This window comes from Stylophora pistillata, chromosome 1 (genome assembly GCF_964205215.1).
Source record: "Stylophora pistillata chromosome 1, jaStyPist1.2, whole genome shotgun sequence".
Classification (NCBI taxonomy): Eukaryota; Metazoa; Cnidaria; class Anthozoa; order Scleractinia; family Pocilloporidae; genus Stylophora; species Stylophora pistillata.
Window position 1 is genome coordinate 41,221 of NC_142519.1, and position 70,259 is coordinate 111,479.

The 70,259-nt window shown below is 38.4% G+C and overlaps 5 protein-coding genes, 3 long non-coding RNA genes and 2 pseudogenes across 51 annotated transcripts in view; 3 read left to right on the plus strand and 7 right to left on the minus strand.

The window, feature by feature from the left end:
• The first annotated feature begins 6,876 nt into the window (after nt 1-6,876).
• Nucleotides 6,877-9,440, plus strand: LOC148740680 (uncharacterized). 5 transcript variants are annotated; one of them, XR_015996014.1, is made up of 4 exons: nt 6,902-7,063; nt 8,460-8,570; nt 8,856-8,932; nt 9,137-9,440. It is a non-coding gene; the product is annotated as an uncharacterized LOC148740680 (long non-coding RNA). The 5 variants fall into 5 exon arrangements; XR_015996012.1 differs by lacking the exon at nt 8,856-8,932 and having other exon boundaries at nt 6,877-7,063; XR_015996011.1 differs by having other exon boundaries at nt 6,896-7,063; nt 8,856-9,440.
• Nucleotides 9,298-14,338, minus strand: LOC148740681 (uncharacterized). The gene is made up of 2 exons (XM_088746944.1): nt 11,018-14,338; nt 9,298-10,806 (listed from the first exon to the last, which is right to left on the minus strand). The coding sequence occupies exon 1, from the start codon at nt 13,135-13,137 to the stop codon at nt 12,097-12,099; it is 1,041 nt and encodes a 346-aa protein (XP_088603070.1). The 5' UTR covers nt 13,138-14,338; the 3' UTR covers nt 9,298-10,806; nt 11,018-12,096.
• A 140-nt stretch (nt 14,339-14,478) lies between these two features.
• Nucleotides 14,479-17,437, minus strand: LOC148740682 (uncharacterized). Its single transcript, XM_088746945.1, has 8 exons — nt 17,414-17,437; nt 16,905-17,139; nt 16,647-16,755; nt 16,148-16,251; nt 15,805-15,920; nt 15,574-15,647; nt 14,826-15,100; nt 14,479-14,724 (listed from the first exon to the last, which is right to left on the minus strand). The coding sequence occupies exons 2-8, from the start codon at nt 17,098-17,100 to the stop codon at nt 14,564-14,566; spliced, it is 1,035 nt and encodes a 344-aa protein (XP_088603071.1). The 5' UTR covers nt 17,101-17,139; nt 17,414-17,437; the 3' UTR covers nt 14,479-14,563.
• Nucleotides 17,438-24,211: 6,774 nt separating this feature from the next.
• On the minus strand, nt 24,212-25,674 carry LOC148740683 (uncharacterized; annotated as a pseudogene).
• A 258-nt stretch (nt 25,675-25,932) lies between these two features.
• Nucleotides 25,933-29,060, minus strand: LOC148740684 (uncharacterized). The gene is made up of 4 exons (XR_015996028.1): nt 28,884-29,060; nt 27,217-27,356; nt 26,363-26,592; nt 25,933-26,039 (listed from the first exon to the last, which is right to left on the minus strand). It is a non-coding gene; the product is annotated as an uncharacterized LOC148740684 (long non-coding RNA).
• A 1,900-nt stretch (nt 29,061-30,960) lies between these two features.
• On the minus strand, nt 30,961-45,790 carry LOC148740685 (uncharacterized). 36 transcript variants are annotated; one of them, XM_088746987.1, is made up of 9 exons: nt 45,633-45,790; nt 42,706-42,757; nt 40,397-40,522; nt 38,158-38,243; nt 35,360-35,402; nt 34,747-34,804; nt 34,148-34,328; nt 32,444-33,842; nt 30,961-31,822 (listed from the first exon to the last, which is right to left on the minus strand). In XM_088746987.1, exons 8-9 carry the CDS (start codon nt 32,505-32,507, stop codon nt 31,458-31,460), a joined length of 429 nt encoding a protein of 142 aa, XP_088603113.1. In that variant the 5' UTR covers nt 32,508-33,842; nt 34,148-34,328; nt 34,747-34,804; nt 35,360-35,402; nt 38,158-38,243; nt 40,397-40,522; nt 42,706-42,757; nt 45,633-45,790; the 3' UTR covers nt 30,961-31,457. The 36 variants fall into 36 exon arrangements, with proteins under 36 accessions (XP_088603113.1, XP_088603118.1, XP_088603112.1 ...); XM_088746992.1 differs by having other exon boundaries at nt 34,148-34,331; XM_088746986.1 differs by having other exon boundaries at nt 34,235-34,328; nt 35,360-37,450; nt 38,211-38,246.
• A 71-nt stretch (nt 45,791-45,861) lies between these two features.
• Nucleotides 45,862-48,911, plus strand: LOC148740686 (uncharacterized). Its single transcript, XR_015996024.1, has 2 exons — nt 45,862-46,074; nt 48,440-48,911. It is a non-coding gene; the product is annotated as an uncharacterized LOC148740686 (long non-coding RNA).
• A 2,908-nt stretch (nt 48,912-51,819) lies between these two features.
• Nucleotides 51,820-56,502, minus strand: LOC111347497 (NACHT, LRR and PYD domains-containing protein 3-like). The gene has a single exon (XM_088746929.1). It carries the CDS (start codon nt 54,178-54,180, stop codon nt 52,438-52,440), a length of 1,743 nt encoding a protein of 580 aa, XP_088603055.1. The 5' UTR covers nt 54,181-56,502; the 3' UTR covers nt 51,820-52,437.
• Nucleotides 56,503-60,423: 3,921 nt separating this feature from the next.
• Nucleotides 60,424-65,742, minus strand: LOC148740687 (flavin-containing monooxygenase 5-like). Of its 4 annotated transcripts, none has more exons than XM_088746931.1 (3): nt 65,682-65,742; nt 64,123-64,309; nt 60,424-63,490 (listed from the first exon to the last, which is right to left on the minus strand). In XM_088746931.1, the coding sequence occupies exons 2-3, from the start codon at nt 64,299-64,301 to the stop codon at nt 62,113-62,115; spliced, it is 1,557 nt and encodes a 518-aa protein (XP_088603057.1). In that variant the 5' UTR covers nt 64,302-64,309; nt 65,682-65,742; the 3' UTR covers nt 60,424-62,112. The 4 variants fall into 4 exon arrangements, with proteins under 4 accessions (XP_088603057.1, XP_088603058.1, XP_088603059.1 ...); XM_088746932.1 differs by lacking the exon at nt 65,682-65,742 and adding an exon at nt 65,315-65,672; XM_088746933.1 differs by lacking the exon at nt 65,682-65,742 and adding an exon at nt 65,563-65,653.
• Nucleotides 65,743-65,778: 36 nt separating this feature from the next.
• LOC148740688 (DNA polymerase alpha catalytic subunit-like) overlaps nt 65,779-70,259 on the plus strand; it is a 17,321-nt pseudogene continuing 12,840 nt past the window's right edge. Inside the window, exons 1-11 of the transcript XR_015996017.1 lie at nt 65,779-65,885; nt 65,967-66,042; nt 66,144-66,180; nt 66,854-66,950; nt 67,454-67,522; nt 67,818-67,852; nt 67,993-68,073; nt 68,780-68,839; nt 69,431-69,483; nt 69,592-69,640; nt 69,825-70,044. The product of XR_015996017.1 is annotated as a DNA polymerase alpha catalytic subunit-like (transcript). The remainder of the gene's footprint in view (nt 65,886-65,966; nt 66,043-66,143; nt 66,181-66,853; nt 66,951-67,453; nt 67,523-67,817; nt 67,853-67,992; nt 68,074-68,779; nt 68,840-69,430; nt 69,484-69,591; nt 69,641-69,824; nt 70,045-70,259) is intronic.

A 70,259-nucleotide genomic window follows, 5' to 3' on the forward strand; every position in this document is an offset into this window, starting at 1 on the left:
GATGCTCATTTACCATCAGAGTCTGCAAAGATTGAGACTGAAGAAGACTGTTTGAGCATCATTGAAGATGTGCATTCTTCACCAGTCAAGGCTGATGAACGGAAGAAGCCTGCAAAAAGAATCAGTAATGATGATGTTCTGAAAAAGCAGTATGAATTCCTGTGTACTCAGAAGGAAACTTTGATTCATAAAAAACAGAAATTGAAATTGCAAATTAATCTTTTGGAGCAACAGGTGAATGCCAACAAAACCTTCGGAACTGCATTAAATGCAAATTTTGTGGTTGCTGACACTGATTCATTTTAAATGAGGAGTATTGTAAAAAGTCCTCCAAAAGAATTACTTTGGCAAATGTTCTTCTTGTATAATTTATAATGAAAAGTAAACAATGTATTCTGTTCTTAAACACAAAGGTGCGCTATGTAAGGAAGTCTTCCCTGGGAAGATCTAGGCTCATTTGTCACTCACCGTTGACGTGTGCGGGTCAAATTCAAATGCTGGTTGACGAACAAAAGGAGCTAATGAGATATCTATTGTTTACTACCACCAGCATGGTGGCATGAGGTAATGTGCAAACCACCTACTTCGATCTCAAATTTACTGCTGCAAATATTGACAGTTTCTATTGGAGAAAGGAAATACAAATCTCAAAAATTCCTGTATTGTGATGAAGACGTAAAACAATTTTGAGGAATGCGCCTGCTGTTCACTGCTTTGGAGTAGCTGTAGCTCAAGCTGAATTGACCCTAAGAGTTCTACATTACACGACGGTTGATTAACAAATGGTCCAGTGGGACCTATGGCTCCTTTTATGGCGCGCCTTCGTGTTTAAAATGTATTTTGATGCAATAAAACGGATTCTTGAGTCAGAATTATTTTAATGATTTTTTCTTCAACCAGAAACCCCTTCAAATTATCTGTGAATTTTTATATTTTATGGGGAGTTAAATTACAAGAAAAACTGATTGAATTAGGCAGAAATACAAAAATTAAAATTTGTCAGAAAAAGGTGTTGCAGATGTGGTCTCGGATGACCTTGCCATCCTCAGGACCATGGAAGCAAACAAGACAAGGCTGATCATCAGCCTCAGCATGGCCATCCAAAGCTTCATTTCTCAGAATTGCAATGTTATGTAAAACTGCACATGCTCCAATGATGATGGATACTTTTTCTGGCTTCATTCTGATCTCAGAATGAAGTAGATGGAACCTTCGCTTCAACCAGCCAAAGGCTTGTGCTATTGCCACTCTTGTTCTTTTGTGGGTACTGTTGAACTCTTGTTGCTTGTCTGTGACTGGATTCAGTTAAGGGGTTATCAGGTAAGGCTTACAAGGGTAACCACTGTCACCTAACAGTAAACCATCTTCCAGGGCCTGGTGTTGGTTATTAAGTTGTTGTCCAATTCTTGAATTCCTAAATATGAAGCTCTCATGGGTGCTGCCCGGCCATCGTGCTACAATGTTAGTAAACATGCCTAAAATGAAACAGTAAATAAGTAATGTGACCATTTCTTACCTATGATGAAGAAAATCTCATCAGTTTATTACAACAACGTACTGCAAAGAGAAACCACAATAATCGTGTCTATGATTAACTGGGGTAACTGATTCAAATATTTAATTTACTTGCATAACCTTTTCATTATTTATTTAAATCGTGTTTTGAAAATTGGGGGGCTGCATCATTTTGAAATCCCTGCTGATTGCTGCACTCTGATGGCCATTAGCTGTGCAATATATTCACAAACATCTCACATTTTTTCTTTTTTTTTTCCTTGTTTTTTTCTTTTTTTATACTGTTATTAAAATACTGATGTAATAATCTTGGTTATTTCCATGTGTTTTTGCAAACCAAACTTTACCCATACCATTTGAATCAAATGATTTCGTTTATTTTTGTTTTAAAAAAGGTTGTCAATTGGGAAAGGAATGTATGTGAACTGAAATGTTCAACAATATATTGACTCAGATCTTCTCCTTTTTATACCCTTAATTCCAAATCAAAAAAAATTTTTCTCACTACTCCCATATCCTGAATATATGAAACTACAATCCAGTAACTCCCATCAATGCAACCCAATAGCAGCTGGTTTGCTAGAAATCTCAATCTTAAAAACCTCTCAGGGGAGGTTCCGTCAGTGTCAAAGGCTATTTTACAATTTTTGTAAAACACGAACTGTGATGATATTTTAGTATGTTACTAACCTTTGTGATTGCAAATTGCTTGCACATTTATGGAATGAAACCCTTTACGATTGACAAAATCGTTTTCGTTTTGATGTGGTGCCTGAATCTTGATGTGAGTGCCGTCAACACAACCAATCACCCCAGGAAACCCCCCCTTGGTGAAAAAACCGCGTTTGTCTTGAAATATCTCTGCTTCTGTCGATGGCCGCTTGATGAAGTTTCCTTGTTTCTGTGCAAGGGCAAGGGAAACTTGGCTGATAATTCGGGACACGGTTGATTTTGACAATCCCACGGAGTATCTCCAATAACTTGAAGAAAGCTTCCGGAGGCGAAAAAGCGCAACGCTACAAGGACTTGCACAGTTGTCGACAAGGCATGGTTTCGAGCATCCTCGGAGACCCAGGGGCTGTGAGTCGATTTCAAGTAAGGGCAGAAGAGCCCATGGGGACATTGTCTTACAAGGCTAGTTCCAAACGGTCGCAGTCGTTCTAGTATCTGATTAGTGCCAGAAAATCTTTGTGTTTTTCTGCCCAATCAGAGTGAAGTGTGCTTTGGAGTCCTTTCGTGTGTTTAATACGGACATATAACAAGCAGCTCTGTTGCTCGCTATGTTTGTTTTGGCCGTGCGACTAAGCTTTGCCTTGGGTGAAAAGTTTCAGTCTCAGCACACAATGTAAGAGAAATCGATCAGATTGTCCGCAAAAATCTCACCGGAAATTATACTGAATACTTTCGCAGGTATCACAAGAGAACGTGTTTAAAAGTTTGCAAGGTTCATATAAAACACGATGATTGCAGGCGTTGATATGTCGCTTTAAACGTTAAACGAGATGCAAAAGTCTTTCTAGATTTTTTGTACACGTCGCACGGGCCACGCAGGTAGGTCGAGCAACTGGCGGGTCTTGCGCTTATGCTTACGTAGCTTTCTTTGCGCGACAAAATCTAACCTTAGCTTTGTCAGCTGTAAAGTCTTTCACAATATGGCCAAGGTTGCAGAGAACGTTAAGTTCGTGGACGACCTCCACCAAGCGCTTAGAGAAAGCTTAGCTGTGTTTTCGGTTAGCTAATTGAAATCTGAACAAAAATAATTATCGAGAACATCGTGGGAAGGAAAGATGTTTTCGAACAGTTACCGAAGGGGTTTGGAAAAAGTTTAATCTTTCAACTGCTGCCTAGAGTGTTCAAATTATTGAGCTCGAAAGGCCACGGATTCTCTTCTAGTCCCTTGCTCATTGTCATTTCACCTCTTGTCGATTGTTGAAGACCAAGTTAAATGGCTCATCCTCGGTGTAAAAACCTGTTAAGCTCACGAGTGACGTAAAACAAAGACAACCAAACTTTATAAACAATAGCGTACAGCAAAACAATACAGCAAAACAAGAAAACCTCGTCAGGTTTTTACACCGAGGATGACCCAGTTAAATACCTTTGATCATTGGGAATAGATGCTGCTTTCATTGGGAAAAGAAAAACAAAAGACAAGGAAATATTGGATGGAAAGGGTGGGTTTGCTTTTTTGTAAATGTCAGCTTAGTATAGGGTTATCTACCCACATCTAATAAACAAAAGTTTCCACGCTTAGCTTTTCTTTTATTTCAGGCGAAGATTAGCTTTGATTTTGGCGCGTACAGAAAGCTGCATAAGCGCCAGTTGCTCAACATACCTGCGTGGCCCGTGCGACAAAATAGCTTCACGGGATTGGAAAAGTTTCAGTTACAGCAAATTTGACAAAAAATCTAGAGAGATTTAAGCTTACATCTCATCGAACGTTTAAAGCGACATATCAATGACTTGTGAAGGTGTAGTCTGATCGTCCGGGTGAGTGTAGTCCTGAGAAGGACTGTTGTCGGTGGTAGTGACTGACGTTTCGACAACCTGTGCGGAAGTCATCATCAGAGCCACTTGACTCTGATGATGACTTCCGCACAGGTTGTCGAAACGTCAGTCACTACCACCGACAACAGTCCTTCTCAGGACTACACTCACCCGAACGATCAGACTACACCTTCACATGTTACCCCCGGGTTCAAACCATTTACTGCATATCAATGAATGCAACCATTATGTTTTATACGAACCTCGCAAACTTTTAAACACGTTCTCTTGTGATACCTGCGAAAGTATTCAGTATAATTACTGGTAAGATATTCGCGGACAATCAGATCGCTTTCTCTTACATTGTGTGCTGAGACTGAAACTTTTCACCTCAGGCAAAGCTTCGTCGCACGGCCCAAACAAATATAGCGAGCAACAGAGCTTCTTGTTATATGTCCGTATTAAACACACGAAAGGACTCCAAAGCACACTTCACTCTGATTGGGCAGAAAAACACAAAGATTTTCTGGCACCAATCAGATGCCAGAACGACTGGGACCGTTTGGAACTGGTCTTGTAAGACAATGTCCCCAGGGGCTCTTCTTCCCTTAACTTGAAATCGACTCACAGCCCTGGGTCTCCGAGAATGGCTTTCGAGATCGTCGCGAAGGAGCTCAGGCAAAAATTCTATGGACTCTCGACCAAAACGATATCGACTTCTCAATTCTTCATCTGTGAAATCGTCCAGGGAAGAGTCGTCTGGAAGCCTAAATGTCCTTTCTTTCCTTCTTGGGGCCGGCATTAAGCCTAATCCGCCAAGCAATAAGTCGGCCATTTTGTTTTGTTTGGGGAAAGTTTACCCTCGATTAGTGAGTTAATCCACCTCGCTAGGTGTGTTAAAATTAACCTTTATTTAACCCAGGGATAGCGCTAATCGCGCTTTCAGGAACAGAAACTAATCGTGGGTTAGATTTTAATCTTGGGTTAGGGTGAGTTAATCGAGGGTTAGCGCTAATCGGCTTTCGAACAACCGGGGCCAGGGTGGTATGTTAACACACTTAAGGTGCCACCAATTCATTGCAGTGGTGACATTGTACATAGGCGTCACCATCGTTTGGCATCCTGCATGCACAGTAAATTGGTACCACAGCTTTTGATACAGAAAGGTGCCTTTGCACCCTTCTGTCTGTTGTTGGAAATGGCATCATCTTGTGATCTTCTAAGCATGCAATAAAGTGGCTTCTTAGAAGGGCAGGAGCATATGTAATTTCTTGTGGGTCATTTCCAAAGAAGAGTGAGGTAGCAAAAGCAATGGCAAATAAACCACAGTCACTGACTCCTTGTTGTCGTTGAACTTCCTGGTTTGAGACTGTAACCCTTTTACCATCATGAAACAGCATTTGGCACAGCTACTCGTTTCCATAGCTGAGACCGCCCTCGAGGTTTAGTGTCTTTGATTTCTTTTCTATCGGCGAAAATAAACCTTAAAGCGACAGAACTATGCTGCATGTGATGTTTACTAAGCCAGATGTTTTCTCTTAACTCAAACCACAGACTTAAAATTTGTTCACAGCAAGAACAGGGACCGTTCGGAGTCGTAAATCGTCGGTAGTTCGGCGCTAATTATATTCCAGTCATTTAATTTCATTCCCAGGCACCTCACGTGCAAGGGCACTTTGAGCTATGGAAACAGAGCAAACCGTTGTACAGTACCGTTAAACTTATGTCCTCTTGTTGTAGATATGTCCTCTGACGTTATATGTGATACAATGGCCAATCACATCCTGTGATCTATAGAGCGACACGCGGCTTGGGACTGGTTAAGAGACTCCGTTGCAGTTATGTCTAGGCTTTTCTACATTATGCTAGCATTTTTTCGAGCATTTTAGTGAGGTAAAAGCATTGAGCATTATTCGAGCATTTAAGTGGCATTTTCCCGGAAAATTAATCTTTTGCAAGAAAATAAAATAGAAATTAACCTCTTTCAGTCCCGCTTTTAATTCAGGAAAAAACCTAATACAGCTGAGTGGAGACTGAGGACAAGTCAGCGGTTTTACCTTTCAAGACTCAAAATGCGGCCATGTTTATTTTCTTCGTGACCAGTGTAACGCCTTCGTTTGCTCTGTGTCATTGATGTCATCTCAGTCTCAGTCAGCTAACAATCCTGACAAGGCTGACCCGCCACCGGTACAAAGACAAAGACAAGTATAATTGATGCCTTGAAAGCCCCGACTGCTTCAGACTTGGCTAGGAAACGAAAGGTTCCATGTAATTTACAGCACAGTGGAAAGCGTTTTGTGCATCCAAAGGGAACCAGCAACTCTAACGTGAGTATTCGTCAGCGTTTAACGGAATTTCCAGAAGAAAACTTCAAGGAATCTGCAGGTACGTTATTTTGTACTGGTTGTAGAGAGAAGGTTGGGCTAGAGAAGACAATTATTCAGCAGCACATAAAATCATCGAAACATAGCAGGGGGAAAGAGAGATTAGCAGTTAAAGAGAGCAGGGAACAGGATATTGCAAATGTGCTCAGCATATGACAACGAAAATCATCAAAAGGGTGAAACCCAGAGTATGACCCAACGACTGTTTATAGCATGAGGGGACGCAAATCGTCTGCACTGCAAGTATCCCGGAAAGTCCCATACATTTTCTTAGACTAAAAGTCTAAGAAAATGTATGGGGCTTTTTGAGCGCTCCAGGTAGCTTTCCTGTAAGGCGTCATAATCTTGTTGCTGCTGACATCGATGTGACAGATAATTCCTTTTACAGTGTTTTCTTTGCCGGCTTATATTGTCATCAAGTTTCAATAAGACGGCTCTCATTTTTCACCACAACAATAAAGTTTTTGGAAATTACGAGATCGGATGCACGTACTGTTTCAACTAATTCGCTCTTCTTCCTTGGAAATACATTAATAAAATGTCGGCGGACCTTGAGGCCTCCACTAAGCTGGAAATACCAAATAAACAGGAGGTAAAATCGCGAAAAAATACTCCCAAGGAGAAACCTAAACAAAGTAGAGAATGGAGAAAGCGAAAGCGACAGCAGAAGAAAGCGGGTAATCTGGCTTAAGTTCTGCCTGGCATCAATGGTGGACCAAATGTGACTGAGACAAACTTGATAGATAAAAATCATTTTCTCCAAATCTGGATACAAAACAGGTAGGCAACGAGAGCGGACTTATCATGCTTAAGGCTAATTCTAAAGAAGAAATGGAAAGTAATGTCAAGCGACCACGATTAACAACCGTTTTAGATGTAAATTATTCAAGATCAACAATGCTTCGGAGGGCGCTTGGAGACGATGCAAGACGTAGGCGGGCTCAATATTCAAGGCCGTTTTTGGCACAGACAACTTTTAAACGTATTGGTAGTCAGAAAAATATCCATTTGAAGAGTCATCACGAGATTCAGGTAAACAGAAGTTCAAATATTCGAAAAGGCTGGTTGCTATGGAGTGACGTCATAAACCGGCTAAGTGTATTTGCTGCCTTGTTTTGTTGTGAATGTTGGTTTTGTGGTGTATCAGAACTCAATACCATTAAATTTCATTAAAGATCCAGCAAAGTGCCTGAGTTTGATTTTGCAGCTTATAGCGGTTGATGGAAGATGCATTTAAAGTTAAATTTCCCGTAGGTACTTTAAGTTGGAATCAACTGAAACCACCTGAAACCATCTGAAACCACCGATGAAACCACCTGAAACCCCCAAGGAAACCATCTGAAATTACCTGAAAATATCTCGAAACAGTTTAAAACAACATGAAAGCACCTAAAAAATTACGGGTGACATCAGAAAATAAGTGTTAACAATCGAGTTTATCCACAGGGAGCCCGGCTTACGGATATCGTATATAATGCCTCACAGTACAGAATAGGCACCACAAACAGGTCTTCAAGGAAACATTCCATTGTTCTTGTTGAAAACACACTCAATTAGCTCTACGAATGGCTGGGAGTGCACGGGAGTATGCGAATTCATTTCTTGACAAAGCACTTGCGTGACAATAACAACATGCGATCGCGAATGCAAAGAAGAAACTGTTTTAAATCGAAAGAAATACGTGAAGTTTTTTCAACGGGATTAAGCAAATTATATATGAAAAAGCCCAGGAAGGCCTAAAGATTTTCAAACTTCCTAAGGAAATTTTGAACATTGTGTTTCTTTTTAATCAGAGACGAATTTATAGCGTGACCTAGAATTTCACTGACTTCGTTATTGCAAGTGTGAAATATATGTGGATTTTTTGCAAGGTATTTTACTGCAAATGACAGAATATAGCTGATGAATGGTGGCTTTAACTTCCACTGCCTAAGTAAATTTCAGGTGGTTTCATCGTTGGTTTCAGGTGATTCCAACTTTTAGTACCTACGTTAAATTTCCAGGTTATTTGTCTGCCAATCTTGACTCTTCATATTTTTTTAGTTTTGCAATGTTTTTATGTTACATGTCTAGCCATGTTATGCTACTCAAGCAAAAAGGTGGTGATGCTAACAAATATATCAATGGACTTTGCCAGCGAGGCCGGATTGGACACAGTGCTGTGTATTCTGCAAAGTTATTAAGGTAGGTTATACCTGCAATTGCTAAATGACATGCATCATAGCAGAATTATACAGTAACACAAAACATTTTCAGGTTATCGGTATTTGTGATGTAATTTATTTGTAATCAATTCAAGACAGCTTTCTTGGCTTTCTTGACTTTATGGAAAGGCAGAAATCTGTCCACAAACATGAACATATTTTATCTGTGGTGAACAGTGATTATATATCTACAAATAATAGTGAATATTATATGACTTTAGCCAAGTTCATTCATTATTAAGTCGTAGGTGCCCTTTATTGATAGGAATGTGCCTGTCCTGATGTTCCTCGAGGGAAAGCCTGGGCTGAGTGTTTCCCAAAGAGCAAAGCAAATATTGGGGGGTAGGTACAACTCTGCATTTCCGTATTGACAAGCATAAACACGTCCAGCTTGCAGTATGGTACTTCACTTTCTATTTGGAACCCATGTCTTTAAATCTCACTTGGGATACTCAGTTTGACAGACAGTTACCAGCAGAAATATGGTAGGTTTGGATTACAAAGGTGGAAACTAAATTCACTGATTTTTTTTTCTCTCTGTTTCAGATGGACAGGGTTAAGAGATGACTTGCTCTTTCCCCTTGAAGAGGAACCATGTGATGTCAATTTATGTGCTCTGCATGCAATGTATAACAGTTAAATTTTTAAATTGTGTGCACCCATTGTAGTAGGGCACAGTCAACATTGTTTTCTTTTAAAGAAATCTATTTTCTTGAAGTTTAATCCTGTAATAATAATCTTTTGTTTAGTGTTGCCTGATCACTTCTGAGATATATATTTATTTGTCATATTTCTTTGATTAATATAGCATTCAGCGTAATGCCAGAGGGCTTCTGGGATATATAGCAAACTTAGTTTTCCATTCACGGTTAATAGAGGGAAATGTTGTCTTTCCTTTCTGGTTCACCCAGGTTGAATTCCTGGCATTCAATGTAATGCCTGAGTGCTTCAGGGATATATAACATACTTAGCTTTTCATTCATGGTTAATATAGCGAAGTGTTGTCTATCCTTTCTGGTTTACCCAGGCTGAAGTCCTGGCGGTAAAGGTAACGAATCTGATCCAACCGACGCGTCGACCGACACACCACCGATGCTGTACAAACAGCCGCTGTCGAACCTGGCTTTCTATAAGGTCAGGCTCGTTTTTCGAAGGTTCCAACATCCCGCTGAGTACGTGGCTTCATCTAATGTTCCTGTGGGCTATCAAGGCTTCTGGAAGTAACATCGCCAGACTGACTAGCCTTTCAAAGCCTACAGTGATCCGTGCGCTGAGCGACTTACGAACGGTATGTTCGACGAAAATTATGAACGCTGACATGAAGATCGGAGGTGTAGGAAAAACAGTGGAGATCGACGAGTCGAAGTTTGGAGCCAAGCGAAAGTACCAGCGAGGCAGAGTCTCTCTATAACATCCGGCCAACGTGTCGGCCGACGCGTCGGTTGGATCAGATTCGTTACCTTACCCGCCTGAGTGAACCAGAAAGGATAGACGACACTTCCCTATATTAATCATGAATGAAAATCAGGCTGAAGTCCTGGCATTCAGAGTAATGCCTGAACGCTTCTAGGACACATGACATACTTAGTTTTTCATTCACGAATATTATAGGGAAGTGTTGTCTATCCTTTCTGGTTCACACAGGCTGAAGTCCTGGTATTTAGTGTAATTAATGCCTGAGTGCTTCAGGGATATATAACATACTTAGCTTTTCAGTCATGGTTAATATAGGGAAGTGTTGTCTATCTTTTCAGGTTCACCCAGGCTGAAGTCCTGATATTAAGAGTAATGCCTTAGTGCTTCTGGAATACATAACATACTTAGTTTCTTTGACAATCACGGGGAATTGTTGCCTATCCTTATTGGTTCACCCAGGCAGAAGTCCTGGCATTCATTGTAATGCCTTAATGCTACTGGGATATATAACATACTTAGGTTTTCATTCATGGTTAAAATAGGGAAGTGTTTTCTATCCTTTCTGGTTCACCCAGGCTGAAGTCCTGGCATTCAGAGTAATACCTAAGTGCTTCTGGGATATATAACGTGAAGAAATTCTTGTGACTCAAACTGTTCTGCTCTTTGAGCTCTTCACCTATCTACAGCAGAGCGACAATAATAAATGGTCATTTGAGACACAAATTTGAAAAACAGTTTCATTTACTGCTAGAAGGTGCCCTGCAAACCGCGACGGGAAGAGAACTTCAAAACACAAAATGCTGTGAAAAAAAAACTCAATGAATAAATCAAGGCAAAACAAAAGCTGGTACATTTCTTTGCGAAGCTGGATCATGAAATTTCCGATGCAACGTTTTCGTAGGACGTAAACACACGACAACGACTGATTTCCTGACAAACTGGGCAATACGAGATAACATGAATTATGCAACAACACAAAATAACGCGCATAGCCTCAAGTAATCTATATACCGTATTTCCTTGAATAAGCGCCAACCCCTCGGCCATCCAAACTTCAAATGCGCTGGAATTTTTCTTGTTGACGAACGGGCGTCTCTGGGTGTGCCACTTAAAGTACAGCCTAATGACTATGATTATATACAGAGTTTAAGAATACAGAATTGCTGGGTTATACTGCACTTTTGGGTGTGCCACCTTAAAGTACAGACTACTGACTACGATCATATAAAGAATTTAAAAATACAGAATTGCTGGGTTATACTGCAGTTTTGGGTGTGCCACCTTAAAGTACAGACTACTGACTACGATCATATAAAGAATTTCAAAATACAGAGATGCTGGGTTATACTGCACTTTTGGGTGTGCCACCTTAAAGTACAGACTACTGACTACGATCATATAAAGAATTTCAAAATACAGAAATGCTGGGTTATACTGCACTTTTGGGTGTGCCACCTTAAAGTACAGACTACTGACTACGATAATATAAAGAATTTCAAAATACAGAAATGCTGGGTTATACTGCACTTTTGGGTGTGCCACCTTAAAGTACAGACTACTGACTACGATCATATAAGGAATTTCAAAATACAGAAATGCTGGGTTATACTGCACTTTTGGGTGTGCCACCTTAAAGTACAGACTACTGACTACGATAATATAAAGAATTTCAAAATACAGAAATGCTGGGTTATACTGCACTTTTGGGTGTGCCACCTTAGAGTGCAGACTACTGACTACGATCATAAAAAGAATTTAAAAATACAGAAATGCTGGGTTATACTGCACTTCTGGGTGTGCCACCTTAAAGTACAGACTACTGACTACGATCATATAAAGAATTTCAAAATACAGAAATGCTGGGTTATACTGCACTTTTGGGTGTGCCACCTTAAAGTACAGACTACTGACTACGATCATATAAAGAATTTCAAAATACAGAAATGCTGGGTTATACTGCACTTTTGGGTGTGCCACCTTAAAGTACAGACTACTGACTACGATCATATAAAGAATTTCAAAATACAGAAATGCTGGGTTATACTGCACTTTTGGGTGTGCCACCTTAAAGTAGAGACTACTGACTACGATCATATAAAGAATTTCAAAATACAGAAATGCTGGGTTATACTGCACTTTTGGGTGTGCCACCTTAAAGTACAGACTACGATCATATAAAGAATTTCAAAATACAGAAATGCTGGGTTATACTGCACTTTTGGGTGTGCCACCTTAGAGTGCAGACTACTGACTACGATCATAAAAAGAATTTCAAAATACAGAAATGTTGGGTTATACTGCACTTCTGGGTGTGCCACCTTAAAGTACAGACTACTGACTACGATCATAAAAAGAATTTCAAAATACAGAAATGCTGGGTTATACTGCACTTTTGGGTGTGCCACCTTAGAGTGCAGACTACTGACTACGATCATAAAAAGAATTTCAAAATACAGAAATGCTGGGTTATACTGCACTTCTGGGTGTGCCACCTTAAAGTACAGACTACTGACTACGATCATATAAAGAATTTCAAAATACAGAAATGCTGGGTTATACTGCACTTTTGGGTGTGCCACCTTAAAGTACAGACTACTGACTACGATCATATAAAGAATTTCAAAATACAGAAATGCTGGGTTATACTGCACTTTTGGGTGTGCCACCTTAAAGTACAGACTACTGACTACGATCATATAAAGAATTTCAAAATACAGAAATGCTGGGTTATACTGCACTTTTGGGTGTGCCACCTTAGAGTGCAGACTACTGACTACGATCATAAAAAGAATTTCAAAATACAGAAATGCTGGGTTATACTGCACTTCTGGGTGTGCCACCTTAAAGTACAGACTACTGACTACGATCATATAAAGAATTTCAAAATACAGAAATGCTGGGTTATACTGCACTTTTGGGTGTGCCACCTTAAAGTACAGACTACTGACTACGATCATATAAAGAATTTCAAAATACAGAAATGCTGGGTTATACTGCACTTCTGGGTGTGCCACCTTAAAGTACAGACTACTGACTACGATCATGTAAAGAATTTCAAAATACAGAGATGCTGGGTTATACTGCACTTTTGGGTGTGCCATCTTAAAGTAGAGACTACTGACTACGATCATATAAAGAATTTCAAAATACAGAAATGCTCGGTTATACTGCACTTTTGGGTGTGCCACCTTAAAGTACAGACTACGATCATATAAAGAATTTCAAAATACAGAAATGGTGGGTTATACTGCACTTTTGGGTGTGCCACCTTAGAGTGCAGACTACTGACTACGATCATAAAAAGAATTTAAAAATACAGAAATGTTGGGTTATACTGCACTTCTGGGTGTGCCACCTTAAAGTACAGACTACTGACTACGATCATATAAAGAATTTCAAAATACAGAAATGCTGGGTTATACTGCACTTTTGGGTGTGCCACCTGAATGTACAGCCTATTGACTATGATCAGAGAAAGAGTGTAAAAGTACAAAAAATGCTGGATTAAACTGCACTTTTGGGTGTGCAACCTTAAAGTACAGACTAGACTATGATCATATAAAGAATTTAAAAATACAAAAATGCTGGGTTATACTGCACTTTTGGGTGTGCCACCTTAAAGTACAGCCTATTGACTACAATCATAGAAAGAGTGTAAAAGTACAAAAGTGCTGGGTTACACTGCACTTTTGGGTGTGCCACCTTAATGTACAGACTACTGACTACAATCATATAAAGAGTTTAAAAATAGAGAAATGCTGGGTTATACAGCACTTTTGGGTGTGCCACCTTAAAGTACAGCCTTTTGACTATGATCCTGGAAAGAGTGTAAAAATACAAAAATGCTGGGTTATACTGCACTTTTGGGTGTGCCACCTTAAAGTACAGCCTCTTGAATATGATCATAGAAAGAGTGTAAAAATACAATAATGCTGGGTTACACTGCACTTTTGGGTGTGCCACCTTAAAGTACAGACTACTGACTACGATCATATAAAGAGTTTAAAAATACAAAAATGCTGGGTTATACTGCACTCTTGGGTGTGCCACCTTAAAGTACAGCCTATTGAGTACAACCATAGAAAGAGTGTAAAAATACAAAAATGCTGGGTTATACTGCACTTTTGGGTGTGCCACCTTAAAGTACAGTCTATTGACTACAATCATAAAAAGAGTATAAAAAGACAAAAATACTGGGTTATACTGTACTTTTGGGTGTGCCACCTTAAATTACAGTCTACTTAATAAGATGATAGAAAGAGTGTAAAAATACAAAAATGCTGGGTTATACTGCACTTTAGGGTGTGCCACCCAAAAGTATAGACTTCTACATACGATTAATAGGAAAGGTAATAAATACTAAGTACTAAATAAGAAAGGTAATTAGCGCATACTGTGAAATTGAAAAGGAAGCAAGTACTGGTGCCCATTTCAAAAGCGCTCTCCGACAAAACATCTGGGCGCTGCACAATGTAAACCACACCTCATAATTTAAAGAAAAATAAACAAGAACTGTTTAACCACAAGTGAAGGTACTTGCCAATGCCACCTCTGGTATCAAAGACTTACATCAACACGGGACTGACAAAATGTAACACAATTAAGAATAAAATTTTTAGCTGTATTTACAGCTGTGTAGGAGAGCTTCAACTTGTCCAGCGGAAGGGAGAATCCCACAATCTCTTCAAGGTTTTGAAGAATTTCAAATTCTGTTGGACCTGAAATGTGTTTTATCACAATGGGAAAAATAATAGATATACCCACAAAGTGAATCAATTGTAAAATACACACAAAGCCAATAATTTGACCACTCATGTACCTGACATAGAGCTGACATGAATATTCTGCTTTGAAATAGCAGACTCCTGACCACTCTTCTTCTTAACAGAAATTCTATCACCATGAAAAGACTCTGAGCCAAAGCACTTCAGGGCTTGATTGGCTTCTGGAAGTGAACCAATCTTGTAGGCAATCAGACCAATGGATGCAAGCAGCTGCTCTGTATTGCGCATCTTCATATGTAGTGCACACAACTGAATGCTAGTAAGCTCTTCATCAAGGAGAAAAAGGAGATCATCCCGGATTCCAGTTGATCTGCAAATTATGGACAACAATGGTGCATTTACAATAATTTTATTGTAAATGGGACCCCAAGAGGAGAAGGGATGGCGTAGTGGTGAGAGCAATCGCCTCCCACCACTGTGGCCTGGGTTCAATTCCTGAACCTGGTGTCACATGTGGGTTGAGTTTGTTGGTTCTCATCCTTGCTCTGCGGGTTTTTCTCCGGGTCCTCCGGTTTTCCTCCCTCCGCAAAAACCAACGTTCCAAGTTGTGTCCCCAAATAGCTTCAAGCTAAATACCCCTGACACATTATTAAAGTTTATTATTATTATTATTATTTATAAATAAAAAATACATAGTCTTATGAATATCATGGCAATAAATAAATGGTGGAAGGTAGCTGCTCTTACCAATGCATCAACTTTGGTACCCAAAAGGCCTCAAGCACTTCCTAGATAAGCCTGTGCATTATTTAATGATCATGAATGGCTAAACTTAAAGTATACCTGCCTATGTTACACTTGCTTCGTAGGCATTCTAGGCAGGCTTCATCTGGGGCCACTTCATGACATTTGCAACCCTAATGGGAAATGAAATTACCTCAAAATAAATTAATATTATCATACAAACTTTTTTGGTTGCATTATTAGAGAGGACTGTAGCTTGTGTATTGTAACTGATGAACTACAACTAAAAAATGCTCATTGATTCACATGTACACCAACACAAATACTAACCCTGATTGCATTGCATATAAAGCAGAATTCTACATCTACCCCTCGACCACCAAGTTGAAAATCAAGATCCCCTTTCTTTACCAAAAGAAGGATCAGTGTTTTGTAGTCAAATGAAACTAAGATATGACAAAAAAACAACAGCAATAAAGAATTATGATATGACATACCCCCGGTACATGTAGAAAATTAACTTACTGTTTAAAATAATGTTCACTGATAATGAAAAAAAAAAAACCCTCAATTAAGTTTCTAAAAAGAAAGTCAGCATCCTGCCTTTTAAAAAGATTAAGGTTAATGTTCTTGCAAATAACCATTATGTAACAAAATGATAGAAACATCTTACCATCAAATTCTACATTGAACTTCATGCCATCAACAAAAATTCCTTGGTTCTTGATGATTCTCTTTTGTTCATTTAGATCCTTTAAAAGTACCTTCAGGCTTTCCCTATCAAAATAACATTAGGCATGAAGACAACTGATGAAACTTGTTGTTTATTCAGAGCTTATGTTGGGGTAATGTTCTTATAATGCAAAAGGATTTGCAGTTTTTTTCCTCTTTCTGTTTAATTCATAATGTGTGGGTATTTTTGTGTGTGTGTGTGTGTGTGTGTGTATTTGTGCATATTACATTTGTCAGATCTTAGAGCCAGTACTGGAAATTGAGTCAACAATACAACTATGAAAACTGTAACATATGTGTTCTATAAAACTATAGGCTTTCAGTAAGGAAAGCTTTACAAGAAAGTGTCTCTACTGTGCAAATTAAAAACTTTGTAACCACGTCAAGCAAAGGAGAAAAAGTATTTTAGTAACATAAAATAATAGAAATTAATGATGAACCTGTTTTCTTTACGATTCGCAATGGCCAGTGGGTAAACAGACTTTGCACTCTGTATGTCGTAAACAGGGTTAAGACGGGGAACCAGACCTACCAATACCTGATTTCTACCTGATCATAAAAAAATGATAATAGAAATGGTTATTATTTCATTCTCATTCATGGGAACAAAAATTATGCGCAACCACACACTTAATCCGAGATAAGGTATTTTTTTATGATTTATGGCAGCAGACTTAAACCTGACAGTCAGTATTTACCACAAAAGGGTCTTCCATCTATCTTCATCAGAAGTTTGAGAGTTGGTGAGCACACATTATGCAGCCTTTGCTTGCAGACAATCAACTCCAAAACAGGAAACAAATCCACCTGATAACCTTGTAAAGGAGAAGGCACCTTTTTCACATCCATGTATTCTTTACAAACTCCAAAGATCACTTTTTTGGCCGCCTTCATTTGGTTAAGGTTCAACAATATTGGTGTGTCAAAGGATTTCTAAAACAGAAGCCAAAGAAAGAAAGCAAGAGAAAAATTAAACAACAAAATTAACATGAAAAATACATCTGATATAACTGAGGTTTAAAAAAATTAGCTATTATCATAGTAATAGTAAATAATAATGAGACTTGCACTTCTTCTACCACTTTCAAGCATTAAATTTGTTACTGTGGAACTGCTTCCAAGTTGGGATAAATTAGATATGAGTGCAGACATATCCTTTCCAAAAGAAGCCTCTTAAGATTGATAACTAATAACAGACCTTACTTACCCCTGTCCTTCCAAGTTTGGTGATATGTTGGTTGAATGGTTGAAGATCATATATTATGGTTCGTCGGCATAAAATTATATATTTTTGACGCTTCGCTGATATGCCGGAGGTGAGATCGACTGAGAGGTCAAACTTGTGATAATTTGTCTGCGTCACGAAGTCTTCCTTCAATCACAAAAGTTTGGCCTTCAGTTGATTGTTTCGAATATCGTAGGTTTTTGCTGTATGGCAAAAATCTGAAGTAGTAGATTGTGAAATTTGAAATAGTAGATTGTGATGTGATTTTATTACGGTTCCGCTGATTTTAGCTGTACTTTCTTTAGTTCTGTCTCTAAATTTCATTACGGTCCAGTTCCGCTGTTTTAAGCTGCTCTTTTTTTAGTACTGTTTCTAAATTATTGTCGGATTTGTTGCACTTTGGGTGGATTTGTCATAATTTACCCAGTTTACGACAAATTCACATAATTATCAAATCGAAAATCGGGTAAAGATGGCTATGGCAAGTCATTAGGATATATTCCACCTTAAGGACCTTAAGGATGAATTTCACAGAATTTACCCTGTTTTTCTAGAATTCGCTGATCAAATGGAAAAACCAGGTAAAGGGGATGGCATATGGAAACTTAGCGTGTTAGCCACTTACGGATGAATTCGTAAAATTTATCCCAATTTTCTAGAATTCATAAAAAAATGGAAAATCGGGTTAAAGATTGGCTATGGCAACTTGTGATCTAATTAATTCGGAGGATGAACGCTTAGACTTCACCCCGTTTTTTGTCAAATTCACTGAAAAAAAAAATTGGAAATTCGGGATAAAGATAGCATGTGGGCACTTCGGGTATTATTCACCTGTAACATGAAGGCTCAGAATTTACCCCGTTTTTCTCGAATTCGATCACTGATCAAATGGAAAATCGGGGTAAAGATGGCATATGGGAACTTAGCGTGTTAGCCACTTGCGGATGAATTCGCAGAATTAATCCCGTTTCTCCTGAATTCATTGAAAAAAGAAATGGAAAATCGGGTTGAAGACTGGATATAGCAACTTGGGATCTATTTCATCAGGGAGGATGGATTCTTAGATTTTACCCCGTTTTCCTAGAATTTGTTGAAAAAAAATTGAAAATTGAAAGATATATCGTATGGGAACTTTGGGTATTATCCACTTGTGGCATGAATGCTCAGAATTTACCTCGTTTTTCTGAAATTCACTGATCAAATGGAAAGTTGGGGTGACGATGGTATATGGGAACCTAGGGTACTAGTCACTTGTGGGCCGAATTCTCAAAATTCATCCCGTTTTTCTAGAATTCATTGAAAGAAAAAATGGAAAATCGGGTTAACGATTGGCTATGGCAACTTGGGATCTATTTAATTCGGAGGATAAACTCTTTGACTTCACCCCGTTTTTTGTCCAATTCACTGAAAAAAAAACATGGAAATTCGGGGTAAAGATAGCATATGGGAACCTCGGGTATTATTCACTTGTAACATGAAGGCTCAGAATTCACCCCGTTTTTCTCGAATTAGCTGATCAAATGGGAAATCGGGGTAAAGATGGCATATGGGAACTTATGGAAAATCGGGTTAGGGATTGGCTATGGCAACTTGGGATCTTTTAATTCGGAGAGTGAACCCTTAGATTTTACCCCGTTTTTTGTCAAATTCACTGAAAAAAAAACATGGAAACTCGGGCATATGGGAACCTCGGGTATTATTCACTTGTAACATGAAGGCTCAGAATTTTCCCCATTTTTCTCGAATTCGCTGATCAAATGGGAAATCGGGGTAAAGATCATAATATGGGAACTTAGCGTGTTAGCCTCTTGCGGATGAATTCGCAGAATTAATCCCGTTTCTCCAAAATTAATTGAAAAAAAATAGAAAATTGGGGTGAAGACAGGATATAGCAACTTGGGATCTATTTCATTTGGAGAATGGATTCTTAGATTTTACCCCGTTTTTCTAGAATTTGTTGAAAAATGGAAAATTGGGGTAAAGATATATATTACGGGAACTTTGGGTATTATCCACTTGTAGCATGAATGCTCAGAATTTACCTCGTTTTTCTAAAATTCATTGATCAAATGGAAAATCGGGGTGAAGATGGCTCATGGGAACTTAGCCTTCTTGTGGGCCGAATTCTCAAAATTCATGCCGTTTTTCTAGTATTATTGAAAAAAAAATGGAAAATCGGGTTAAGGATTGGCTATGGCAACTTGGGATCCATTAATTCGGAGAATGAACTCTTAGTTTTTACCACGTTTTTTGTCAAATTCACTGAAAAAAAAAGATGGAAATTCGGGCATATGGGAACCTCGGGTATTATTCACTTGTAACATGAAGGCTCAGAATTTACCCCATTTTTCTCGAATTCGCTAATCAAATGGGAAATCGGGGTAAAGATCATCATATGGGAGCTTAGCATGTTAGCTACTTGCCGATGAATTCGTAGAATTAATCCCGTTTCTCCAGAATTCATTGAAAAAAAAAATGGAAAATCGGGTTGAAGCCTGGATAATCAACTTGGGATCTGATTTCATTTGGAGGATGAATTCTTAGATTTTAACCCGTTTTTCTATAATTTGTTCAAAAAAAAGAAAAATCGAGGTAAAGATATCATATGGGAACTTCGGGTATTATCCACTTGTAGCATGAATGCTCAGAATTTACCTTGATTTTCTAAAATTCACTGATTAAATGGAAAATCGGGGTGAAGATGGCATATGAGAATCAAAGGTATTAGCCACTTGTGGGCCGAATTCTCAAAAATTCATCCCGTTTTTCTAGAGTACATTGAAAAAAAATGGAAAATCGGGTTAAAGATTGGATTTGGCTCTCTAAGATCTATCCCACTCGAAGGACGAATTCTCAGAATTTATCCCGCTTTTCTAGAATTCACTAAGAACACAAACATTTTTTAAATGTAGAATTTTTTCTATCTTCCATTTAAGTAAGACTAGCGAGCCGCACAAAGAAACACTTTTTGTTGTTGTAAGCTTCTCATTTATTTCGGACGCGTTTCGACCCCAGTTAAGACCTCTTTACGGAATGATTACAATTAAAGAGGAACAGTACATTACATAGCGCGTTGGGTCTTAAGTTTTTAATTTCTATAGAAGTTAATTAATTAATAATAACTGAAAGCGGGCCGGCGTTATAAAAAACTCCTAATTACAATTAAGCTATTTGTGTATTGCTTTATTTTAAGGGGCCAACGATTAGCGCTAATCGTAGAATTTACCGCTGAAAAAAGAAATGGAAAATCGGGGTAAAGATGGCATATGGGAACTTAGAGTCTTATCCACTTGTAGCGTGAATCCTCAGAATTTACTCCGTTTTTCCAGAATTTATTGAAAAAAGAAATGGAAAATCGGGTAAAGATTGAATATGGCGAGTCAGTGGGAGCCCCGTTTTTCTACTCATTTAAAAAAAAAATGGAAAATCGGGGTAAAGTAGATTAGATGTGGCAAGTCAATGGAATATATTCGACTTGGAGGATGAGTTACTAGAATTTTCCCTGTTTTTCTATAATTCCTTGAAAAAAATTCCAAAATCAGAGCAAGATGGCATAAGGGAACTACGGGTATTATCCGCTTGTAGCATGAATTCTCAGAGTTTACCCCGTTTTCCTAGAATTAATTAATTAAAAAAGGAAAATCAGGAAAGATTTGACATGACAACGTATGTTATATTCCACTTGCGGTATTAATTCTAAGAGTTTACCCCTGTTCTCTAGAGTTCACTTAAAAAAAAAAATTGGACCATCGAAGCAAAGATGGCATTTGGGAACTTCGGGTATTATCCCCTTGTAGCATGAATTGTCAGAGTTTGTCCTGTTTTTCTGGAATTTTTTCATTAAAAAAAAAGGAATTCGAAAATTGGGGTGAAGATTGGATATGACAACTTAGGATATACTCCGCTTACGGTATAAATTATCATAACTTACCGTCCCCTTTTTTTCTGGAATTCATTGAAATAAAAATAGAAGACCGGGTTCAAGATTGGATATGGAAACTTAGAATGTATTCTACTTATGGGGTGAGTTTTCAAAATTAATGCCGTTTTTTCGGAATTTATCAGAAAAAACGGAAAATCAGGGATGTTCCGAGTTATAATTCAATCAGTGCGTTGGCATATATTCTTTTTATGACATGAATTGTTGTTTTTTTAGAATTATCTGAAAATAATGAAAAATCGGGTAAAGATTACACACAACAAGTTGGAATATGTGAAGGTGTAGTCTGATCGTCCGGGTGAGTGTAGTCCTGAGAAGGACTGTTGTCGGTGGCAGTGACTGACGTTTCGACAACCTGTGCGGAAGTCCTCATCAGAGTCAAGTGAATGATTGTTGTCAGTAGAATGTTCTTATTCCAGTTCGTGTGAAATGATCGGTTGATCGGAAATGATCGGTTGGTTTTGCCAAAACCAACCGATCATTTCACACGAACTGGAATAAGAACATTCTACTGACAACAATCATTCACTTGACTCTGATGATGACTTCCGCACAGGTTGTCGAAACGTCAGTCACTGCCACCGACAACAGTCCTTCTCAGGACTACACTCACCCGGACGATCACACTACACCTTCACATGTTACCCCCGGGTTCAAACCATTTACTGCAAGTTGGAATATGTTTCATTTGCAGGATGAATTGTCCGATTTTACCCCATTTTTGGCATCTCCCACATGTGGGACTAATTGTCAGATCTTACCTTATTTGTCTCTAATAAACGAAAAAAAAATGGAAAATTAGGGTAAAGATTTGATATGGCAACCAAGGTTATATTCTATGGTGGCCGAGAACTGTCATTAAAAATATTCAAATTTATAAGGATTATTTTTGTTATTTTTTTTTTAATTTCTATTTATTTCTCACTTTTCTTTTTAAAATAAAAGCAAGTGAAAGTAAAATGTAAAATAGAAATAATATGAAACCAAAGATAAATGAAATCAAATCAAAATTAAATACTACCCGGCCGAGCGCTGCCACTAGCTTTTTTTTTTTTTTTTTTCGTGGTCGGAAAAAAAAAATTTGTTCGTGGCCGAACGCTGCCACATGGCCGAGGGCTGCCAAACAAACCCAGAATGCACTACCATCAAAAAGTTCATGACAAGCAATTTCTGGGTCGAATAATTCATACCCATGTCCTTGTATGTCTAGCAGCATGAGTTTTTTGTCTGACTTTTCATAAGAAAAATGGGTTAGACATTGAGCCTTCTGACCCATAACATCTGTTTCCTCGACACAACAATCACCAGTATTGTTTAAGTACTTGGTAAACTGTCCATCAATAAACTCCTCCACAGTCACAAATTCTCCTTTATCATCTTCACCGTAGTAGATCTTTCTATACCTTAGGACCTCTCCAAATGCATGTTTTCCTATGATTTTTTGTTCCAACTGGCGAACAAAATTCCTTGCAAGAAGATGCATCTGAACCCCTTTTGGGTGTGTTGTTGGACAGTTTGCCCAATGTCCTTTATTCCCTTCACAGCATCAGGAAGGTATCTTTTAATTACCCAGGTAGTCCCCTTGAACTGTGGGTACTTTGTGGTTGCTTTGTATGCATTACAAAACCCACCGTGAGCAAACGGCTCTTATTCTTCGTTGAATTCGACAGTTATTAATGTACAGCTCCTTTCCTTTAATTAATTTATGCGTTGTATCTCCTGCATCACGCTTCTTCCCTCTTTTCGCAGTCACTTTCTCTTTTAAGTTTTCCACGCGGCATCCGCCATACTAGAATCTTGAAAGGCATCTTGCAAATTATTCGACCCAGAAATTGCTTGTCATGAACTTTTTGATGGTAGTGCATTCTGGGTTTGTTTGACAGCCCTCGGCCATGTGGTAGCGTTCGGCCACGAACAATTTTTTTTTTCCGACCGCGAAAATGAAAAAAAAAAAAACTAGAGGCAGCGCTCGGCCGGGTAGTATTTAATTTTGATTTGATTTCATTTATCTTTGGTTTCATTTTATTTCTATTTTACATTTTACTTTCACTTGCTTTTATTTTAAAAAGAAAAGTGAGAAATAAATCGAAATTAAAAAAATAATAAACAAAAATAATTCCTACAAATTTGAATATTTTTAATGGCAGTTCTCGGCCACCATAATATTCCACTTGCGTGATGAATTGTCAGAACTTATCACGGCTTTCTCGGGACTCGTTGAACAAATGGAAAATCGGGGTAACGATTGGACACGGCAAGTCATGGCAATCGAATTGTCACGATTCCCGTTTTTCTACAGTTAATTGAACAAATCGGGGTAAAGATTGGATATGGAAAAGTTATGATATTATCCACTTGAAGGATGAAAGGCTCCTTACACTAAGAAGTCACGTGATCTTTTCCGCCATGTTGGAGGGCAAACAAATCGGTTGCTACGGGAAACAATGGCTGCCTCGTGAGACGACGAAAGGTCAGTGACGCAAATATTTGCTCTACTTGCTTCTTTGTTTCGGAACAAAACGATCTTTATCCACTAGGAACTCTCAAAAAGAGCGACTGTAATAGTTGCAGACCTACTGATGTATTTGATTTCTCGGAAAGCTCCATATTTGCTCGCGTTTTCGCGTTCGTATAATCCGCACTTTGCGAACTGGTATGTCTATATATTTTTTTTTAACTCCCTTTCAACGCCGGTTTTGTCTATTTTTTAAGTTGATATTGTTAGGCGATGATAGTCGAGTCAATGTCGTTTCCAGAATGGTAGCGAATAAAACATTTCTGAGTGAAGGTGAGAAAAAATAAGTTTGTTTACTTGTTTCCTCGCTATATACTGGTTCTATTTCAGATAAAGAGATCACAGAGTGTTGTGGAATTTTAGATCTTTTGGAGCCTAATAATAGTGTGATGGCTGACAAGGGTTTTAATATTGATGATCTATTATGTAGTAAAGGGGTAAAGCTAAACCTTCCACCATATCTTTTAAATCGTGCACAGTTTTCACTAGAGGAAGTCAAAGAAACAAAAACCATAGCCAAAGTCCGGATTCATGTGGAGAGGGCCATACACCGCATTAAAGAATATCATCTTTTCGACAATGAAATTCCTTTGTCACTTTTGGGCACTGTTAATCAGATGTGGACAGTGGCATGTTTGCTTGTAAATTTTCAGGGACCATTAATTTTGAAAAATAATCTGTCTTAGCAAGTGCCACAGGGTGTTCTCATTATACATATTACAATAGACCACTTTCATAAATGGCTGCTGGATTAATATTCTTTTGTTTAAATTCAAATTTGCCTAGGTGGCCTCGTTCTCCAGTACAAAATTCAAAAGAATACATTATCTCAAGGGAGGCCACCCAGGCAAATTTAAATTTAAACAAAAGAATATTAATCTGGCAACCATTTATGAAAGTGGTCTATGATGCAAGTGTTCTCACAAAAAAAAGTTAAAATAAAGCATGTCAACTTTATCCTTACATTTTGGGAAAAAATAGGATCAAGTACTGCTCTTGGAAAAAAAACAAATCATCACTGATGTAACACAAAAGTCACACCAATCCAGGCCAGAAGTACCTAATTGGCATTGTACTTGTGAATAATATGCATGTTGCTTGTTTAGGGTTAATTTATTTGAAATGGGGTCATTCTTAAGGTAAGCCAGATCATCTAAGCTGGTCGTTCCTTCCTGGACAACATTTGTCTCAAAGAAGCCATAGGGACTTGATGAACCATTTTGAGCTGCCTCAATATCTTAAACCTTCCTGTCTGGAAAACTTCCAAGCCAGGGGCATTTTGGATTTATTACCAGACCACTTGAGTACAAGTTTACCATCCCTTTCTTTGCTTTAATGGCATATATGGATGCTGCTCTACCCCCCATTTCTATAGCTGGTTCATAGCAGCTGTCTGTACAAGCCTAGATGGCTGAAGTTGTTTGACAAGAGTATCAAAATTAGAAATTCTCTTTGCCACTGTTCCAAACTTGCTTGCAGTGATTCTTTTTTTTGTTAATGAATGCCAAAGGTCACTTTCATCCTGTTCTCTCATTTTTTCTTCTAAAGCATGTACCATCTCTAAAGTGACTGACAGTGACTCTAACTTTGCTGATTTGTTGCTGTTCAAACAAATTGACTCATTGTTCTTAAACCTTTAATCTGCATTAGGAAGGGGTAGCTTGGGGAATGAGGTGTGGGCAGAACCATTTATGACATATTTTTCTGTGAGCCTTTGCATTGTTGGTGAGATATTACAGACCCCTTTGGCACCATTCCAAATTTGGTTTGTACAGAAGAGGGGCCGTAAGGGGGGGTCACGCGCACAGTTCACGGCAATTAAAAAACGCAAATCACGAAACACGATAATTAATTTTCGAGTTTCACGGTTCACGGAAAATAAACTTACACATGAGAAAGACTTGTCGCCTGACCCTATATATATAATATTGTTGACAGTCGTTTTAATGTATTTCAGAAAGCGCTCAGCTCGTGATTGTGTCGTGATTGGTAATGTCAGATTCGGTTTCACAGCTTTGCTCTGCAGCAGACAGGCAGTCGCCTAAGATTTCAGTATCTCGTTGAATTCTTCAATCTCTCTGTCACTGTCACACTGTGCCACGTCTCCAAACTCGTTTGCAGACGCCGCTGCCTTAGGGAAATTGTCTTGAAATCTGTAATTGCAAGGTAGTATAAAAATACACGATCCACTTGACTACTGAAGTCTTAAAAGTTTTAGTAACTGATATTATCATTCAATCTTGAAAGTTAGCAATTAGAACTGATATTATAAATGTGGATTCATCTTGTCTTGTGACTATCGGTGTAACAACAACTAAATACGCCGTTTTGCAAAAGACCTTAAGATACTTCGAGAAGTAAATAGATCGGAGGATCTTTAACAAAAAAAAGTAAAAGAAATGTTTTACTTAGGCTGACGGTGACAGATTGGTTAGTATAATATCATAATCTTACAAATAATGTGAAAGACTCTTACATGTTGTCTCACTCTAAATCACGATCACTGTCATTTCCCGCTGATATTCCTTTAAGTGAACCGACGTTTCACATTACAGTTCCATCCCTTTGACTTTCTTGATCTCCTCCGCGGCTTCCACTCTTCTTCAGGAAGGCTTCCATATTTCTTTTCATTCCAGCTATTGTTGCATTGTTTCTTGGCATTATGTTCGTCGTTTCGACGGTTTTGACAAGCTGTATTAAAGTGTTCTGTAAGGCAGCAACAAAAATATGACCTCCAGTAATCTTTATTTTCATAAGAAAACAATGAATTTTAAACACCTGCTTTATTCTTTGACAATACAGAAGTTCTCTGGATGGTCTTCTCCAGTGGTTTTCTTTTAAAGTAAAATTGATGATGATACTTCAAAGTAAAACTTCCGAAGCTTTAAATAGAAATGTTTCTGCAGACAAGCTTGAAGGATAATGCTCAACATTTTACGTACTTTTTTTAAAGTATCGAGCTTTAGTCTACGGAGTCCTGTCCGTTGGTACAATCTTTAACTTCTGGCAACGACCACACCTTATAGTAAATTCATTGACCGTTGTGCTATTGAACATACTTGCCAGAGCTACAAACACATTGAAAGGCTAATTTACTAAATACATTAAAGACGATTTACATGATCATCGTTATCATCATCGTCTCCGTTATAGTAATAAAATGGTAAAATTTTAGGAAAAATCATGGCTGTTAATAATAACAAAAATTCTTAACTATTTCTTTTAGTCGCACATAGCCAAATTTAGATCATCCAACATCTTGGTCTGTCGTTCATTTCGCTCAACACTTTCGCCCTGTTTTAGGCGCTTTACAAGGTGGTCGTCCTCTACCTTTGGAGCTGACCTTTTCCTTCCACCTCTTGGCTTTCGTTAGCTGACTTTGCTCTTTTGCTGTTCTTCGCCACCAGCAAATGGGATATCTATCACCGGGGAATCTTTCGAAAAGACGATTTCCTTTTTAAGAACATTGACTGAAAGAAAATAATGACTATAAAATTAATTAATCAAATAATAATCTTTTGACTACGTCCTTTTTATCTTTTGTTTATCTACTTTAACATTTATATTGGTGTCATTTTTTCTGGGCAGTTTCAAACCCCACTCCAGTCTCTTTCGTAGTCCATAAAAATTAAATTTAAGTTGCGTTTAATCGAGAAAAAAGTCTGTCCGAATATTCTCTTCCTAGTCTTCCTGGGTTGTTCCTATTCTCAGGTCTTCTCATTATTGTCAACACGCCCTTTTTGCAAAGCGAGCGATCAAGGATCATCAAGAAATATCTCAGGAGGTGTGTTGACTATAGCCTCTAACGACCCTAACCGAAATCACGGCTCTCATCAATGACTCACTTTCTGTATCATTTCTGAAAAAATTGTCGATTCTTAAGCAAACTTCAAATAAAATATGTAGGGGGGACTGAATAAAACTTTTCTAGACTTCTAGTATTGTAAGGGCCTGTTTACATGGAGATCGGGTAACCCTTCTAAAAGGGGCACCCTCTTAGAAGGGTAACCCTTGCCTATTGTATTTTCCGGCTTGGTTTGTATGAGAGGTAGGGTCACCCTATCTGCTTGGTGGGGTAACCCTCCTGCGAGGGCCAACTTTTTGCCATGTAAACACTTGAGGTAGGGTCACCCTCCTAGAAGGGTCAACTTTTGTGGGTTCAGTTTACTGTCAGATTGCCACGAAACTCTGTAATGACTTCGCGCACGTATAAGCCCGAGGAATATTTTCGCCGTTCTGTGGTGGCCAAATTGTTTGAACAGAGTTTGAAACAGTCGGAGGACAACAGTGTCGACATTTCGAAAAAAGACATAGATGATCATGAATTAGTGGTCGACGAGAGTACCATAGAAAGCCGCTCGACTCGGAAAGATATGGAAGACGGCTTGCCAAGTGAAAAATCAAAGAATTCACAGGGAAAACGAAAAGCGTCCTTCGCCACTGCTCTGTGCGACCATGATTCCGCCAAATTCTCCCTCGGCGACAAAATGGCTCTCCTTCGTACATGCCTCGTTCGTCGCATTGCAACATTGTACTGGGCGGCTACCTGTAGCGCCATTCGCTCTTGTCGGCGTTTTTCTATTAGGGGATACGACAGCAAGAACCCACAGCACTGTAAAACCTCAGCCAAAGAGGCAAGCGCAAGGAAAATTGAATTTACCGCCAAAATACTTCGTTTGTCCGCCATTTTAGTTGCTTTGTACTTAGCGACCGCGCAGTTATCTCCCTCGGTGCCAAATTCAATAATCGCGATAGCCCTGGGGACAAGACTTTGCATGTAAACGGGGGCTATCTTTTGCCCCTTCTAGAAGGGTGACCCTCCTAAGGGGGTCACCCTATCTCCATGTAAACAGGCCCTAAGAGATGTAAGAAATTAACGCGAATTAAAACAATTAACACGAAAGTATGGATATCAGATACCTTACACACGTGACTTTCAAGTAACACGTGTCATAAATTATGATGTCTTATCAAATTTTCATGATGAAAACACTAACCTTGGAAAACTGCTGAATCGACAAAAAGCGGCCTTTTTTATGTTCCACTGCGCTTGTATATTGATTGAGAAAGCTTTACTGCCTTCTGCGCCTTTGGCTAGTCTGCACAGCTTAAGATCAATAGATGACCCTATTCCCCGCTTCTCAGCTTCGGCCTTGAGGCCCGCGTGTTCAACAATATGCTGTTACGAGGATCGAATTATTTTCACTGAATCTGTCACGCAATCCCAGACTTTTCTAGAATGATCTATAAACTGTAATATTCCAGAAGCTTCTTTCATGCGGCTCAGCAGTTTCCAAAAATAGTACAACTTGTAATACGCTATAAATAGTAATAGAACATTCTAGATAACTAAAGTAAATGTATAAAAGCTGGCTTGTGAGAAGTACAAAAAAGATTTGCCCGAGGGCTTACCCTCGTGGCCGGCTGACTGAACTTTTGGAAGCTATGATATGACAAGGCTATGACCTTTCGACCTTGCGATATCTGGAGAGAGGAAAGAGATGAAAAAGACGATAGTCGAGAGAGGAAGAAGATAGAGAATACAGAGTTTACTATGGAGTCCTCCGGTAGAGTTTTTGTACAAGGAAAGAATGCGATAAATCAAGAAAGCCAAGCGCTATGGTCTTCAGTCGGCGGATGTTGGAATTCGAAGTTGATCAAGACGACGAACACTTACACGGCATGAAGGATTGTAAGCCTGCTTTATGAACTGCTTAACTTAATCTTTAACCTAAGTAAATTAGAAAATGTAAAACTAATTAAATAATAGTTAAAATGGGTAACTGCTTGTTGTTATATATTTGTTGCGTGCCATATATCGTACCCGGGAGTTTATTTTCATATATGCTTTGTTAGCGGACATTTGTTGGTCATTCGTGCACGTAACAAAATTGGGGGCCTGTCCGGGAGTCTTTTCCCTGTCCGGGAGTCTTTCCCCTGTCCGGGAGACATTTCCTGTCCGGGAGACATTTCCGCTGTCAGGAGTCGTTTCCCTGTCCGCGAGTCATTTCGCTGTTTCGCAGTCATTTCCTTGTCTGGGAAAATCTTTTATTACCTACTAGTTATTTCTTTTCTGTCCGCTTCGTATTTTTGTTATTGTAGTGACATGAGCAGTTACCTACAGTAATTGGTGATCCTCGTAAGAATGTAGTTAAGAACTATTTCACCCTGTAGTTTGAACCATCCAGTATTATTGAGAGTTATCATTGCTTGTATGCCCAGAGTTAAACAATTTACAGTGGAAGCGATTCAAAGGTTGTATTGAGGACCTAGGTGGTCAAAGTCAGGAGCTGTTTGCGAAGTTATTAGAGTGACGAGTTAAGTCATTGAGTTAGTTCGAGATGAAGTATTGTGAGTTTCTAATAGTGCTCTAGAGAGAGAGAGAGCACTGATCAATGTGTTGGAATAATATTTCCATTGTTTGCAGGAATGCGAGTATGTTTGTGATCTTTTGTGATCACGAGTCATGTATGGAGAAGTGATAGTGTAATCACGGTTTTAGGGCATAGAGAGGAAGAAGATAGAGAATACAGAGTTTACTATGGAGTCCTCCGGTAGAGTTTTTGTACAAGGAGAGAATGCGATAAATCAAGAAAGCCAAGCGCTATGGTCTTCAGTCGGCGGATGTTGGAATTCGAAGTTGATCAAGACGACGAACACTTACACGGCATGAAGGATTGTAAGCCTGCTTTATGAACTGCTTAACTTAATCTTTAACCTAAGTAAATTAGAAAATGTAAAACTAATTAAATAATAGTTAAAATGGGTAACTGCTTGTTGTTATATATTTGTTGCGTGCCATATATCGTACTCGTGAGTCTATTTTCATATATGTTTTGTTAGCGGACATTTGTTGGTCATTCGTGCACATAACAATGCCTTTTCAGGGCATCAAGGGAATTATGTTCTCTTTTCAGGGGAATTCTGATCCTTTTCTTTCCCCCAAGAAAACTGAAAGATCCAGGAGATTTGGGATCAACGAAGTAGACAACCCCTTCTAAAACACGAAACAGCTCTTCGCTGACTTCGCTCTTCGACATTGTGGGTCGTGAGAAATGAAGACAAGACGTCAGACAATGAATGATCTGAAGACCTGATCGTTGGTGTCAAAGGTCGCATCAGCTTTATTTTTGGATCAACGGGTCATGCGAAACCCTATTGTTTGGTCACGCAAGCGGAAGAAAACAGACACGGCGATCACCTGGAGAGTTCCTTTGTGGGGTCTTCGTAGCCGTTCACGGAAAAAGGTCGTTTTCGTGTTTGTTATCACGGGTATCGGAAAATTATTTCTCTGTTTCACGTATCACGACAATCATATCATTCACGGTTCACGAATTTTAAAACTTTTAGATTACGGATCACAGAAAATAAATTAGTCCGATCACGTTTCACGTGAAACCCCCTTACGGCCCCTCACAGAAGTAAGATGTGAGCTTGCAAAGTTTTCCAGATCTGGTAACAAACTCCACAGCAAAGGCTCAGGATTTAGATTTTTGAGTTTAGCTTTTTGATCAGGGCCCAGAATATGATACTGGGATGCAGGTGAGTACAGAGTGGTTTTAATGAATTTATTATAGTTTGCACCCTCCTGAGGCATCTTCACCATCAAGGTGTCCACACATTGACACCATCAAGGTGTCCACACATTGAGGATTTATGTGTTTCCCTCTGGGAACATTCCATTGCTGCGCCATCATAGTATATGTCAGATCATCAGGTAAGTTCTTTAGCCCAAGTTGCATAAAGTGTGACAAGTAAAAAAGAAGGCCCACAACATGGTGACAAATCCCTCCAACACCTGCTACACAAGAACACTTTCCAGACACTGTTGTTTGATCCATACCAATTATCACTTGAAGGGAATGTGGTGCTTCATTTTTCTTCATCGATCTGTAGCATCTGGCCAAAATAAATGCCTCCGAGTCACTATATGTAACTGAAATTTGTAAAATTAATTTGGATCAGTCTTAAGCACTCTTTAAGGAATGGTTTCATGACATGAAAGGCGAAAACATCTGCAACTTTCAGGAGACTACACCAATTTATTTACCAGTGCACTTACTTTTGATGTTAGGGAGATATCCTGGTTCTGCAAAATATTTGTAAACTTTTGCAGTGCTTTCATATCCCGTTGAACGTGTTGCATATTTCTCTACATCGGTGAAGGTTATACTCGGTAAACGTGAGGGTCAACACTTGGATTACTGAGAAAATCAGTCCAATCAAAAAAAGCTAAATAGCGTCAACCTTCGGTAAGTTTCGCATTTTGTAGACATGCAACTAGACTACAATTCTTGACAATCTTTACCTAACCCAAAGAAAGAGCAGAACTCTTGCGAAAAATCGAATAAATGAATGAATCAATCAATCAGTTGATAGGATTAAGCTTAAATAAACTTTCGCCTGCCATTCGTTTGTTCCCGACGCGTTAGAAGTAAAGGTGAATACAAATGCTCGATCACAGAAGCTCTTTGGACATTATGCAAATTTGACGAGTGGATAAAGATCGTTGTTCCAAAATAAAGAAGCTATTAGTGCAAACATTTGTGTAACTGACCTTTCGTGATCCCACGAAGCAGCCATAGTTTCCCGTAGCAACCGATTTGTTCGCCCTCCAACATGGCGGAGAAGATCACGTGACTTCTTAGTGCAAGGAGCCTATTGTTATCAGTAACCCCGTGTTCCTAGAGTTGATCGAGAAAGTGGAAAATTGGGGTGAAGATTGGATTTGGCATGTTAAGATATATTCTAATTGCTGGATAAATTGTCAGAATTTATTGCCTTTTCACGAGAATTTCCACATTCAGTGAAAAATGGAAAAAGGGGTTAATAATGGATATGTCAAGTTTGGATGTATTGCACATGCAGAGTACGAGCTGTGAAATTGTTTTGATTTTCGAATGCACTCAAAACATGGAAATAGGGATAAACAGATATACTGCAGTTGTAAGTTAGATCGCTGGAAGTGCACCCTTAATTTGCGTAAGAAAATATTGGGTCGGGGGGTAGTTGTCGGAAGGCTATCCCCGGGTGAAGTCAATAATTTTAGCCGGTACTTTGTAGGATCCCCTGCACAAAGCCTTAGGATTATTCGACAAATATCACTTAGTTTGAGGAGATTATTTTGCTGGAAAAGAGAATGTAGCCTTCCCCATAAAATATTTATCAGTATGTAAGTCTTGGTGTTATGTTTCACCACTGTGATGTTCTGATTGTTGAAAGGGGTCTGCATATTATTCACACCCCTGGAATTTAAGTCAATTTAGCGTTAAAAATGTCTTCAGGCAAAAGTCGCTGTATACACAGATGCATGTGCATATATTGACGGCAAACTATTGATTTATCTTTGCTTGACAAGCAAAGTGAACGTCTTCGTAGAGGCTCACGGGTACTATTCACAGCCAGATAAAACATTGTAACAGAATAATTGAAGGGTTCATTGCAAAAGAAGCCCTTGGTGACTTAGGATGAACTGCTGTCGTCCCATTCCAACGTGCTGCCTGTTTACTTGTGAAACCGAAGGAAAACTTAACATGACATCAAGAGTCACTTAGTAGGGCTTCACAAAAGAAAAATCTATGTAAGCAATGGACAAGTTTTAAGTTTCTCTTCTAAATATTTAATGTCTTCCGATGACATTGACGTACTAATATGGCTGTTCTATTATAAACAAGATCATTAAGCTCACTTAAAAATAAAAAAAGAAATAATATACATTAAATTTATATCCCTGATAGAGTAGTTTTCCAAGAGATTATGATTTCACATATTTGAAAAAAAGAGGAATTACTATGTGACATAGATATATAGGTATGTGTCGGAAAAATGATCTTCTCCCCTTCTTTGTTTCTCTCTTTTCGTTTGCTCCTCCATTTTTCTTTGTTCTTCTCTTCCTCTTTCCAGCTGCTCTTCCATAACTATTTCTTGTTCCAGCCAGTCCATGTTAATCACATGCTCTTCAAAACATAAGATATGTATCACTTAGTAACATCAATATATGACATTTTACAAAGCTGTTTAGCCCTGAGCCTCTGTGGTCTAATACTTCCTTCAAAATCCGTAAACATGGCCGTCCAGTGATGGCCTTTGTCAAAAATATCACCACCAATGTTCATACTAGAGATGCAATAACGTTCACCCTAGAATGTCAGATGGCGTGAGTAGTCCAGTGGTCAGTGCGCTGGACTCTAGGTCAAACGGCCCGGGTTCAAGTCTTAGCTGGGGCTTAACGTTGTGTCCTTAAGCAAGACACTTCACTCACATTGTTTCGTCTTCTCGGTTAGAACGTAAAGCCGGAGGACCCGTCTCTTAAAGGGTAAGGGGTAAAAGACGTTAATTTCCCACGTACGAGATTACTGTGTGCTGGATGTCCTCCGCTGGGATGGATTGGGTGGGAAAACAGCAAGTCCACATCAGCTTATACGGTTGCCAATAATTTCAACCTGCTTGAACAAATAAACATGACAATGACGATGTGCACATGAACCATTAGGGAGAGTACCTCTTTCCGTGCCAATATTCTTAGATATGCCTGACACCTAAGTGGCTGATTATTAATTTTTAAGTAATGTTATAAGTGAGAAAACAGTAGTTTGATTGCCTCTCAGGGATGAAATGCACCAGTACTTCACTATGCCAGACACCCTCATCTGAAGTTGTGTGTAATTCATAACAGCCTTGTTCACTGGTTTTATTTCATGATAGGCGATAAACCACAAAGCAACTTCAAGAACTCCTTAGAACATTCAATTTAAAAGGGACGATTTCCTGTTGAGTTGTTAGGTTAGCCAAAATTCTGTTCTATTCTGAAAGTATGAGAAACCCTCTCAGGATGGCAGAGAAGAAATTAGTTTATCTCACCACGTGGTCCTCCATCTTGAGCCATGGTAGCCAACTCAGCAAAAATTGATCAACAATCCTATTTTAAAAAAAAAAAGAGAGAATATGGGTGGTTACCAGTTTGCTCGGCTCCCAGGTGTGCAGAGAAAAACATAAGAGGATATGCAGAGGCTAAAGCCAATGTGTATCAAAGCATTCACCTCGATATTATAAAAGTAATGCAAATATTTCGTTTTTAAGGGATACGACTTAATCGCATGCGACAAGCTCAAGGTTACTTCCCACTTTTGCGGGTGTCCTTCGGGAAAAAAATTGATAGCACACTAAAGTAGTTTCACTAAAATCTTAGCAAACTATATATCACAAGAAAGCTTCATAAATGTTTACGATAAAAATATGTCTCAAGCAACTTTTCTTTGAAGGATGTGTCAAGATCCAATAAGGCGTGAAATGACCGAAGGGTCTTCTATTGAATTTAGTGGATATGGGATGCTGCAGCACGAACTAATTCGCTGCACAGTCTTATTCACACTTATTACACAACACCTGTGCAAAGCATGTCAATTAAAAATAACAAATATGGAGAGTGCAGACTACTTTCAATAATTTATAGTGCAAGCAATTTGTTCCTTACCATCATTATTTTGTGTTTACTTTCCATTTACAGACTCAGTTGGCTGTAATAAAAAAAAAATTCAAAAATTTTTACCTTTAGTTACTTCTTAAAGTAAGAAATCACAAGACTAAACAACAAGTGTAGAAACTTAGACATACTTAGGCTAAAACTCTGATTCAAACATAAAAAACTACCCCCCTGCAAAAAAAAATTATACCAGTCTTTGATACCATCCTGTTAATCTCCAATTTTTTTTCACTTTTCTTTGCTTTTAATTTTGTAAACACACATCATGCTTCTTCTCAATGGCAAGAGCATGAGTTTCCGAGAAAACCCAAATAACCAGAAAGAGTAGTGGCAAGAAAGATAACAAAATGAGCAGTGGTATAAAACTAGAGCTTGGAGCAATTAACCGACCTGAATGACTGCTACACCCCATTCTTTTTTCCCAGGTCAATGTAAACTAGATTTTGAGTAAAGAATGCAATACCTTGCAAAACATCTGCTAGGATGACTCTATTAAAAGTGTGCATGATCATCATCTCTTGCTGAGATAGCACTCTTCACTACAACGTTTTTATTACTACACATATGGAGGCTTTGGTAAGATTGTGGAAAGGAGGGACAACATTTGAGCAGCTAGGAGGGGCCAAAATGACAGTGTGGCAGCCATCTATTCCCACTTGGATGGCAAAGTCTGGGGAACCTTCCCCTTGAAATTTAAAAGTTTGGATGTCCAGAAGGGTCCATTTTTGGTTGCTATTTCCCAAGTTGGCTAAAAATTATAGCTACTATGAGGGAGAGTATGTGGAGGCACGGTGGCCTCATGGTTAGTGCGCTCAACTCTGGATCGAGTGGTCCCCGTTTGAGCCCCGGCCGGGACATTGTGTTGTGTTCTTAGGCAAGACACTTAACTCTCACAGTGCCTCTCTTCACCCAGGTGTATAAATGGGTACCGGCAATTTAATGCTGGGGGTAACCCGGCGATGGACTAGCATCCCATCCAGGGGGGAGTAGAAATACTCCTAGTCACTTCATGCTACAGAAACCGGGGTTAAGCTCCGGTCTAATGGGCCACTAGGCTCGTAAACAGACTTTACTTACTTTACTATGAGAAAGAGTATTGACATTGAATGAATGAATAGAGTAGCTTTTACCTATCTGAGTACATAAACATTATACATAACAATGTTGTCTCTGTGATGTCTGTGTGGCCCTTGATTGATTTTTAGCTTTGCCTTGCTCAAAAAATGAAATTGTGCTGAGGACAACATTAGATTTTGGGATATGGTGCTGTGATTTCTAACACAGAATCTTTAATACGATTACTGATAGCGAAGGAGTTAATTACCATATTTATCCATGTATAAGTTGACCCCATTTTCAAGGTTGAAAATCAGATTTTTCATTATTTCTAGGAAAGAAAAATTCAGACTGACAGAAAATTAATTTCCCATATGGTTGATCTCTTATTTCTGAGAACGTATTGAAAACATGGTGAATTAAAAAAAACTGCAGAGCATAATGTAACCATGTGCTGTGAAGTTTAGTAGCACTTGTTTACATCCCCACGATTCATGATTTAAGCATATACAACCACTTCGATTTACTGGTGAAGTAATTCGCCATCTTTTGTAAATCGTTTTGAAAATGAAATCTTCATGCATTTAAATAACCGTTTGAAAGGAGATTTAGTAGACTAAAGGAACACCGAAGAGCTTCAAAGGATTGCTTGATGAAAACACGGCCATCTTGGAAACTACACAATATTTAACATAGATGGTCCACGAACGTAATAAACAAGACCGCACAAGAAAACAGCACTGTAATCATTCGCTGAAAATGAGAATTCAGCACTGAAGCGGTAAGGAAAATTGTCTGCTCCACAGATCAGAAGATACAATAGAAATCAGCCCCACTAGGTTTCTGTTTCAGCCACATAAAATTTATTATTTCAAACTTTTTCATCGATGAAGATCGCACTGAAAACTGACAAAACTTCAACACAATTAGAACTGGTTTTGTGAACCTGGTTTTCCTAATGGACTTCAGGCAATTGTTATGCTAATTTCTTGGATTGCTTGGGTCAGGTCTTTATCATTCTATGATCTGTGTAAAAGACGAGGGTGATTTTTTGGGCTAATTTTTCCATCATAAAGAGTCCACTTATACACAGATAAATATGGTGATACTTCAACGATAAATGTAGAGCATGGCAATCAATGAAATGATCAGTGTCTAATCATGAACTAGCTCTTTGTCAGTGACAAGTTTGCAAAATTAATATTGGAGAAGAGTACATTACTTCATACAACAGTTACTGTGAAACCATCACACTGAAAAATATGGCAACTGCTACACTCAACCAGACCTCTTTGTGCAAGAAAATCCTGGAACCACTCATAAAAACAAGCAGTAAAGTTCTGAAAAATTTAAACCTTGCATACGTTGTTGTTTTGTGAAATATTGCTTTCTACATGTCCCTTAGCCTAAGAGTAATGGTAAAATGTACAGGTGCCATATTTGTCTGTCAGTGGATTGAATCTATTGGGTGAACACCAGAAAAATAATAATATTGATACAATTAAAATGAGGGTTTAGTATAGGTATGCTGTGGTTCAATTTCATCCTTAGTTTAATTCTTTTACTTTTAATAGAGGCCAAATTGATGGTGACACATCATCTCATCATAACTTACACTCTAGGAGCTACATTTTATCTTTCTTTACACAAAATGAATTTTCATTCATTTTTATTAACAAAACCAAAGGAAAATTATGCTTACACCAAGGACAAAAATTAATCACAACATTTACCTTTTCATAACTAGTGCATAATTTTCCAAGAAAATGTTTACCATGGAGCTTACCACCTCATTGGCACTTTTGTTTACTTTGCTTTGCTGCTGGTTGTCATCCATGCATGTATGTATGAAATTAAGTAAGGGTGAAAAGATTAGTATTTTCTTTGCAAAGATAGTTGCAGTGAGTGTCTCCCCTAATATATGGATCACCAAAGGCTCACAATGAAAGCCAACAAGACCAAGTTCTTGCTAACACATGTAGGAGTAATAATTGCTAATAATAGGCAATAGTCTCTACTGAATTAAGTATTCAATTGTACATGGTTTAGTATTTATTTCATTTCAATATCTGAAACACATAGTTGAAAAAGTATGTAAAGTGTGGTAACCTTTAACATGCATATCATTATCATATTCCTTATGATCTAGTTCAAAGGGCTTTATTCTAAATAGATCAAAAGAAAGAAAGTGGCTTACGTCAACCACTGATTTCAATGAAAAAGCACATATTATTAAGTGAAGAGTAATTTTGCTGCAATTCTGTCCTCTTCTGGGCGAGCAAAGAGAATGATTTAATGCATTGTAACCCAACTGTTTCTTGCTGGAGAGCATGGGAGAGAGCACCCTATCCTTTATAAAAGATACAGATCTTCATCATACGTGTCAAAAGTTTCTGAGTTAACTTTCCAGGATATATGATGTTTGACATCAACCATACAGAGGTTGAATTTTTGCGTAGTCCCATACAATTACAATGAATACATGTCTTCAATTGTCTCCATAATAAGCATCAATGTAGACACTGAGATTGCTACATGTAACATAATAAAAATTATAATGAGGCTGGAAGAAAATCACAAATTTTTGGTCATTGAAACACGGAGATCTGTCTCGTTTTTTAATTATGTATCATCTAGTTTTGCATGCCCCAAACAAAATAATAAAAAAAAATCATCCCTCGACACAAAAGGATTCAATGAATCCAGGTTAGTAGTTACTCGGACACTTTATCCGTATACATCTGACAGTATTTAGCTAATAAGGGAATCGAAGCCACGAGGCAACGTCAAATTCTCGTCTTCCTTAGCTTTCCAACGTATCGAAGAAAAATTTCGCTAATAATTCGCACTTAAAAACGCAACCAGGATCTTAATCTTTCACCAATCCGAAGTGTCCCAAACAACACCTAGGATAGCTCATGAAACAAGGATATCCCGTGAAATTCTTAACCTTCGAGGGTGGAGATCTTAATGATCTTCTTGCAATTAATATTTTTGCATCGCATCCCTCCCCTAGTTGGGAAGTGTCAAGCAAGAGACATGTTCACAACGCCTTTTGATTGGAAGAAATAAAACCACATTCTATAGGGGAATCCTTGTTTACAATATTTGCCTCATTAGCATAAGCCATTCAGTTTCTGACGGAGCTAAAAATAAATTAGTTCTGAATATCGAAAGGTCAAAGTACGATTAACTTGGCCAATGAATACGAGCCTGATGCATTGAATACTTTTTGTGCAACACGGGTTTAAATACTCAAAATTTTACATAAAATGTATGAGCTCATTAGTGCTTTTGCCACCCAGAAATTTTGCAGTTTTTGATGGACTATTTCTCCTTGAATATTACACCCAAAGAGCTAAAAATTTAACCATGTACTAAGGTTTTCTAGCTCTTTAGCTGCCTGAAGTCAATTTGTATCTAACATGCTTCCTTCTTTACGCAAAGCCGTATGCAAATAAACAAAAATGTAAACAACGACGTCAGCACGAATCCGCCTAGTGGTTATTAGTTGTGAGGACATAACTGCAACGGAAGACACAACTGCAACGCTACACCCGTCCTCTTGCTAATTCTCTCTACTATTCCTTCTCTAATGCTTCACTACGCGCTGGATTGGGTTTCTCGCGATAGAAGTGAAGGAGGAAAATTTGTCGGAAAACAATAGTGGAACAAGCTCTTGAGACAGCTTTTCATGTCAATTTTTCCCTCTTTAACTTTAATGCAAGCGTCGTAGTCTTCAATATCGTTGTGCGGTGCATGTGCAAAAGGAGCTCACAATCGATTGATTTTCCAAAAGCAAAAGGGTATACAATCCAGTTCAATTCAAGTACTCTTTAATAATTATTGGTGCGATCGATGTAGATGATCCTTTTTGCGAATGATACAGGAGGCCTGTCGAAGAGCACATTGGAACCTGATTGAGTCGTGTCACTGCTATCTCAACAAATCGAGAGCATTTGTAGTACTCACTTTCCTTTGAGTGTTTGAGAGCTTCAACTTCCAGTGCAATGTATTTGCAATTTCAGCAAAAGTTCACTGAAATCTGGGTTTTGGTTGAAAAGTTTTTTTCACGAATCACAGCCAGCATGAACGACACTGAAACACAAAATGCCATTGTCGCATTGAGAAAAGTAAGATAATGTTAGCACCAGAGATATGGTCGTCATAACTTGGGGGAATTTTTATCAGAGGAAAGAAGGTTCTTTTCAATCGTCAGTCTTCAAAATATCATCACATGTGCCTTATGACGAAAAATTTTATTGAAATCTGATCATTTTATTTTCCTCAAACTCGCAGCCCCAAACAGTTTCTTTCGAAACTATCAGCCTTTATTCATTTGAAAAATCTGTAGTTTGCGAAATGGAAAGTCTGTAGTTTGCTAAATGAAAAATGTAGTTTGCGAAATGGAAAATCTGTAGTTTGCGAAATGACATTTCCTGGTCAAAATTAAATTCTGGCGGGAGATTATCCTGGCGATGACCTTTACATACATTTGTTATTTGTTGAAATTAAATTAACCACGCATTTCTATTATTGTATCACTTATTTGTTCCTTGGAGGTGACGAAAATTTTCCGTTTTTCCATCCAGGGGAGGGTGCAGCAACATGTTGGCTAAAACAAGCCTTCTTCAGCGAATACTTTTTCTTCGTGCAGTTGTTTATCTGCACAAAATGTTAAAACCAGAATGGTGGAAAGTAAACAACAAAGTTAAGCTATTCCTTTGAATATCGCATGATGTTTGTGGTAAAGATATGCGTGTACGTACTTTCCAGCGGAAGTTCTTGGGTGGTGGTTTTGTCCAAATCTTCAGAGAGACCGCCTCCATAAGAGTATTGACACTTATCAATACAAATGTGGTAGCGTCAAGGCACATAAAAAGAGAAAAGGTCTTGCTTCTGGTTCGTTTTGGTCGCTAAAACACGACTGACAATTAAAATACCTAAGGGGTGAGGGCGAGTGAAGTACAAAAAAAATATTTGCCAAAGGGAAAATTGAATGAAAAAAAAAAAATCCATGCACGCCAATTAACCCTGAAACATATCCATGCTATGGCCAAAAACATTCATACGAGAAATGATAACGAGAAAAATTCCCGCATTTCGAAATCTCGCCACCCTTCCCCCATCCAGTAACTTTTGACACATTACCCAGGCACTCTGACCAGGCATTGTTAAGTAGACGCAGCGATAAAGTCCTTTGGCAAACTACAGATTCTTATTTCGCAAAGGAAAGATTTTCCATTTCGTTTCTTGGCTCATATAGCACGACAGGTTGACGTTGTCAGCCAAAGAGCCTGGATGCGGACAGTGGACGTGACGTTCAAGATCGCATTTGAACTCAAGTCAAATTTAATAGAACTCGCTTGCTTTGTTTTCGTAACAACGTCAACATCCGGTCTCAAGCAAAGTGATGACTCGTATTTTCTATTGCCAAGAAAAAGAAGTAAGGGACCCTCGACTAGGAACATGGGTTTGAATAAATTATTTTTGCACGTGATGCGCACACTTTTCTTCTGCATAATTATGATAAGTTACGTCGTATTTTTTTCATGTATATTATTAATAAATAATCACATGATTATTCTCGTGCAATTTGGAATAAATAAGCACTGGTGAATTTTTTCAAAGACCAGAAATTGCACTTGCCCTACGGGCTCATGCAATTTTGTTAGTCCTTGAAAAATTTCCTCATGCTTATTTACCCAAATTGCACTTGAAATCATGTGATAATATATACAAATAAAATACACAGATACCGTATTTTATCAGCTATAAGCCGAGCCCCTACACTTTTAACTCTTAAACCTAATACAATTGTCTTCAAAAATAAACACAAAATATTCAGCTATAAGCTGAGACCCAGTTCTTAAAACGTATAAGAGCTCAAGAAAAATTTTAATCACATTTAGCTTTTAAAATCTGTTAAAATGAAATGAAAGAACAGCTTAATTATCCAACAGCACATATATGGCGTGTGACCAATGTTCACTCGTAAACAACCCGCAAACAAGGAAGTAATTAATGGCAAACAGGTGACTGAAAAGACTGACCCAGATTGTCCAACTTCGACGACGCCTTTGCAATCAATGAGTTTGAGCCATCGGGAACTACAGTACTATTTCTTTCACCCTAATTTTCTTCGCATGTGGTTCTGATGTTCAAGACTGAATATTTGGATAGCATGATAAGAAAGATCAACAAACATTCAACGATAAAATTTGCCACTTCTGCAATGTTTTCCTATCAAAGGATACCGATTTTCAGTGAATCAGACTTACACAATTCATCAGGATGGTAGGCCTGTTGGGTGGCAGCCAGCGACAAGCCATCCTAAGATCAAAATGAAAAATGGTAAATAAAACAAATAAAAAGAACTCTCAAATACCTATAGCTTACAACACTCTAAGGAAAAATGCTCCAATAACCACATCTTGGTAGGTGTCTATTCTCAAAGAATGATAGCAAATAATTGATTTACTCAAATCAGTTTTTGCAGATAAGATGGTTTATGCAAGAAACTGGATGATGTCAAATATTACTGGCAAAACTGAATGATGTTGTCTTCATGATGATGTTCATTTGTTGGCGTCTTGGACCTGGAACATTACTATGCTATCGTACTCTGTCTTCTAAGAAACCAAAACTTTTTGTCAAGCTGGGAGGATTAGGTAAGTATTTAATAAGCTGGGTTTGGTTTTTTTTTTATTATTAGATTTGCCAAGAAAAGATTTATGAGTAAAGGTCACGAGAAATAGAACCTAAATTATATTAATTGTGAAAATTGAGGTAATACATAATGCTCTTTATTCAAGGCTCTCCTTCCATTTTGTAACAATTCTATGTAAGACTAACACACCATTGAGTCAGGGAGGTTACTAAAACCATAGGCAGCAGAGCAGGGGCTCCTTCAAACAAAACTTTGGAGGGACACAGCCCACATCCCCACATTTTTGTGCCGAAAATATTGCTAGCACAGCATAAAAAATGGTAACATTCATTTTCATTCTTGTGATCCTTTCACAAACGTTTATACAAGCATTGTGAAACTTCTTTTGAACAGCTTCCACCTGTTTAGAGAAGCTTATCAACTGCAGAAATTTTCTTCATGTCTAGGAAATTAGACACTATTATTTTGATACCGTACTATCAAATTTTCTTTACTGTTTGCCAACTAAGCTCAAAATTTACCATCTTCCCAAAACTATTGATTAAATAAATATTTCAATTGCTTATAATTTTAAGTAGCCTATATAGTTTTTTTGCATAAGTTTGTCATAAAAATTCTTTCTGTTACACTCGGATGGAGATGATATTTAATTTTTTTAAAAATATATGCTTTCTTTTCTGCACAATTTAAACTTGATATCTGAATAGGTACAAATATCTTTTAAAAAATTATTTCCATTTTAACAGAAGAGAAAAATCAAGTTTCCAGATGGGATTTGAACCCCCGACTCTCCGTGATCTAGTCGGATGCTCTGACCAGTGAGCTACAGGAGACTCTATGGTGAGCAAGGGTATGGTGAGCATAGAGTCTCCTGTAGCTCAGTGGTTAGAGCATCCGACTAGATCACGGAGGGTCGTGGGTTCAAATCCCATCTGGAAACTCGATTTTTCTCTTCTATTAACAATTGTTTATTTCATCTTTACATGCTCACTTTGGAGGCTGGTTGGCTGCATTTGATGCTTTAATGCATGTGATGCTTTAATGTGACAGCGTGATGCTGTTAGTGAGCTTCTATGCACTAGCTGATGTTTGGCTGTGTAGCCGTGTGATGCAGTTCCAGTCAATACCCACTAATTGACCCTTGCTCACCATAGAGTCTCCTGTAGCTCAGTGGTTAGAGCATCCGACTAGATCACGGAGGGTCGTGGGTTCAAATCCCATCTGGAAACTCGATTTTTCTCTTCTATTAAAAATTGTTTATTTCATCTTTACATATTTCCATTTTGTATATTTTTAAGGTGTCTTAATGACATGACAAATGAAGATTATCCTTGAATGCAACCAAGTACTGAAACAAAGTAGAGCACAGCCTAGGAATTTTTTCTTAGGAATTTCTAAGAATTTGATTTAGCGTTAGTTCTTAACTCTTATTGTAATGCATATTTGAGCATATCCTCATGGAATTTGCGCACTACAAATGCTGTATTTAGTAATTCCTAAGAATTACTAGGAATAAGAGATGTGAATTTGCATGGTAAACTCAAACAGGAATTCAATTCCTAACTGCAACAACTCTAGTTCTAAAAACCTAGAAATTTTCCAAAATTCCATGTTTATAGCCAACAGGACTTGGCATTCTTAGAAATTCCTAGGATTTCCAACTCAGAGCACTAATCACTTCCCAGAAAGACTGTAAATCTAAAAACTTGCCGGAAATTCCAGGACTGTTTAAGAATTATTAGGAATTTTAGGAAAACTTCGGGGCAACTACTAAAAAATAAATACGTACGTGCATTAACTCCTGACTAAAAATTCAAATAGTCAATGAAATTTATCTGAGTTTAATTTAGCTTTACATGTAAATTACTTTCAATTGTATATTAACATCAACATGTAGTAATATTAGGATGAAATTTGATTTCTTTTACTTTTCTTGAAGATTTAATGAAAATTATCCTCAAATAGTCAAATAGTCCTAATGAATCATAAACTATGTTTATTGCAATAAATACTATCAGTCCAAAAATAGTCTTTAAATTAATCATTTCATTTGGAATGATAGTACAAATAGTATTTAACTCTTTCCTCACAGAGTCAGGGTTTGATTTCATTTTATGCGGTTGTAACCTCTTTGCATAAAACTCTTGTGTGTTAAAATTCAAATGTAAGCTGTCAAGCAGCATTTTCATGTAATACTGTTTATTTTTGTTGATTCTGCAAAATTAAATTCAAAGATTTCTACTCAATTTTGACTTAACACTCCGGGAGTGAAGGGCTTAATTACAATTAAGTAATTAATATTTGAATGAAAATTTTCTTGTAACTGTAACAATCAATTGTAATGAAGTTATCCTAAACTGCAGACTAAGCAGCTGTTTGTCTTTTTTCGCTAGGCTCGCAGCTTATCAAACGTGACTAAAATAATCCTGAAACCTTTAGCTTACTGATGTATTTGTTTCATTATAAAGCGTACGCTTAAGAAAATGTGACATGCAAGTGACCGATTCGATTCTACCGAATATCGCAATTTTTACTCACCACAAACTTTCAAAATCGATTTATAGCACTCACGCTATTCTCGTTTTCCCATTGAAAAAGGTAAAACCCATCTTTAGACTTGTTAAGCAAAACAGTTGATAAACGAATTTAAACGCATAAGCGAACCACCGATGAGCGCCATTTGTTTGTTTCTGATCAAGAGTAGCTAGTAAATAGAATCCGCTGGCTTGCCCGATTGCAGTCTCAAATGAAGCGCGCAAGAGTAATGTGATTTCTCTCACCGGTACTCTGCGTTTGACAGTGGATTAATAGATTAACCTCAGATCCATGTTTTTAAGATGATAAAAATAATGATGTGAACTCACTCTTTGTGAAAATAATCGAAAAGAATCGAGCGTAATATAAATGCACCATTTGTGGCCAAAAGTAGTCGAGGAAACGAAGACTTGGAAGCCCTGACTTCAGTTGAGTTCACGCAAAGGTGAGAAATAGCACAAGCCAATCAGAACTTTGAATGTGATTTAAAACGTGTTTTAAGAACATGTAGAGATTTGAAAGATATCACTACATTGAAAACATTATACTGCAGTCTTGTCAGACCCCTGCTCGAGTATTCATGTGAAACCTGGAATCCTCGTACACAACGCAATATGAATAAATTAGAGGCAATTCAGAGGAGGGCAACTAAGTTTATTCTTAACCCTGATGAGGATTATGATGTTAGATAAAGAATTAAAATTACATAGTTTATTTCATAGAAGATACATCAGGGATATTGTTTTTTTTATTCAATTTAATGAATGGGTATTATGATATGGATATTTCTGATAAGGTGCTTTTCTGTAAAGATCGTAGTGTAGATTATAACTTAAAGTGCTACTGAAACGTAATTTTCATATCCGAGATTTTTGCAAAATAATAGAGTTTGAAGGTTATTTGCAAACGCTGTGTACTTTTTTTGGGCCAACGCATAGCCGAAGGTACATTTTTAACCATTCGAAGTTGACCAGCTGAGATCAAAACTGGCGGCCATCTTGGCGCGGCCAAGACAGCCCTGTGACGTCACTGGTTGTGTACTTCTGTGAAAGAAGGGTAAAAGCATGGAGTGTGGCTTGCATGTTGGGAGCCCGAAAAAGAGGATTTCGGGCAAAATGCCATCCTAGTCTTCTTTATCGGCGGCCACATCGGCATCTTGGCTATCTGCGAGAGGTTCGCCTGGATAGGGAGCAAAATTCCCGACTGATACCGAGAACGAATCTCTACGAGTCTATTTAGTTAATTGGCAACTGACGAGATCCACAAGATTAGGATCGAAACCGCGGTCTTGCCTGACCATCTACAGGAAATTTCGAAAGATATTATAACGGCAGATGGGCTACTAAACGCCCCGGGCCAAAGCAATGCCATTCAGAGAATGAAGAAAACATGGAAGCCTCATACGACACCGCCACTCAAGATGATCTACTCGGCAAGTCTGAGGATAACGAACAAATCCCTCTGTGCCAAATGCCTAGCAGAACATGCCCAGGGCCAAAATAAGAGCAGACGAGGATTTCAAAAATGAGATAAAGCAAATCCTTAATAACGCAGAGCAAGAAACAGTAAAGGCGATCATGTGCTTCTATGAACGTGAAATCGGTCGTTTTCATACCGAAATAAAGAAAAGAAAACGAGCCAAAACGGCTGGAACACTGAACACTAAGAACTGTAGAACGATCGAATCAGCGCGCGTGGCGCTAATCTAGATAAGCTGAAAGCAATCAAGACAACTTAACGATCGAGACAGTCAAAAAAATAGCTGTACATCTACAAAGGCGAACGATTCGAAAAAGACGCAATCCCTGATGTGCGTACTCAGTGCCACACATAAAGCAAATTCTCATGAAAAACTGGCATTTAATAGAAACACAACCACTACTGAGCGAACTATACAAAAATCCGCCGCTCGTATCTTACAAAAGAGGGCGGTCGCTCAAAGACATACTCGTGAGGGCTAAACTTTGAATAGGCTACTCTAACACGCGCTGGGGAGTCGTATAGGCCTGTCAATCCCATTTTACGCCACCATCTTCCTCTTCGCTACTGGAGACAACTTCGCTTCGTTCAGAAGAAGATTCACTTGACAAAACTTCAATATCTGCCATCTCCTTCGCCCACGAATACAAACAAACAGTGAGTGAAATAAACCACACTATAGGAGTGAACACAACCAGTGACGTCATCAATCCATTTCACTCGGTACCAGGGCCCGGACATGGTTTTGTGTAAAATTTTTGATTTGAACGGTTAAAAAAGATATCTTTCGCTTCTTTTTGGCCAAAGCAAATTATCTCACGATGATCAGCATATTCAAAACTACAGGTTAGAGCAAATATTTCAGATACGAAAATTTCGTTTCAGTAGCACTTTAAGGAAGATTGATTCTCTTGACCTAGTTAGCGTGTACAGTAGAACAAATATTTTTAAATATAGCTTTTTTATCCATGTTGTGAATGAATGGAACAGTCTTCCAAATAATATAAAGGATTCTGCTAGTATTTCTAGCCTTAAACATAAAGTTACTTCATTCCTTGGTAATACTTAGAAATTTTAGATCTGATTCAATGTAATACTTAGATATCAAACTCTATACTATGATAACTGTTTTTTAATGTTATATCTTACTGGGGAGCATCCCTCGTATGGTGTCTAGGACGCTTTTGGATGCTGCCTCTCCATCATCATTATTTATTTATTCTGTTTATGTTTATGTCTATGTATTTATTTATGCATCTATTTAGTAATTTAATTTAATCTAGATTTGGAGAAACTGTAATAAATAAAAAATACCCTCATTATTTTAACAGGTGGATACCACCATAGGAAGTATAAGAGATAACTAGATGGTAACAGTGTACCAGTACCCAAATCAACATAGTTTGACCGCAACAAGAGTTCAGCAACACGTTTCCACACAGCCATAGTCTTTCGCTTCCACGGAACTAGCAGCGGTGCCAAGAGAGTTAAGTGCGTTTCCTAATAAAGAAACATTTGTGCAAGAGAAGGAAGCAACTTTGTTGCGTTGGAATTCTCGCCTACAAATGGATGTGCACATTCCGAAGCGTTCCCATGTTTATGATTATGTTTATGTTGTCTGAATTTGGCACATCTGTGGACATGAGACATTTGGAATCCAAGAGGCCTTTGAGGTTAGAAAGCAGATCTATGATTGACAATTTACATTTAACATAATTGACTGCTGCTTTACGAAAAAAAGTGCATATTAATGTTAAGATTTACTAAAACTCAGTTTGAATAATAAATTTCATGATAAACGTATACAGGTATATCTCTTGGTACATTCTGTGTAGCATACATTTTCTTGGGGGAACCAAAGTTTTAAGCCTCTAAAATTACTCCTTGTCTTAAAACTTTCACTTTCAAGGTATTGAGAATTTCTTGGAATGATTTGAGATTCAGGGTTATGTACATTGCCTCAAATTCAATTCCCAGAAATTCCCAAAAAATTACACCCAATCTTAACTTATAGGTAGTTTGTATAGCTGAGAATTCCTAGGAATTGCAAGTCCTTGCAAAACTTGAACCTTCCTTTCCCAGAAATTCCCAGTAATTCCAAGCTTTTCAAATCTGAGCTTATTTACATAGTTGGGAATTTTTGAGAATTTCAAGGAATTCCCAGAAAACTGGGAATTCAGTTCACAAGGGCGTTAGGGTCTATGGAGGTTTCGAAAAATTGCAAGTTTGCACCCCTGTCAATTTTAGGAGTTCACCACCTGGGCCCAGTTGTTCGAAGGCCGATTAGGGCTAACTCAGGGTTAGTTGTTAATCCCGGTTTCTATATTTCTCTGTTGAAAGGCCGTTTTGGGATAATTTTCCCAATTCTTTTTAGAGCATTCAATCATTAAATCATAGAAAAATGGAATTCAAGTGAATTTTCTTTTAAAGCTTTCAGATCTGAAATCAAATTTTACACTAACCCCGGGTTTTCTCAACCGACCTTTGAACAACCCGGCCCTGAAGTAAAGCAAGTTGCCCACCCCCCTTTACCAGTTTTCCCCCAAAGTAGAGCATGGCCTTCTAGAGCCTTAGCAGACTTTGATGCTCTCTGAATCCCTGGATTGTTGCCTACAATTGTTGTCTCTTTCTTTTCTCCTTTGTTATTCTTCTATCATTGTAAAAGTTTAGCAGAAAAAAATCTTGTTTAATTTGGTTGGATTTGTTTTGACAGACAAAAACTTTTTTTAGAGGTATAGGATTTTGGTTCTTGCTTCTGGTTTCCTGTTGCTTCCACTGTTTGCAAGGAGAATTTTGCCCCCCCCCCCCCCCCCCCACCTTTAACCTTTTCTTTCTTGTCAAGTACATGAGGCTTTCTTTCTATGCAGTTAACTACATTCAAAATCATGTAAATTAAAGATCTTTTTTATTATTTGAAAGCATGCAACATAAAGATCTTTTTAATTATTCTCCTCCTGATCTTTCACAGAAGACTACAAATTAAAACAAACAACTTTCTTAAAAACTCTCAGCTTGGTTAAGTTCCAACAAGCTCGCATACAAAAAAAATTGTTATTTGTGTTGTTAATAACATACAACATTAATTACTGAATAAAAGCCACTTCCCTTAAAATATGTATGCTACAGGGAGTTGAGTCTTGGGCCAGTTTTTTTTTCGTCATTGTTGTTTAATTAGGAACCAAGAGGACAAAGGTCTGGGTGAAAATGCCAAACTGGATACTCTATGACATGTATCTCCCCCTGAGCATTTTCATTCTGAGATTAGACAAATGAAATATTAGAGAAAGATGTTCTTTTTTATCTTCTCATTGTTGTGGAAAAAGAAGGAAAAATAAGTCCTCATTAGTAGTCAAGAGGTAGAGCTTTGGATTCTGCAGCTCCATGCTCTATCACTAAGCCAACAATACATGTATAATTTTCCATTGTGTTGCACTTGCTCAAAAGTCAAATTAATCACAGCAAGCAACCAATGTAAAATGGAATTTTATGGCAAATTAATAATTACGTAAAGTCAACTAAGTTAAAAGCTGGGATTATGTGTATGTAAGGCAGCTGTGGGTCTACATGTTGACCAAATGTCAGTTGATACCCTCATCAGTCGATACAAGAAGTTTATACACCCGTTTTAGGTCAAAAGATCCTGCTGATAATAAATCCAAGTTGTTGGTAATGTATCAGCCAAGTTTTAGCCGCATGTATCATGTATTGTACATGGCGCGCCTTATGTGGCAAAATTTAAACTCATACTGGGCCATAGTATGCAGATTTACATTTCTGATGTGATATTGCAGGAGGCAGATTATCCTTAATTTTCCTAATGATCCATTTTCAATGTTTCTTTTACGTGGAAATATAGCTCTGTACCTTAGGTTGTGGAATTCTTGTTACTCACTGTTTCAGATTTGAAATTAATTTATTTTGCAACTTCTATTTCAACTCTTGGCAAAGTTACCGGCTGCTGACAAATATTTGTTTTTGCACACCATCATTTTCTCAACGTCATTGGAAACTGATATGAGAAACCGAGGCAGGAAAAAAAAAAGGATAAATTTGTGTTGTTTGTGTCAAAAATCGAGATTAAAAGTGTTGAAAAATTGGGAGGAAGTCTCAAGTGTTTTGCTTTTCCTAAGCTGGAACAACTACTTTGTGGAGTTTCCTTGCCTTCTCTTGTCATTCCTTTTACCTGTCGAATTCATCTCTGTTCTCTGATTTGATTTAGTTCTTTTAGGACTGTTTTTTTGCTCCCAAGTTCCATCGATGTTATAAACATTGCATCAGCAAAAGCTTTTAAAACATGTGTCGTCCCATCTAGCCAATATTCTGAATGAGTGGCTAGGTTGGAACGTATTAAAGCGAATGCGTGACTGATATTTATTTCATGTCATTCACATTTAAAGCTTTCTTACACATTGGTTTGAGACGTGGTGAAGAATTTCTGTTTTATTACTGGGAGGGAAATCATTCTTTCTAAGATATGGTAAGGGTTTTAATAAAGGTGCTGTAAATCCCCACTATTTTTTGTTTAGCTTCCCATCAAGTGTAGGTGATGGTAAAGACAGCTTTTTAAGGAGACTTGAGGCATATTTCTCAGGTAAATGTATTCTTTTTCTTGAAATTAGGAAGGCTACATCTCCCCCCCCCCCCCATCACTCTTCCCCAGTGCTTTCAAGTTGTCTCTAATCATAGGGGATAAAAAGATCACTACACAAAGTTCAGAATCGTTTACAAAATTTATTCCACACTGATAGGTTTGGGAGTTCTGGCTCTATTAACAAGTACTGGTAAGTTGAAATCTTAACCGCTAAGGCTGATTCTTCATCTTCCGATTTTGCAGTGCAATACAACTTATGGACAGTTCATTAGACCGTGCAAATAACAGGCCCTAGATATGCACAGAAGTTTGCTAAATATGTACAAAAGTTCGCTAGTATTTACATCCGTTGTAGAAACCTAAACAAAATTGATATGATTTAAATCTCTCACTACCAAAATAGCTTTTCTTTCAAGCATGCGACGAGTTTATTTTCAATTGGCTAGGATTTCAATGGCATTTGATATGAAATTACTTGAACCTGATCGCGTCAATCGAAAGGGAGAACAAACTATAAAACAAATGTGTTGTATCTATAATCTGTACTAAAAGTAACTGATCCGATCCGCTTTTAATCTCCAAAAGAACTTCGATAAACTTGATTGGAAACTATTCCTTGTGACAGGCATAAGCCATCAAAACATACAGAAGCTTGCATTCAATTTAGGATCGAAACTAACCAATCATGAAACGATAGAGTTTCCTGAGGTCCGAGAATTACCGGTTCTCTTTGTGTTTTCACTTCAATATTATTGGTTCGCATAAAACCAGTTGCCACTTGCCGTCCTTGATGTTTTGGGAAACAAATTTCTTTAATTTTCTTTTCGTCATTGTATTTGCTAGGTGCCTCGCAGCGAAAAACTCCTGCATTGTTAAGTGAATGAAGCAGAATTGTGGTTTGTATTCAAACGCTTCAGTTTGACGGTCGGGTAAGCGATGGAAGAGAGCGCTGTCCTCCATTCCTCGTACTTCGTTTCCTTCAAGGATCAGCTTCCCTTCTTTAATTCCCTCAAAGGCCACTCTTCCTAGTGTCTCGAATTTCTTTTCTACTTCAGTTGGCAGTTTATCTGAAAGAAAGCGTTCGCAAGTAAAACGGTCGTCGCGAAATTCTTTCGTGTGTTTGAAATAAAACACTTTCATTCCAATCTTGTAAATCGTTGTTAATTTGGAAGGGAGGGTAACGCTGGCGGAACTTTCGAACTGCAATATCTGTGACAGACTTGAGCACATGATGAAGCTGTTCACAGGGATATAACAGAGCGAAAGTAAGTTCATGTTGCTGCTGATGTGTTGCCATAGTGTTTCGCCTGCTTGTTCGTCATCTTGAGCGAATTTGTAAACATATTCTTTAATTTGCTCGGTTGAAAACCCCAGGATTTCTGAGGCTTTGTCGAACTTAAGATGAGCGATGCCTTTCAAAGCCGTAGGTCTCGTAGTCGTCACAACCGACGCATCTTCGAGGAGTTCCCCGGTCACGAGCAACTGATAAAGGATTTCGAGCGGCATTTTTTGTTCGATGCTGGGAAGGGAAGACTTCAGGACAGCCATGTTCGCGCCATGGTTAAATTCGTCGAATCCATCAAAAATTATAAGGACATTCTTTGGGTTCTGCAGGATATGCTTCCAGACTTCATCGTCCAGGTGATTTGAGGGAGAATGTTCTGACATGATCAGTAGTTCCCTGAGGCAAAGGTCGTTTGCTGAGTCGAATCTCCTGAATTTCACCAAGAAAGCAGCATCAAAATGGATTTTGGCACTGGATGGTGCATTAAAAACTCTATCCAATGCCCAGTCTCTAAGAATTTTGGTACAACATAATGTCTTGCCGATTCCAGGACGACCGACAATAAGGACTTTTTTATTTTCATCATTTAGGAGGTCTTTCAGGCTTTTCAGTTGTGATTCTTGGTTGCGCGACTTTGGATAAACTTTGAGTTGCTTGTGTCTGTCTGTAGTAAAGTGGTACACAGCCCTGCCGGGAATGACCACCAGGTTTGTGTAAATGTGATGCAGAGTCAAATCTTTAGTAGCTGTTTGTTCCCCGGGAGGGCTTGAAAACGGTGATCGGAGTTCGGCTACAGAATCGGTGTCTTTTTTAATCTTTTTCTTTGTTTTGGTGATGAATATTTGAAGCTGTTCAGAGTGCTCATTTCCGCTCCTTCCATCTAGCTGTTGTGGTTCTCGATGCGATTCGATTTGGTCTCTTGGTTGAGGTAGGATAACTTTATCTTGTGGAGGCTCTTGGCACAACCTGACTTGTGTAGGACGTTGTTCACGCTCTCCTAGCAGAAGTTGAACAAGTTCATGTTCTCTTCTTTGAGCTTCCTGAAGCGACTTGTCGTCGGTGGGATTTAGATGGGTTTTTAGAAACTCTGAGTCTTGCATGAATCTCCTTTCTTTCCATGCTCGCAATAAAATGTAGACGGTTTCAATCAGAATGCCAGCGACAAAAGTTCCATTCAGTATAAGGACAGTGTACATCCAGAAGGTTTTCTTTTCCGCTCGTCGATTGTAACATTCGTGAAAAGTACTGTTTGGGGTGGCGTCAGATGAATTCCTTGGCTGATTGGTTTCATAGTTAAAATAACAGTCAAACTTTGAGGAAAATTGTAAAGGATAAAGCCACTGAGTTTATAGGACTATGAAGAGAATTCCTAAAACAAGTCTTGTGGATAGTTGACAACAATAAGCGATGAAAAGTTTGTATCTGCGGTTTCTTTCTGGCCCTCTTGAGTTCCCTTGGTCGTGCGACAGTCCGCTCTCGGGGTCTCCGTTACTATTAGTTGACGACAAATGATCCACGGTATGTCTCACTGATTGGGAGTACATAGCACATACGATTCCAATCAGGCCGAAATTGATGATCAGAAAGCCATAAATAGGAACGCTGTAATTGTTGTACTGTTTCTCGTACTTCTCGAAACATTTTCCACGGACGAGGTCGGTATATTCGCTCCTCACTCCACCACAGCGGAAATCAAATCTTTCTTCACTGTTCTCCACTTCAGCAAAAATTCCAAAGAAGATTGCACTGATCATGAACCAAATTAAAACTACGGCATAGCTAATTTTGTTGAAGGTTTTTTGGCGCAATTAGCTCTTTGAGATGTTCCATCGTTTCAATGCTGTTGCATTCACGCTGGTTCGATGAAATGAAAACCGCTTTATAATTTAGCTTGTGGACTTCGATTACGCATTGTTTCAGATTTTTAGTTTATTTATGGCAAAACTGCAATTTCAACTCCTGGCAAACTTACGGCTCTCAATGATTTGTTCTCGCACGCTATCATTTTCTCGACTACATGGGAAACCGAAGCAGGAAAATGAAAGGCTTGGGTCAAATTTTTCCTCATTTGAAATACGTCAGATTTATATGAAATTTCTTTGAAAGAGGCGACATAGAAACGTTTTCAGGTATGAGGAGAAATCGTGAGTTGATATTGTAAGGGCTTTTTACTGAGTATGAAAACCTCCCAATGACTTGATTGCGGTCCTCGACTTCCATTTTCCCACAGAGTTTGCAAAATCACGTTTTCTCTGTTTCATCGTTTATCTGCAAATAGTGACTCATCAGTAACTGAGAAAGCGGACATTCTCGTAGGAAAGTGAAACCATGCATTTTTATGGCGCGTTTTTAGTGTCAAAATTCAAAACCTCGTGTCAGACTTACTATTTTTCTATACAAACTTCTTGTTTGACAATTCGGATACGCTATTTGTTTACTGAAACATCCACTGTTTCAATTCAAAGCAATATTTCTTCGATTCAGTCATGCTGTTTTTCTATTCAAACGTGCAATCCTTCGTTTTAAAAATGTTTTTCTACTACCCAAACATTCAGTCGTCTAATTCAAACATGCTATTGCGCATTTCAAATTTTCAATCTCGCAATTCAAAATAGTCAGTTTCGCAAGTAAAAATGCTATCCTTCTATTCCAATATGCAATTCTTCACCGCAAACCTGCTACTCGTCAATTCAAATACACTATTCGCCAGTTCAAACAGGCTTTTCGTCGACAGAAACACGCAATCCTTCATTTTCAAACAATCGTTCTGCAATTCAAACACTCTGCTCTTCAATTCAAACCGGTAATTCTTCCATTCCAACGCTTAATCTTTTAGTTCAGATCTGCTGTTCGACTATGGAGACATCCGGTCGTTTAGTCTGGTAACCCTATTCATCACTTCAAATACTCAACTCCTTTTCCAAACATTCAATTATTCAATGCGGACATGACACTCGTCATTCCAATACGCAATCCTTCAATTCAAACATTCAAACTTTCATCGCAAACACGCTGTCCTTCGTCGTAACCTGGAAACTAGTCCGGCCACGCATGAAGGGTGGAACGATGGAACGGTAGATTGGCGGAAAATGATCCCAACTCCTAAAAGATGGAGCGGCGGAAAATGGCCCCAAATTCTAAACCACGGAACGGATGTCAGGGCATGTTGCGCGAATTTTGTACATAGACACTTTCACTTCAAGAAAAGATCGCCCTCGAAACGGCGACTTGCACATTTGCATGACCTTGGGATCGTCCACAGTGATATAAAGCCTGCCAGTATACTGGTCTCCAACCAGCATTATTGCACTTTAAAAGACAGCAAACTAGACGAATTAGTGAAATAGCCTCTTTTTGTCCACAAAATATATTTCTTCCGCTGATATGTAAGCCGTAAATTTAATAGTAGGATGGTGGTGTTTTGGACACCTAGTCGCGAAAAAATTCTTCAAATTCTTCTTAACGGCTTTGTTTTGCTAAATTTCTTTTTTCTTTTCACGCCATGTGAAATTCCCATGGGCGTGACTCCCTGCACAGCTCTCTTCACCTAGTGTTACTCAAGGCCCAACACTTACTCGTAACGAGGCCCGTAACGAGGGCTAGCTCTCACGCTAGTCAAAGTTTGGAGCTGGGGCTGAACGTTGTTATATTTTGAGACGCCTGAAAACGTGCCTGTAATGTTCTCACATCTACAAGCGTTTGAGATATTTTTGTTTCATTAATACAACGCAGACGTCACCACCAAAGGTATGTTACCATCGTTTATTGTAATGTGATATGTCAAGTTAGTTTTCACATGCTGTGCGACTCTTTATGTCGCGACTAAAACTCATGGCAAATTTAGCATGAAAAAAGGTAACCAAACAGGTTTACAACGCGAAACCGCAGCTATCTCTCATGTATAATAGTTCATTATTCTTCCTACCACTCAGCAAAAGAAAAAAAATTGATAACACTTAATTTTGGTCGCGCGCGTTATCGTCCAAGGGATGAATGAGCCAAGCGCTTGAGTGTCTATGTACAAAATTCGTGCAACATGCCCTGACATCCGTTCCGTGTTTTAGGATTTGGGGCCATTTTCTGCCTCTCCATGTTTTAGGAGTTGGGATCATTTTTCGCCAATCTACCGTTCCATCGTTCCACCGTTCCTGCTATAAGGGTCGTATTCTTTTTCTTCGCCTTTCTTCCCAATACGCATGCGTGGCCGGGCTAGTTTCCAGGTGACGACGAAGGACAGCGTGTTTGCGTTGAAAGTTTGAATGTTTGAATCGAAGGATTGCGTATTGGAATGACGAGTGTCATGTCCGCATTAAATAATTGAATGTTTGGAAAAGGAGTTGAATATTTGAAGTGATGAATAGGGTTACCAGACTAAACGACGGGATGTCTCCATAGTCGAACAGCAGATCTGAACTAAAAGATTAAGCGTTGGCGGGAATGGAAGAATTGCCGGTTTGAATTGAAGAGCAGAGTGTCTGAATTGCAGAACGATTGTTGCAAAATGAAGGATTGCGTGTTTCTGTCGACGAAAAGCCTGTTTGAACTGGCGAGTAGCAGGTTTGCGGTAAAGAATTGCATATTGGAATAGAAGGATAGCATTTTTACTTGCGGAAATCACTATTTTGAATTGCGAGATTGAAAATTTGAAATGCACAATAGCACGTTTGAATTAGACGACTGAATGTTTGGGTAGTAGAAAAACACTTTTAAAACGAAGGATCGCACGTTTGAAAAGAAAAACAGCATGACTGAATCGAAGAAATATTGCTTTGAATTGAAACAATGGATGTTTCAGTAAACAAATAGCGTATCTGAATTGTCAAACAGGAAGTTTGAATAGAAAAATAGCAAGTCTGACACGAGGTTTTGAATTTCTAAAATAACTCTTACTCGTCTGAAATAGAACTGAAAACTTTCGTCCCCGCTTCAAGACGGTCTGAATGTGGTCATTTGTCAACCGTCAAAACATATACGATTTTTACCACCAGCCTTTCCGCAAACCTATAGTTCTGAAAAAGGGTTTTTAAGCTACCACGAAAAGCGTTGTCCGACAAACAGACACTTGAATATTTAACAATTATTCTACGAGCGCGCGTTGGATATGAGATGATAGATAGCCAACGAGGCGCGTAGCGCCGAGTTGGCTATAATCATCTCATATCCAACAAGCGCGAGTGGAATAATTGTTTTATTGAAAAAAACGCCCCCAAGATATTAGACAAATCTTCTCGACTTTATTTTGTAAGAAGAAACCGGATGTTACAATGTACAGATATTAGATTATGGTATATTGGCTCATATACCATAATGGCTAAGCCAATAAAAGTCTTGAATTGCATTATCCAATGTTCCAGATTTTAATAAATATAGATATCTTATTAAACGTTTTGTTGTGTTGTATCGCTGAGTATTTTTACGAGTTGTGCAGTATTTGGAAAATATACGGCGGACACTCTCGCAGGAAAGTAAAACCATGCATTTCTCACCGAACACTAGGAGGCCAAACACCATTGTGCCGTATTTTGAAAAATACGGCACAACTCGTAAAATACTCAGCGATACAACACAACAGAACGTCTAATAAGAGATTTATTATCTAGCATGCCAAATTGTTATTTCAGTGCGGGCGAATGTCTTACTGGTTCTCTCTCTGGAGTACAAATACCGCGAGATATTTGTTCTTGTTTTGGGCGTTGTTTGTACTCTGCGAAGCACATTTGGATAATAAATTAAATATGTTATTAAACGTTTTGTTGTGTAGTATTGCGGAGTATTTTTTCGAGTTCTGTCGAATATTGGTTAGAGCGCGGGACTGTTCTGGGGGAGGTCGAGGTCGATCGTTCGAGCCCCGGCCGGACCAACACTCAAGGTCTTAAAATAACTGAAGAGAATGCGCTACCTTTCTATAATATCAAGAAATGGATAGACATTCTAGCCTTCTCGGATAAGGACGAATAAACCGTAGGTACCGTTTCCTGCATCTATTAATTAGTTAATTTGGTAAGGCAGGGGACATTAAAGAACCCACTCACGAGATTACTGTGATGTGGTCTGGCCTGTTTATTGGGAATTGGGGGGAGGGGGCATCTTTAAATAAGTTTCCTTCGATTGTTTGTAAACTGCTGATGCAGTTCGCCCAAAGTCCCTCGAAAAGTGTTGTGATGTGCATTTGATCATATCCACATGTTAATTTGCGCAATATAAATATCAAATTATTATTGTTATTATTATTATTATTATTATTATTATTATTATTATTATATTGACGAGCTCGTAGGTCGAGTCAAAATATAAATAGCGTTTAAAAATACTCAGGGATACTACAGAACAAAATGTTTAATGAGAGATTTTTTTATGAAACACGCCAAATTTTTTGTTTTAGTGAGGATGAATTTCGCGGATATTTAGTTTTGCGAAGCGGAACAGAATTGACGCGGTATTTTCTTCAATAAATGATGAAACTTGTCGTCGAACTGCTTTTCTTCGTTCGAATCATCTAAAAAACTTGGATTAATAATCGCCAGCCATTCCGAATCTTCGTCATCAGGAAAATAATTTAAATCGTTCGCCATTTTTTTTCGTAACTTCATTCCAATTCGTCGCTTGCCAGATGCGAGGAAACCTGTCCAAGCGGTTCTCTCGTTCTGGGCGTTATTTATACTCTACGAAGCACCTTTGGATATTAAAGTAAACGAAAAACTCTGAAGAAGTCGAAATCGGACTTAACTCAGATATTTTTCGGAGTTGTCGTATCTTTATTGACGGATAAAGGTAATGTACTCATCTTTAGGGAATTTGCTGAAAACAATCTAATTATTCCAGAAACGTTTTCATGTTGCGTTTTGTTTTCAAAAACAAATAGTGTGGTCGGCAGTAATACATTTTCACAACAGGGTTCCAGGTAGCAGAAATTCGGTCAAATGTTGAAAATTCTGGGTTTGTGCATCAAAGTTAAATAAAGGCTACATCAAAGAGGCACGCGAGGAATACGCGAAACTGCAGCGTGTTTGTTCAGTATATACATCAGGAATTGTGGAAACTCCGAGTAACATACCCTACATCAGTGGAGTTTCTTCGTGAAGAGATCAACGAAGTAGTGTTAAGAAGTATAACGGAAAACAAAGAACAAACATGATATGTTCTGATTTTGGTTTCTTTCTGGGGATTCTCAGAAAAAAAGAAAAACCTGAAAACGTAATTTACAATTGGCTGTGAGTCAGAAATCACAAAAGGGGAGAACTCAAAAGTGTATCGAGTGCGAATGTTGAACTAAGAAGATAAAATAATAAGCACCGAAAGACACCGGAGAACATCAAGGGAAGACAGGAAGAGTGGCTAGTGGCTTCACCTTAATAAGTGTTACTTTGAAGGACAACCACGGACCCGAATTTTACGTATATCGAGGAATTATGCATTTCATTTCGTCTTCCAATATGAAGTAACAATATGGTCAAGCATTGATTAACTTCTCAGTATTTTTAAACACGTGCGGTGAAACTAAAAGGAGAAAATTACAATGTACAGGATAAGGAAAAGCGCCAAGAATAATAACAAAAGGAAGCGAAAGGAAAACAAAACGGAATAAAATAGACTGCAATCTACATCTGATCTTGTCTTAAAGGCCTAAAGAAACTCCAACGTTGCGTAACTCGAACAGACAAAACGTTAATAAAATACTCCGATGTGACCCCTTCGATCCCCTAACTTCAACTCCACAATAACAAGGAGGGCGTTCTCTAATAAGGCTATCATTGTAAACCGGTTCAAACAGGAACGCCTAGCTACGTGAGCGATTTAATCTGTGAACAATATCACACGAAAAACATAGGGGTAAACTCGATAATGAAACAAAACAGAACTCCAGCTGCTTTAAATCAGACCGACGGTAATTACGTAATCAAAGTCCCTTTTTTCAATGTTCATTACACTGTCACTGAAACATTACGTCTAGAATTCGATATTTCCCATGAGTAATCTAATATTCTGAAAATGTTGTTCGGTTTAGTTAATTTCTTCGCCGGTAACTTCTATTTACAAGAGAGACTCAATTCTCTTTAATACATTGATATTCTAGGAAAATAACTTCTCTTTGTTAAAGGATTTTAAAACAGCTGACCATTTTCTCAGACTAATTTGTTGGTAAAAAAAAAAATTAAGCGCGGACAGCTTACGACTTTAAATCGAAACTAAATGACTTCTTCACTCGTCATCTGATCTTTACTGTCTGTGAAACACTATGTGTATACACCGAATGCAAATATGGCGTCCAATTTGAGTTGCCATTGTTCTGGACTCACTAACCTCGTCTTCGCGTGGAAACGTGTAAGAGAGTGTGAGAGGCTAGTGAGTCCAGAACAATGGCAACTCAAATTGGACGCCATATTTGCATTCGGTGTATAATTCGACATTTTTTTCGAGTACTTCGATACTTTGAAAACGTTGTTCGGTTTAGTTAATTTCTTCGCCGGTAACCTATTTACTAGAGAGGGTCAATTCTCTTTAATACATTGATATTCTAGGAAAATAACTTCTCGTTGTTAAAGGATTTTAAAACAGCTGATCATTATCTCGGATTAATTTGTTGGTAAAAAAAAAAAAAATTAAGCGCGGACAGCTCACGACTTGAGGTCAAAACTAAATAACTACTTCACTTCTCATTTCATCTTTACTGTCACTGAAACACTATGTGTATAATTCGACATCTTTTACGAGTAATTCAATACTTTGAAAACGTTCTTCGGTTTAGTTAATTTCTTCGTTGTTAACCTGTAGTTACTAAAGTGGCTCAATTCTTGGTCGTTCATTTGCTTGTTCCTTGTTTTCTTATTATAAAAAAAGAAAAGAGGAAAAGCCAAAGAAAGAAAAAAAAGTATAAAATGTAACAGAAAACAAGAGTGCAAAAAATAACCATGATGGTAACCCTTTGAATCCAAGAGTGACCAGCATCTAATTTCTCCTTACAATATCATCCCTGAATCACACATCAAGGTCCTGAGAATTAAGGAAATGATCACCACTTGGAGAAGCTCTTGATCGTTACACAAATTCTCCATGTCAGTACTTTAGGAAATGTATAGAAAACAGTATGGAGAATATGCATGTTGATGTTAGTGTATGAAGTTTCTGGTTTAACAAAATTTAAGAATGATAAAGGTTACAATGAACATTACCAACACAAGCAAAGTGATGGTTCCATAATGCATGAGTGGGGTGATGGGAACAGAACGTACAACTTCTTTAGCCTTGCTCCACTTGTGTGGACCCTGCAGTCTCCACTGAGCTGGCCCACAAGAACCTATAATCAAATTCCAAGCCAAGGAGGGGTGTCTCCATAGCTGCGGCCTTGCACCGAAATAAGATGCTATCTCGTCAATGTAAGGAATGGGGTCTTGTTGAATGGTGTGTCTTGCTGAGGCATAGTAGATGCTCTCACTTCTTTGCTGGTCTTGCTTCATGTTGTGGAACATTTTCTCTATCGAAGGGAGTTTGATTGTTCCTTTACACAGCTCTGAAAACCATCGAGCTTGGATTTCAGAAACTGACAGTAGACCACCAGAAGCTGGCTGCGTAAAACCTACGAATGCTAATGAGGCTCCAATTTCTGGAGCAAAAACATTTTTGAAGAGCTTCATTTTGTTGGTGCTTTCCTCCACAACTTGAGCTTTAACTTTGTCATCTAAAAATGGCAGATCAATATGATACCCAGTACAACAGACTATAACATCAGATGCTGTTTTTGTCCCATCGGTAAAAGTAACATTGTTTCCTTCTAATGCTGCAATGTTAGGTTTCACTTCAATGTTCCTCCTCTGAATGTGATGAATTAGCGTAGGGCTTACAGTGGGCTGGGTTTGACGAGCTTTCATTTTGGGGTTTAAATTCCAGCGCCAAGGGCTTCCCACCACACTTTGAACTATCAACTGAAAGATAAAATTTGACAAACTCCATGGAAGCCAAAAGAACAGACGACAGGCATAATGATCAGTTGGGTAACCATGGATGTAGTTGGGTATAATCCATGCACCAGATCTTGTTGAAATACAGACGGGTTTTTTTCTTCCCAATTCTGCCACATTGACTGCAACATCTACAGCACTATTTCCAATACCAACAACCACAACCTTCTTTCCCATGACCTCATTGCTGATTGCATCTTTATAGTCAACACTATGGAGTATTCTGCCTGTGAATGTTTCCTGACCATCAAAGTGAGGCATGTTTGGTTTGGCATGATGCCCAGTTGCTATGGCAACACACTTGACAAAGGTTTCCTTAGAACCACCTTGATGCATTCCTGCACTGTCCACTTTCACCCATGTTATTTTCCATCTCTTAGGGAGCTGCTCAATGCAAACTACCTTTGTTTTGAAACTAATATGTTCTCTGATACCAAAATGTCCAGCATAGTTGTTGATATACTCTGCCATGTGCGAGTGGTGAGGATAATCAGGAATGTTGTCAGGAAATGGGAAGTCAGAGAAGCAGTAGTTGTGTTTTGAGACATTTCTGTGGAACAAAGATTCTGAGTTTAGCATTCAGTGACTCATGTGAGTACGAGATATGCCGGTAATTAAACTTTAAACTGAAGCCTGGGTGCACGGAAAAATGCCCCAAGTCACTGAACCCTTTCACTCCTCAGATCTAATTGTTAATTCTCCCGTACAGCTGCTGTACAATTCCTTGTAAATGAGAAATGAAAATTTGTTGTTGGATCAAGACAACTTCTACCTGAAAAGTTTGTGTATTCTCATTACCTGTTTGTTGGATAATGTACAGATGCTCTAGGGAGAAGTCAGATGTTAATTGCTTCGAGGAATTACAGGCTGGGTTACAATAGACTGCTTTGAGTTGAACATGAGAAGTGAGTTGAGCACCACAAGAGAAATTCCATTTGTACAAGAAACCATGTATTATTTTGTTTATCACATAAACACCATAGACCTTTACTGACGAGAAAAGATAACATTATAGGTGAATGAACCTGACAAGTGACATTTCAGAAGCTGATTGGCGATATCAAACCTACATAAAAAGTTATTGCAATTTTACACAGGTGAAGTTAAAGTTTTTTTCAGGAACAGAGATATTTATAAACCACAGCAGTTTGTACAATAAATAGTGTTATTTTTCCTACATACATATGTGTGAACTGCATAACTCCATATCCATGCTCTGTAAAATGCCACAGACCTCCAATATGGTCGGTCTGTTCAAAAACAATGATCTTGAATTTGTCATCCAACAGACATTTTGCTGCAGCTATCCCAGAAATCCCAGCTCCAATAACTGCAACATCATAGTCTAAATGAAAACTCATCTTTTAACCTTAAAAATCAAATAAAAATGTAGTGTTAAAGTGATCAGCGAAGAAAAAAGAGGTCTACTGTATTGCTTCAAACAAGAGCCTAAGCTCTAATGAGCACCCTTCCCTGAATAAACGCTCACCCCCTAGGGCACAATATTTAAACAATTGCTTCTCTTGAATTCTCCAATCTCTCTTTCTTAAATAATTTGTAGGAATACACGGAAACCTTGTTTTGTAACTGCCGCCTGGTTAGCTTATGTTGTAGAGCACCAGATTGCTGTGTGGGAGAGTGAGGGTTCCAGCCCCAGACTGGACCACACTCAGGGTCTTAAAATGCTTGAGGAGAATGTGCTGCCTTGCTATGACATCTGCAAATGATTAGACACTCTAGTCTTCTCTCATAAGGACAAGACATCTGCAGGGACTGTCTCCTGTATCTTCTTTGTACTGGTTAGTGGGGAAGTTAAAGAACTCACACACTTCTGTGTTAGTCATTCTGGTATTCCCGGAAAAGGATAGAAAACCGTAGGCCCTGTCCCCTGCATCTTCCCTGTACTGGTTAGTGGGGAAGTTAAAGAACCCACACACTTCTGTGTTAGTAATTCTGGTATTCCCGGATAAGGAGAGAAAACCGTAGGCCCCATCCCCTGCATCTTCTTTGTACTGGTTAGTGGGGAAGTTAAAGAACCCACACACTTCTGTGTTAGTCATTCTGATATTCTCGGATAAGGATAGAAAACCGTAAGCCCTGTCCCGTGCATCTTCTCTGTACTGGTTAGTGGGGAAGTTAAAGAACCTACACTTATCACTTTCACAGGTTTATTACGAATCAACTTAACGGGCAGCTCCCAGTTGGCTTGTTAGCTCAAATGGTAGAGCGCTGCTCTAGTATCGCAGAGGTAAGTGGTTCGAATCCCGTACAGGCCTGATTTTTTTTTTTTTTTTTTTTTTTTTTTTTCTCAGGTCTAATTTTCGCTATTGCTTAAATAGCGCTATCTACTGCGAGGATCGTGCATCATACGAACCTACACACTTCTGTGTTAGTCATTCTGGTATTCCAGTATAAGGATAGAAAACCGTAGGCCCCGTCCCCTGCATCTTCTCTGTACATGCAGGGGACATTAAAGACATTAAAGAACCTACACACCAATCACAAAGTGTAGGAACGAAGATTCTGGCGTTGTGATCTGATCATGCGCTAAATTATAATTTTGGATAAAAATGCACATAAATGGCTTATTATAATGTACTTTCCTCGGTATCAAAACACTACCTGATAAATACATGAATGAGTTTTGATACTCTCCCAGTAATGCATGGGAAACAAATGTGTACGACATGCATGACTAGCTGAGGCAACCGGGACGATGCGGGCGATCAAAAGACCCTTACCTTACGAGTGAGTGCACTTCGACAACACAGAAACTGTGAAACACTTGACTAACTCGTGATCTACTTTCCCTACCCTACTAGGTACAGATTTTATCTATGCTCACCATATTTGGAAGTCACCCTTTCGCGCCATTTTTAATTCAAGTTTGTTCAAGATGGCGCCAACTTCAACAGCAGAAGGCACTATAACAGAGACCCAAGACGGTAAATTTTCTGGCATTTAAAGTCATGTATGTTTGTTCTGGCAACAGTCATTATTCACTTTTAAGTCAATTGATTCGGCAGATTTCCAATCGACGCGGCGATCTACACGAACTGTCAAGCGCAATGCCGGGAAGACTTCGGCGCTCGATAAAATAAGGTAAGAGATTTTGCCCTAAAAAATTCTGCTCATGTCTTACTAGTTTTTGCTATTTTTCTCGAGTGCATAATAAACCAACTTTATTGTGAATTCCTCACCAGGACATTTCGTGAGACTGGAGAGAGATCGACGTTTGAGGTATAAAGTTAACTGCATAAGTAGAGCGGTCATGATCGATAATTCTAAACGTGAACAGTTGCTGATTTCTGTACACTTTTACGGTTTATCGTGATATCTGGACCAGCTATATAATACAGGCCATTGAAATCTTTGACATCGTTTTCTTTGATTTGATTGGAGACCGGTTAGGATGAAAGCTGGGAGACCTCAACAGATGTTTCCTCATGAAAATGAGTTAAAGCTATGTACTGTTGACTAGTAAACCATTCTAATAAGCGCCAGTCAGTGTATAAGAACGTCTGAGGATCGTGCGATTGTGTTGCTAAAAGGATCAAACTCTAACTCGCAGGATCTGATTGTTAATTCTCCCTTCTAGCCGCTAATTCCTGATTCATTCTCTTCACACATCTAAGGAAGGTCACTTTGTGAAGATGCCCCCCCCCCCCCTGTAAAGACTTCCCTCAACACCCCTCCCATCCCATCCTCCAAGCAATGATATATTCAAAAAGAAATCTCCCAAACTTTTCCATATATTTCTTTGGATTAAGGTTGTAAGAGATATTGTGGCTTATTCCCTTTTCTGTGACCATCTATGCATACTAAACATAAATCATCACCACAGGGAAAACTATACTGCCTTGGTTTTAATACATTCATTCCCAAAATTTAGACTCAAATTGTTTCCCACCAGGTTGGAAATATTAAAGATGTTTATCAGGTGGTGAATGAAGATGAATACTCCGACATTGTTAGGAAATGACAGGAGGAAGATTGGGTGGTTGATGATGGTAAGAGCTGTGTTCATAGATGTGTGGAATGGTTTTCTTTTTAGGGTTCTTGCTGAATTATAGGGTCAACACCAAACTTCATGTTGGGTCATAAATTACAAAGCCTTTTAAAACTTTACATGCTAATGTCAGCATGGATATTCTCCATACATTTTCAAAGGTGTTGTCTAGGAGAATTTGAGTAAATGTCTTTAGTTGGTGATCATTTGGTTTATTCTCCTGACCTTAATGTGTGATTCAGAGGTGATATTGTAAGGAGAAATTAGATGCTAGTCACTCCAAGGGGTTTAAAGGTTAACAGACCAATTCATGTTTGCAAATTTTTTGATCCCTCTAACCAAAGACAAGGGTATGAAAAAATCTTTCTTTCTTTCTTTGCATTAACTAATGACACCAATGCAGAGTAAATGCAAGGGAATATTATCCTTATATGCTATGAACAATGTTTTTTCTGCTCTGGTATTGTCTGCATACACGAGGTTTGAATGTGCTTTCCTTTTCAGATGGGACTGGATATGTGGATGATGGACGAGAAATATTTGATGACGATCTTGATGATGAGCCATCAACTGGTCAGTTGATAAATAATTAGTGACTGATTATTAATAATTAATCTTTTTTCCATTTGTTTCAAGTAACTTCCAGAAGCAGGGGTTTCATTGAAATGTTTTCTGTAGGAGGGCAAGTGGTTTTCATAGGCAGGCAGGCAAAACTTTTTGAACTGAACTTCTTTATAAGATAAACTTTCCTCCAGCTCATCAAACCAGATGGGCAAAAGCATTCTCACAATGGATCAATTTGCCCAGTGCCCGGCCCCTAATGAAACCCTGCAGAAGTGATTTATGGAAAACTGTTTGAATTTTTCAGGAAAGAATGTCCCCAAATTCAAGCCAAAGAGGCCGGTATGCGCGAGCCTTCTATTTTTGTTGATGTGAATATCTTTCTAATCTTGTTGGATAATGTGCTGTAGAAATCATCATAATTATTATAATATTGTGTATTATTTACTCCAACAAGCTACTTATTATCTCATTATTTAAAGAATGTGAAAAAGCCAACAGTGAAGCCAAAGACAATTAACAAGATGCTGTTAGCTGCAAGTGCCAAAGCAAAGAAGGCTGAGGCAAGTGTGCTGAACACATTTTTTTCTTGCTTAAGACTTTGACCTTGATAGTAACATTAACTAGTGATTGTGTAGTCTGACTGTACAAGCAAGAGGAGTAGTCCTGGGAATGACTGTTGTCAGAAGGAGTGACCAAAGTCTGGGGTGGATCTAGGATTTAGTCAAGGGGGGTTTGGAGAATTGCCCAAGGGCATGCTCCCCCGGGAGATTTTGAAAATAAGGTCTTCGGAAACATGATCTCCAGCATTTTTAGGAATAATTTAGGGGGTTCGACCGAACCACCCCTGGATCCACCCTAGCAAAGTTTTAACAACTTAAGCAAAAGGCATTCGAGTTGTTGTCACCTGGGTGCAACAAGCTCAGTCTCTGTTAATTGATTGGTCAGTTTTGGGTAATGTTATTGGCTGTAAGACTCTTGTAGCGTAAGTCAGTCCAGATTAGTTAGTTTTGCTTCCCTGGTATTGTTAGTTTATTCTGTTTGGTTCTTTTGTTCTGTAAATGTCATAAATGTTTTGTTTGTGTGGTGTCGATAGTTGTTGACATCTGCTGAAAGGAATCTGTTCTAAGTTAGACAGCCAGCTTTCCATTTACTCTAATGGGATTGATTGTTGTTTAGATGGAGGGAATGCCGCACTGAAACTTGCATGGTCAAGCTCTAACTATGTTCAATTTAAGTACAGTTTTCCTATAAACTGCTATTTTGCAGACTGAAGTAACATCTATTGGTGAAGATGATCTGTTAAATGATCTTCTTAAGGAAGTGGAGGTATGCATAAGAAATGGAAGCATGCCTTTAATATTTTGATAGACCCTCTAATTGATTACTCTGGGTGAAAGTGGTTTGAAAAAATAGAAGGAAAATATGGTTTTCTCCTGAGTCCAAGTTTTTCCTGTCCTCCATCAAATCAAGGTCACTGATGCCAATCAGACCTCCCTCGACAAAATTAAATGTTTTTGTTCAGACCTTATGTAAGACACATTACATATTTCTCCATTGTACAAGTCAACTAACAAGTTGCTCAGTGTGTATGACTTTTGAAACAATATTGTTTCATTAATATTTGATAAATAGATTATGAGCTGAAGATTTTTATAGACATTATACAAGGCTGCACTCTAAAGAAAATTGAATGGAGGCCAGTTCTCTGAAACTGAAATCCAGGGTGCCCAGCACAAGCTTTGTATGAAAAAACTAAAGTTCCCGAGTCGCCCACAAGCAAAAGTAAGGTGCAAGGGGCCACTGGGTGCTGCTAGATCGTAGCCTTGCAATAGTTGATTAGGGCAATCAGTCTGCTGAGCATTTTACACCAGTTGGGAAAGGAGATTTATTGTAAATTATCTTATTCTGAGTATTCAGCAACCAAGACCAGCTCCAGTGAAATTTTCAAAGGGAAAACCACAAGTTTTGAGGTATTTCTTGCAGTATTGCAATGTATCTCCGAAAGAGTTTTGCATTATTTCCTTGGACATTCAGACTCATGATATTTATGGTCTAAAATTGTTTTTTAATTTTTCTAGAACTCCAACATCAGCTTTACCAACTGGTAGCACACCAAGATGACTTCAGGTCTGTCTTCTTGTTGTAGTTAGAAGGGTAGAATTGGGTAATGAGTTGTCCTAAGATCCTTGATTGCCTAGCACACAGCCAGGAGAAATCCACTGGCACAAGAATGATCCCTTTTATCTCTGGGAGTCACCAAAGAGGAATATCCCCCTTCAATATCTCATTATCTCTTTCTGTTACTTAACAGCAATCATCTGGACCACGGCAGAATATTTTTAAAGTTGAACCAAGATCTCCGCCCAAACCCAGACACACCAAAAATTTACCAGCCAAGGGAAAAACTGTTGTAAAACGTGAGCCATCAGAGAGAGAGGAAGGAAGGTATAGCAGCATGGTTGGAGATCCATCAAGAGTAACGAAGGAGGAGAGTTATGAGGCAGCTATGGATATGGATTCAGGGATGGATGGTAAGCATGAAGAATGATCTGTAATAGTCACCTTTAGTTTATCTTAGGTGATCAGAAGTACATGAAAGATCTTTAAGAAATACTGCCTTATGGATAGTCTTCATTAATTATACCTCTGGGAAAGACTGGAATTATTTATCTCCCAATGGAGTTTTGAGAACTCAGCTCCTTTAGTTTGAAAAATAAAACCATCAAGTAGTTTTTAGGTTTAGACA

Excerpts from the sequence above, each read along its gene's own strand:
- LOC148740681 (XM_088746944.1), bottom strand. The coding sequence starts at position 13,137 with ATGATCGTAGTCAGTAGTCTCTACTTTAAGATGGCACACCCAAAAGTG.
- LOC148740682 (XM_088746945.1), bottom strand. The coding sequence starts at position 17,100 with ATGAAGGCGGCCAAAAAAGTGATCTTTGGAGTTTGTAAAGAATACATG. Across the intron at positions 15,921-16,147 it reads GTTCAATGTAGAATTTGATG|TTTCATTTGACTACAAAACA; the intron begins GTAAGATGTTTC and ends GTCATATCTTAG. Across the intron at positions 15,648-15,804 it reads TTATATGCAATGCAATCAGG|GGTTGCAAATGTCATGAAGT; the intron begins GTTAGTATTTGT and ends ATTTCCCATTAG.
- LOC148740685 (XM_088746978.1), bottom strand. The coding sequence starts at position 32,507 with ATGTTGGAGGGCGAACAAATCGGTTGCTACGGGAAACTATGGCTGCTT. Across the intron at positions 31,823-32,443 it reads GCTTCGTGGGATCACGAAAG|TTACATATAGTGACTCGGAG; the intron begins GTCAGTTACACA and ends TACAAATTTCAG.
- LOC111347497 (XM_088746929.1), bottom strand. The coding sequence starts at position 54,180 with ATGTACACTGTCCTTATACTGAATGGAACTTTTGTCGCTGGCATTCTG.
- LOC148740687 (XM_088746931.1), bottom strand. The coding sequence starts at position 64,301 with ATGAGTTTTCATTTAGACTATGATGTTGCAGTTATTGGAGCTGGGATT. Across the intron at positions 63,491-64,122 it reads GTTATGCAGTTCACACATAT|AAATGTCTCAAAACACAACT; the intron begins GTATGTAGGAAA and ends TTTGTTCCACAG.